We start from the raw sequence: 72,089 nt of genomic DNA on the forward strand, positions 1-72,089 counted from the left end.
CTTCGCGGACAATTAGACAATCGCGGTTACAGTGCGTAGGTGCACAGAAAAAAAGATTTTCCGTTTCAGATAATGCAGTGACGACAATGGCGAAGTTTGCGTAAGGCTTTCGCACGCCGTGGACTATAGTGGGGCGGGAATTTATATAGGAGACTCGGGCTCGCGGCGGCGCCTTAGCGGCGTCATGCAGCCTCCGCTGGCTAAGCGACATGATTCGTCTTGTGCTCATCGCGCTCGTGGCCACAGCCGCAGCGACCAACTCCACCACAGAAGCAACTACAGATAAAACATCCACAAATTCCACAAAAGAGATCCTTAGCGCCAGCGAAACTGCAGACCCTGGGAAAGTGGAAATAGTTAAACAAATAAGACGTCTCAACGAAGATGGATCCTACACCATAGGATACGAGGCCGACGATGGTACTTTCAAAATCGAAAGCAGAGATGTATTAGGAAACGTCAAAGGAACCTTCGGGTACATAGATCAGGATGGAGAAATAAAACGTGTAACATATTCATCATCTAGTGAAACAACACCAGTGCCTGTTACCACCACCACAACTACTCCTCCACCGATGGTTGTGAGAGTAAATAAAACAATTTCATCAACCACAAGACGTCCCCTCGCAACTGTTGTTTACCCTACAAGAAGCAACATCAGAGAAAGCGCCACAAGGGGCACCGTAATTCAATCTATACCTAGAAGACGTCCAATATCCTCAACAACGAGAACAAATTCAAATCACGACACCACCACAGAGAAGAACGAAGAAACCACCACCAACATACTTAATTTGTACAAGTCTAGAGAAGAAACAAAACCCAGAACGCAGATATCAAAACCAACACCAGCAACTGTTAAAGACGATTTAATTACGAAACAAACAACAACTAATTTACCACAAACAGTAAAACCAGTCCACGAGACTGTTGAGGAAGATGAGGAAGAATCTAGTAAAGCTAATACGATTCGTCGAGAGCTGCCTGAAACTAGTCCTAATCCTCATATGATAAACTTGCAACAGTCCATGGGTGATGACTCAACCGATGTCTACGGAAGCCACCAATCCCATGGATCTGTTCGTCCACTTTTCACAACCACCACATCTCGACCACGACTGATTCCAATCCACACATTACTCGCTGCCCGACAAAAGCTTCAGCATCAAGACGTTCAACAAGATCAGGAGACAACAATAGAAGCAAGCACCGGTCGTGTTTTTGATCAGCAAAGTGTTGTAACTACTAATCCTGTTCCTGTAGTCCATATACAAGCACACAGAGAAGTCGAAGAAAGATTATATCAACAGCCAATCTACAGAAGACCCCAGCCTAGTGTCCACTTCCGAACAGACGAATATTTGAGAGACAATCCGGGAGCTCCTGTACCTATAGGTAACCAGCGGCCCTTTCATCACTATGAATTACCAGAAAAAATACTGGAACAGTCTTACGTGAAGGAAGTGCCTTCAGCTCAAACTAAAAACACAGCGGAATCTACATCCGTGCCTTACGACGTACGACCTGTCGCGAGAATCATCCCGATACATGTCGATGATAGAGGTGTACCTATTCAAGGGTATCAAAATAGATTTATTACTTCATACAGACCAGATCCAACTCCTGTAGTGTACCAACAAAGATATGATCCTCTTGAAGAAATGAATAGCATACAAGCACCTGTAAGTACAAGAGACTTGAAACGTCTGCTTCAGATTTTGATACTAAGGCAAAATCGGTTGCAGTCTTTAATGGACCAGATTGTGGCCCCTGGTCCACCGTACCAACCTTTACCGCTATACCGCCAAGATTACGAATACAATCGTCCACAACCGCGTCAATATATGGACGACCGCTATGACTATAGATTCGACCAGCAGTACAGGTCAGATGCTTACACCAACCAAAATTACGATAATCCACAATATGAAAGTCAAAGGTATGTACCAAGGAGAAGGATCTATACACGCCCGTATGACACGGCCGGGTCATCATCAAACAACATCGAAGAAACACCAGAATACCTACCTCCTGACATCCGTGAAGCCTTGCTGCTGAAGATGCTAATGCTGGCAATCAATCCTGACTTCATGCCGACACCAGCGCCATCAACGGAACTCACCACAGCCGCACCAACTAGGAAGCAGGTAAGAAATGTCCAGATCCTCGGTGAAGAGGGGAGTAATATGAAATCTATGCAGAGACATTAGTTTATAGCTAGTGATACGATAGAACAATACTCATTATATTTTGTAAATAACTTTTGTACGTATTTTTATAATGAATAATCACTAAAATTTATCAGTGTTTTGTATTTCCATTGGTTCCCATAGTAAAATCATATAATTTTGTAACCACAAATATCTATATCACTAATTGATGTTAAAATTTGCATCCGTGTTTGTTTAAACACCTTATTTTGAGTGTTACAGTTCTCGCATAAACTGTGATATTTTTTTCCTATGAATATTTTTAACACAAAATTTTACACGCTAATAAAATTCGTAACTACATTTATTATCTATGTCAGTATGCTTGCGTATGATTAATAGAATATATTTAATCTACTCTAAATTTGAAATTAAATATAGCGTTTTTATACTATAAAATTATAGATATAAATCACGAATTTTCTTTTTATACATACAACGGTTTACTAACTCAAATTCCGAGGAGGTGTATTCCGAAGTAGGTTAGGAAAAGAAGAAAAAAATTTAAATATAAATTTCATCAGAATCAGAGATATAATATTTATTCGATATTTAAAAGAAAAGAAAAAATAGATTTTATACTAAAAAATTCTCAAGTTATGTAAAAAGACGCCAATATACTTGCATGTGACACAGAGGCTTCCGATAATATCTTATTCCAATCAAAATTAACAAAAAATATAAACGCGCTTATAGAAGGTGGTGCAAAAGAAATGTCATAATGTGAACGCGTGTTAATTTATGCAAATGGTGCCAAATATCACTTTACTTTGACTTTTATGAGGTAAATATATAGATATAGTCCACTACTTATTGATAACAAATTTTTTATATATCTACATTATAAACGCCAAAGCAAAGTTACATTTGGCGTCATTTGTAAAAATCGATGCATGTTTACATTACGACATTACTTATGCGCCACCTGTATATGTATTCACCTATTTATTGTCTCATCACGGTATCTTGGGAATCACAAGAAGATTTAAACTTTCGAAATAATATTCCTTTCGCTGAGTATGATTATGGACTAAAGATTCAACAGGAGATATCAAAGTCACGTCAATATAACATTTTCTAGTTTCTGTCCACATATTTTACAGAAACTTTGATAGATTTTTACCGCTCCGGCATTGAAAATTTTTATACTACATGATAAAAGGTTATTGATAACGAAGGTGAATATATTTTAGATTAGAATTAAAAACTTGTTAAAAATGTAGTCGTATGAATTTAACTTAAGTAAACGACATTACTTTCCGGTCCTCCTAATATATCAAATTAGAATTTATATCTCAATATAATTATATATGAGAGTTATAAAGATAGTAATAAATGTACATACATTCTTAAAGTTTTAGTTGAATATAAGACGAGGCTGGTATTGCCAGTTCTAGCGTGAAGGCCTTCCATTGTTGACAGACGCATGCAACACAGCCTTGGAGCCAATCCGGCACCCATGGGAGAGTTTGTCTCCATTATGTTGCCATATTACTAACATTTAATTATCTTACATTGTTATTTAAAACATTGGCAACTCTTGAAATGTTCACATGACAAAGATGCTAGATTTACAAACAAATTTTATAACCTGTTAAATTGGAAAGCTGTGAACACAATGGCCAGTTGATTTAAGTCTTTAGGCACGAAATAGTTCTTGTTTGTCGTGACGAGATATCTCTATGTAAAACTTGAAATCTACGTGGACAGGTTTCGATTTATTAGTGTCAGTGTATTTATTTATCAGAATTATAAATATTTTTATCCATTTTGCTCGTTTTTTGGAGTCTTTTAAATATTCAAGCGCCTTCTTGAACTATATTTACACTGATTTTTTTTGTAAATCTACTTAATGCCTTTTTTCTCTCTTTTCGACACTCGGGCTCAATGAACTCACATTAGATGCGAACAGCCGTGTCGTTTGACCTCTAGTTAAAGGATTTTAGGAAGTTAGTTGTCTGTTAGGTGGAGAGGTTAACAAAAAAAACCTTTCCGAGTTTACTGTGAGTTCCTTACTGATCAAAAAAGCCTTTAAAACCCTCGTAGTTCTAAGTTGAAGGTTTCCCAGGGAAACTAAATTTGATTTTTCCATTCAAAAAAGGTTTCTTCTCGAAAAGTTTTCGGCCCAATATCCAATATCCTAATATAAGAATTTTATATTGGTTTTTACATATTTATATATTTTTTATCTGGCATCACTTTGAATGTTCATGATGAACATTCAAAGTATAAACATGCGAGATGATCTGCAAATAAATATTACAACTGGTATTAAATGAGTGATATAGATAGATTAATTTGTAAAGCCGTGTTCACAACGACCGGATCTCATTTATTGGTTATTGTATTGACCAGGGGTGGCCAAGCTTTTTGATAGTGCGAGACATTATTCGAAATTTAAATTTTTTGCAAGATGCTATCGAAATTATTTGAACAAAACTACAAAATATGTATATTGAAGTTAGATATATTCACACGTATATAACAGCACTCCTAATAATACTTAAGATGCCGATTAATTATGATCGGTGTTTGGATTTCGCTAGCTATATGGTGGAATAATAATAATTATTATTCACACCAGTAATTTGTTTCGATTTCCTAGAAGCTGACATGTGTTATATAAATTTAAATATTGAAATAGTTCGACAATTAATCGAAGTCAAAAACAAAAGTTCAAAGAGTCGCATGTAGCATGCGAGCCGCAGTTTGGCCACCCCTGGTATAGACATCGAATATATATTACAATGATTTTTCGTTCAAGAATTCTTCCGAGCTTTTTGAATGAAAAGTTGAATATATCTGTCTTCAAAAATTATGAACTATACTTCTATTAAAGTGGTGTTGCATAATGTTGTGGGAATACGGCATATATGTCGAGCAAGAGATCCATTGTTAATCCATATGCCGTGGGAATTATTCTCACGGCCTATAAGTTGTTATATTGAAAAATATATGGTACAACAAGCATATACCATTGCACAATGGGTTCGTAATATTTTATATTACGTTGATATAGTTTGTTTTTACTACTGTTATGTTTTCCGTTGTATCAGGTAATAGACGCCCTCTGATAGTGAAACCTTCCTCAAAGATCACGACGATATCTTGTGCTGTCCATGTTCAGCGACTTCCCCCAACCTTGGCTATTTACTTAAATCATATCAGCGTTTGATCATCAACTCTCCTGATGGAAAACGAAGTCTAAAATGAAGCATGAAGATTTTGTAGGTACCTTCACTGTGACCCTGGAGATACCTGGGTTATATATATTCTTGAAAAATAAGGAAGACAGTAGATCGTTCCAGAAAGATCGAGTTGAAACGCATACGCCTTCAAGGAAACAACACATTGTGAGAGTGGTATTTGGTCGACTTTCTGCTCGTACTATAGAGAAACATGTATATTGAAAAATCAATCCTGTTAGAAATTGACTGTTTCATTATTCTATGGTGTTCAAAGTTAAGGTGTTTCTTAGAAAGTAACTCATTATCTCTTATTATTCAAACAACTTTGGTCTATCTAATGGGGGACCTATGTATGCCACGTTTACCATCACTTTAACCATCGGTTCCACGAACGATGTACCTTCCATGCTGCCACTACACTTGCAACTCTTCGAGCTACGTCGGTCACCATTTCTAAGGATCTGCTCATTTCTAATTCAAAGCATCAAGGACATCCCTCTTCGTTGCTCTCTAGGTGACGATGACTTCTCTCGTAAGTATTTTGACACCAGCACAGCTGTTATGACTCTATATCAACAGCATCTGATATCACAGAACATAAACGAAAAATATATAAATACACCAATACCTCGCTTAGCGTCGTTTCGTTTTGCGTTTTTTTCGAAGTTTCATCGCTGCTTAATTAGTACTTATTTTCACTGTGCGTCGTTAGATTTTCGACGTTGCGTTGTTTTGGGTTCAGGTCTAATTTTTTTTTTAAATTTTCTAAAACATGGCAACACTTGTTTCTAATTCCGTCATGCCATCAAAACTCGAGGATTCCCTTTCTAAGTAAAAACAACGCAATTAGAATACAGCTTTATTTTCTCTTTGATTTGCTAATTTTAGTGTTTAGTTTCAATTACGTAGTGTGTTATAATGTCGTGTGTTGTGCTTTTTTTAAAAAAGAGTATAATAAATTTATATAAATTTTACGTGTTGTTTCTGGTTACATAAAAGATATATATTAATCCAATTTATTTATTGGCAGAGTTATATTATTTTTGCTCTTTAAATGTTTACTTTGTTAAATTTTCGTTTTAAAAAGTAGTATTTTCGTAACCCCGGAACCTATCTTCGATCTTTACATGGTTTGCTATAGAAAATCTTAATTCAATTTGCGGCGTTTCAATTTGCGTCGTGTTTTTTTGGTTACGTTCCACGACGCAAAATGAGGTATTAGTGTAACTGAAAATTATTTATACCAATAGTACAAATAAAATCAAACTGAATAGAGTAGGAAGAAAAATCAATACAGATAGAGGTGTAAGACAAGGCGATCCAATTTCTTCAAAACTCTTTATAGTTGTTCTAGAGCACATGATGAAGGAGGTTTCGTGGTCAAGGCAAGGCATTAAGGTAGAAGGTAACTTTCTAAGCCACTTTAGATTTGCCGACGACATCATCCTATTCTCGGAACCTTCACAGCAGGTAGATGATGGTGGATCTCCAGCATGTCAACAGGAGTTGGATTAGAAATGAACATAGAGAAAACGAAAGTCATGTCTAAATACTTTAAGACACACATATGATAAATGACTTACCAATTCAGTACGTAGACAAATATCTCTACCAAAAAATAACAAACTCTACTAGGAGTTATATATATATATATATATATATATATATATATATATATTAAATATAGTGTGAATTTATCTATATAAATAGATAAAATTGAAATATCTTTGCAACATGAAAATAACTGCTTTTTACTAAATGCATATAATTATGTGTACAGTACATATATCAAAATTACAATTTTTTTTCTGTCTGTCTGTTTGGTCCGGTTAAATCTAAATTGATCTAGATCGATTTTTACGGGACCTATACTGGCAAGTAGCTTATGTATATATGCATATATATAGAGATAAATAATTTATATCTACCAAAATAACAAACTCTACCAGAAGCTATATACTAGCTGACCCAGCGAACTTCGTACCGCCTAACAGTCAATGAATGTAATGTTACCTTTTAGCTGAACTAATTAAGGCTTTGATGAATGTAATACAATGATACAAAATAATAATATTAATATAGATAGGAATATAAAAGTATTTTATAATGATGAATGATGATAAATACATACAGAATGAGAATAAAAATTAAAAAAATAATAATAATTGAAGACTTCAAACAAATTATTGACAACTATGTTCACTGTACACTCGGATTAATTCATTAATCGGATTTTCACTCAAGCACCTTGTGGTAAACGACATTCTTTGTTTTTTGGTCAGTACCAAAATAACAAACTCTACCAAGATATATATATATATATATATATATACATATAAATATATATACAAGTTTAGTAAAAGAAATATAAACAAGCAACCTTTCTCTAGTTTCCGTACAATTCATAATTACTTAGTGGGAAAATATGAATCATTTTACAATACATTTTCGTGGAAATTCTCTCAATTATGGAATCTATTAAAAAGTTTAGTAAAAACAGTCCTGAATGATTTTTAAGTGACAATGTGGGAAGGAATTTGTAAAAACAAGGGAAATATACCTTCAAATTAAGTTTTTATATCTGTATCGAATCATCCTGTATGTAAAACATATTATTTAACTACGAGAAGAATGTCGAAACACAGATATATTTATACAAGGTAAATTGATTTTTTTATGGCTGGCAACACTAACACTTGAAAAAGAGGATAAATAGTAAAAATAAAAGATTGTAGTTAAAATAAATAAAGTTTATTATTGGATTGCGCCATTAGCATTTGGCAAAATGGCAACTTCCGATAATATTTTTAAAACGTAAATCATTTTTGACATTTGAAAAATCCTTCATATTGCATATAACATTGTTTCTGCTATAATTCGACTTCAGTTGAAATCGATACAATTACGTTTACCCAAAAAGTGATTTTGAATTTTTATATTATCTATAAAATCACTATTAAATTGAGCAAATAAAGAAACGAACCTTTTTATACATAACCAAAAAGGTTTTAATTAAAAAAATGTATTCTAAATATTTACAAAAATGAAACCGTTATTGACTCTAGTAGGACCCAAATGATATGTCGTGGAGGGGAGCAGATCCTCCTTGTGGCAGGGAATACTCTTTGAGTAACTGATCGAGCATGGAGTAAGGTTGACTTCTCTGAATTTGGTTCTGAGGAGGGAACCTTGCAGGTGCCTGGTCGAACTGTGAGTTTAACTCCTGTGGCCTGGAAGCGAACTGCTGGGGCTGGGGCGCAGGTCTGAACTCTTGCTTGGGCTTGTACTGAGGTCTAGGTTGAGGCTCAGGGTTGAAGAAGCTGTCCTGGTCTATCGGAGTTGGTGCGGCACCAGCGAAGAACTGAGGCTAGAATACCAGAAAATTTTTAATTATTAGTAAGTGTATTAGAATAATCGATTGTACATATAATATTATAATGTTATCAAACATACTTAAATTTTATTATAAAATAACTGTTGAGAGCCTGTGATAGTGTTTTCACGGACTGACTAAAGTGGTATTTCCCACTCGTGGGCAATTTAATTGTAAAAGGGGCAATTCGACGTAAACTCGACGCGTGTTCGGCCTTTTTACTTTAATATAAAAATTATATATGTTACATGTATGAATTTTAGAAAGACTATAGAGGTATGGCACAAAAAAGGTTGGTAACCACCGGACTAATCTGTCCCTTTTACATCTCATAGACACTTCTTCATCAGAACCGAAGACTATCATCATATAAGAGGCTTTAGTGTTTTTTTCCTATACAAACCTGTTTTTTCTTTCAGAAGATAGTGTATCTTACCCTGGAGACAGCATGTGTCATCACCTTTGTTATCATAGCCGTAATAAATGTAGACATCAGATTGAACATGCATCATGACGTCTATCCAATGTCTTCCGAGGAATTTGAATTTTCTCCACAGGATACAGTATATATACCCATATATTACAAGAACGAATGAAGAAATAGAAAAATGAATGAGTACCTTGGGAGGAGCTGGTGCAGACTGAGGTGCAGGTCTGTATTGCTGCTGAGGAGGTGGTGGTGGTGGTGGCCTATACTGCTGGGGTTGAGGCTGCGGCTGGGGTGGCGGCTTGTACTGCTGGGTTTGAGACTGCTGAGGCCTGTATGCAGGTGCAGGACGGGGTGCAGGTCTCGGAGGAGGCGCTGGTTCCTCGTAGTCGTAGTCTATCGCCTGCTCCTGTTGGGCTCTGTATTGTGATCTTCCACCCTGCTGATAAATGATGAAAGATTAATTTTCTCTTACTGTAAATTTGTGTGAAAATTAATATGTTCGTCCCAGGTACCACAAACACAAGTATTATGAAAAGCATTGAGTAGCTGGAAATGAAGATTTTCTTTCTTTTTTCCTGTTCTACTACTGTCACTGTACACACAACAGTAGAAATTGTTTTTCTTTCGATATATTAGCAATAAACCAGTAAGTTTTGTTAGAGTAATGTAACATATATCTATACGCGTGTGTTTATGTGTGTGTATGTTTAAACTCTGTGGTTACAATCGATGCCGAATGATGGCGCTAGTAGTTTCCACGCGGTAGAATTGACACTCTAACAAAGTAGAATATATATATATATATATATATATATATATATATATATATATATATATATATATATATATATATAAATATTTATATATATGCATGTGTGTGTATTCCAATAGGTGTATTGACGGTATAATAAAGGATACGGGAAGTGCAAGACCGGTTTTTTTAGACATCTTTGAAGACCCCAAGCTTTGCAGTGAGATAGTGAGATTTCCAACTTAGTACCGACTCATCACGATATCTCTAGAACTATATGTCTTAGTAATTTGTATTTCCGTTAGAATATTGCTTTTTTTAAGTACACATAAGCTAAGAAAGTTTTTCATAAAATTCTATTTACAAGGAGGGTTAAGGTGGTGTTCCCTAACTTCGCGAAATGAGCCGGGGTACAGCTAGCAGTTATGTAATATTATATGATGTTTCGAAGTGTTCACCTGTGACTTGCTAGGTCGTAGTCCCTCCTCTCTGGTGGACTCATCCACGAGTGTCGGAGGTGCGACAGTGATGCCCTCACCAGCAGGCTGGAAACCATACTTGTTTGCTCCGTATTCAATCACGCGCAACTGTAAATAAATTATATATATACTAGCTGATCCCGCAAACGTTGTTTTGCAAAAAAAAGTTTAATTAACAAATGAAAAATAAGGGTTTATCGTAGAGGGATAAAAATTTAGGGTTGTATGTATTTTTGTTTGCTGTATCGTAGAGAAATAAAAACAAAACAAAACGTCAAAAAATTAAAAAAAAAATTTTAAGGGTGAACAACCCTTATCACTTAGGGGCATGGAAAATAGATAGTAGCCGATTCTCAGACCTACTGAATACGCATATAAAATTTGGTAAAAATCGGTCGAGCCGTTTCAGAGGAGTTCAAGTTCGAACACCGTGACACGAGAATTTTATATATTAGAGATATACATATCTTTCATGTTTCATGTAATTTCTTTTACAAGAACCACTATATAATAATATTTCTTCACAATACTTCTCTGCATACTCATTTAATAATTAGACTTAGCTTATATATATATAAAGTATTAGATATCTTATATAAAAAGACGAATGAAATCTTTAAAATAATACTCATACAGTGACGTGACTAAGGATAATAGAGTTATTTGTATACAGGATGATCATTTACAGTTGTGAACATAGCTAATTTGCTATCAATCAATTTATGGTCCTTCAAGACTTTACTGCGAGAAGTTTCTAGTCTGTCTTATTTCAATAAAAAATGCAACATATTTCAGAGCAATATTAACCCAGTGGTAGAGAAATAAATTTTGCAATCATAGGTCACGTGTTCGATTCTCGGGATGCAATCTCATATAGTTCACCCCTTGTGTTTTATTTATATAGGATTACCACTGCTCATAAATAATTTTCCTACCACACTGTGATAGCCAAATGACAAGCGTGGTGATTATGTTATATCCCACCATGGATATATTTGGGAAAAGCCTTGCAGTGGGCGCCTAATCTGCTGATGAAATACGACTTCAAAGTGATCACTTTAAACAAGGTGTTTGAAAATAGGAGTAAAAACTTTTAAAGTACTTGTAGGTATATATAAATAAGTTACTAATATATATACTACATATATATATACTATATATACTACTAATTACTATATATATATATATATATATATATATATATATATATATATATATATATATATATATAATACACTAGTATATCGTATAAAGCTTTTGCATCTATATCTAATCACCCTGTATATTTTACACAGTGTACCGCCTCCCGAAAATCGAACCTAGACTACAATCTAAGATAACAATTAAAGAAATCATTTACTTTGCCAGTGTCATCCTTGTACCCATATTTGCCTTTGACTTCACCCATTTGCGACTTAGTTTCGATCTTGAACGATCCATCGGCGGCTTCGTACCCGTATGTGTACGAACCGTCTTCGTTGTGCCTGCAATGGTTGAGAAACTCAATTAATCACCGTTTCTTAGGAAATATATGTATTTATTTATATTATTATTAACTTTTAATTATTAATAGTAAATAAAAATATCCGAAAATTCTTTTATTATACAATAATATATTATATGTACAACGGAAAATGAAATAAAAAAGTAAAATCAAATTAAGGAGGAAAATAATCACTCATATTAAAACACCATATATATATATATATATATATATATATATATATATATATATATATATATATATATATATATATATATATATATACACACTTATATATAAAAAATTAGACTCGAACCCAAAACAACGCAACCTCGAAAATCTAACGACGCACAGTGAAATTAAGTACTAATTAAGCGACGCAATTTCGAAAAAAACGCAAAACGAAACGACGCAAAGCGAGGTATTGGTGTACTCATTTTACCCGAATTTGTAATTAAGAAAAGGACCAATATTTAGCCACTTCCGCACATGCATAGAGAAGTAGGGCGAGGAAGTAACGGTGGTAGCGCCGGTGATGGTGACGGGCAGTCTGATCATGTTTTCTACCCACGGGTAAAAACTATAACCAATGTACAACTAACCAACATCCCGTAAATGCATGTGCGAAAGTGGCTAAATATTGGTCCTTTTCTTACTTAGGATGGACTTTCGCAAGGTAACGCCTGATTCCATTAAATAAACGAATTTGTAATGTCCGTGTAAGTAAAAAAACCACCACGTCTACCTGCTCCCCACTTTCTTAACAAGTACCTGTTAATCTGCTTGAGTATGGGCACGGGCGTGGAGGTGACCTTTCCCTCCGACGGGATGTAGCGCGGCGCGCGGTCCTCCGCGTACTGTGCGCTTGCGCAGGCGCAGAGGGCTAACAATATCTGAAGTAAAAATAAACTTTTATTTACAACACTGCTATACAGGTTGATTAAATTGTAAAAGCTATAAAGGGTGGATGTGTATCTCATTTTATATCGATCAATGTATGATCCAATACGTTCACTGGAAGGTATAGGGTTCCCCCAAATTTAAAATTACTGAAGGTATAGGGATATACCATAATCGCCACGTTTAGCAGGCGAGTTGGCGATTGTCATATGGTATTATGGTACGCAGAAAACCCAGCTGCTCATCATATGGAAACTTTTTCTGTGCAATGGCAATTGTATATAATTAATGCACAAAATGTGTTTTACATAAAATTGCACGGAATCGAACCCGCGATATACGATGGCAAATCTCAGAAGTCTACTACTGAGATATATTTAGGTATATAACATTGTACTTTAACTACATATATGTATACTCTATATTTTAAAATGTATGTATATCGGAATTCTGTTTCTATTCGTACTAAATTTCAAGCCTTCTGGGTTTACAATTCCAGAAATATAGTGGTGTATCAATATAGGTAGAAATCTCTTATTTAGAGTAATTTGTTTCTCAACCATTGGGTTACAATAGCAATAAATATCGTAAATGTAAAATCATAATAAATAACGTAGTGATAATACAGTAAGAAAAAGCCTTTTCTAAGTTTATTTTATTATATATTAAAATTAATTATCCTTTACTATCTATCCCTGAAGGCTTTATATTGTCAGAAACAAAAACCTTGTCGCATTTTAATTAAAAAAAATTCGAATTGATCATTTTAAAACTTGATTAAAAATAGGCTTGTAATATTTTTGTTGATAAATGAGTTACACTTCACGTATTCAAGAATATTGATAAATATCACTATTCTGTTTAATATAAACAAAGTTTTTATCTATTTACTATGTGGTGTCATAATTTTTACACTGTCAAAACTTATCTTGCTGTGTTTATTTGTCTAAATCAAAAGTCATATGACGTCAACAGCTAAAATTAATAAACAAGATTTTGAAAAAGAGTAATAAGTTGCAAATATTAATATATAAATATGAATGTTTGTCTGTGTCATTTATAGAATCGCAAATTATGCATATAATCATGTTGACAAAGGTTTCTAAGTTAGTTTGGCTACTTTTCGATAGATGGCGCTAGTGTTATTCCAATGTATTTTATATATATCCATGACATGTTGATTTGAATTGAAACGAAAACAGCGAAGGAATGTTGACGTTTCTAGTTGTTTGTGATATAAGAAATTAAGCAAAATGTGAAATTCATATATGCCTCACATAATTAGAATAAAAACGAAAAAAAAAAAAAATTTTTGTTCGATATATTCAACGTAGATGAAGTCGCGGGGAACAGTTAGTTCAGTAATAACATATTACATTGGCACATAAACGATTATTTACACATCAAAATTACATTTAGGTTATATCAAAGTATGAAAAAAAATTTGACGGTTTCAACAAAACGGATGTGAAACAACCAAAAAACTGCAAATAGATCACGTTGAGAAATATCTAACGTAAATCGCCCTACACTTCACGCTATAGTGGTTTTACGTGTCAGCTAGCAGTTGGTTTCCATTTGAACGATTCCAACATCTAAAACCATTAAGAACACGCTAACAATTCAATCGGGTATAACCGATTTTAATACAAAGTCAGAAATTACTTCATAAAACTAAATAACTAACTAAATAGAACATAATTTTATATGTAGTTTTAACTATGCCATAAATATACGTAAATCATAAAATATCTGTTCTTTTTATTATAAATAGATTAAAAAACTAATTTAAATTAAAAATTAAATAATTAATAGAAGTATTTGTTCAATTTTATCAAGCATTTGATATATGTATCGTTGTTTTAACACAGACGCCATTTGCACGTCATAGACCAAAGTTAAAAATATTTACGTAAGGATATACCTTGGCAAGTGGATTGGCTACCTAAAGATTTCAAATAGGACCAGTTGAAAACATCCCTATAAACTTGACATGTTTCCACCCTTTTTTTTTCATAAACCACTTTCTAAACTTGTCTGGTTCCCAGTGGACCCATGCTATATTCTATATATATATATATAGCTATATTTCTACCACAGTACACTACCACTCGCAGGATATTATGGTACACAGAAGACGCTTCTGCTCATCCTCTGGAAACTTGTTTTTGATCAGTGGCAATCCTATATAATTAATATAGAGTGTTAATTATATAAAATTGTACCCCGTATATTGAACCCGCGACCTACGATCGTAAATCTCTGCCTTCTTTCGCTGTTCTACCATTGGATATATGTATATCAGTGTTTCGCAACGTTGGGACTACGCCACAAAGGGCGGCAATTTAATTGCATTAAAAATTCGGATTACAACAGATTAAAATTCATTATTTATTACTATCTGTCCTTGTTCACTTTTGTACTCTTAAATTTTTTATCTGTTGTATTCTAATAGAAAAAAATTATGTAACAGCTGTTTGCTGACAAATTATCTATACATTCAACTTTGTATATACAAATATTCGTATTGAGAATCATTTTTTAACACGTTCACTGCGGCTTGAGGCCGATTCAGCCTCATGGTAGACTTTGCACTGGTGAGGCGCGTAAAACTCGTGTTTTATCCCTAGTGCGGCGGCTGTTTACACTCAACCGAAACATGAGGCAGAAAAGGCCTCAACCGCACTACTAGGAAGTTCAGCTTGACGCTCAGCCGCACCAGCTGAAAGTTCTTCAAAATTGGGCCCGCAGTGAAAGTGTTAAATAAAAACTGAAAAATGAAGCCATTATCGTGCCGCCACGTGCAATTAAAATGTACATATAATCCATTTAACAAATTATCTGACCAGTAAATATAGCCGACGCCTGTTCCTGAACTCTTTGTGAATAACGACTCTACAATTCATACAAAGGGCGTCGGATCGGAAAGTAGAAATATTTAGAGGCCACGGTCCGGTTGCGCGCCGTTCACTAACACTAGGGCAACCACAACAGCTGTCACTTCACGGATATTCCTGTTATTTTAATCTTATTTATTAACTCATTCTCGTTTCAAGTTTACTTCGTAACTAAACATACAGGGCGACCGTTTAAATATGTCAATGCTTTAAAGTGTTTTTTATCAATATATATGTACACCCTGTCTTATTAAAAGTTTCCGAAAAAAAATAATATGGTAATTTATAAGTGTTTGTAAATTTCGTAATACTACATAATAGCCAGATGTTATTGTACATTAGTACTCTATTACAAAATATATATATATATATATATATATATATATATATATATATATATATATATATATATATATATATATCAGAGTAATCACTGTATATATGATGAATTTCGCTGAAAAATGAGCAACATCCTCTGTAGCTTTTACATCTATAACGTTTATTTCTCTTTTGGAAAGAGGTTTTATATTATAAAACTTTTATTTTAATAATAAAGAGAGGTTGAAAGAAATATGGGACAAACGTAAAAAAGAGAAAGGAGAAGTTATAACCCATTTATTTAATCGTTTTACTCTCTTTATATTCTTCATCATCTACTTCTTTTAGGTAGATGGACTTCCATTGCACACACTACATAGGTATACTAAAAATCGCCACCATGACAAGTCTTGCGTTGCTCGTATGGAGCGACTTCCAGCCTTTACCACGTTGTCGGTCCCCCTTGTGGGAAGCGTACCCACGCCACGTCTACAGGTCCGTGGTCGTCACTTGAAAACCTTTCCGCCCAACGGTCCCAGGTTATATAAGCGACGTGCCGTACCCTCTGCCATTTCACACGACCAATAGCTCTATATTCTCTACCGGTAAAATTGAAGTGATGCAGAAACAACCAGTTGGCAGAGCAAAATTAATAATAATAGGGAACATATGAAATACTATATAGTGGGTTGACTGATAGAGAAAGCTTAAAGGCATTAAATCCGCCGTTATAAATATTGTAAAAATGATTATATATAACTTATCTCTAATAAACATATGTTCAATAGAACATTACATATACATACAATATACATATACTATGTAACGGTTTACATACATATATATATATATGTTGAAAGAGACGGTTTCAGATATATATTTGTGAAGATTATATCTCAAATATATTATATATATGTTTTTATTTTGTTTTGTTAAAAAAATCTAAATTAAATTACAAAGAACACTTGTGTAAGGCACAACAAATACGTGTGGTGATTATTTATTTTTATATAAAAGTGTCTCCAAAATATTTGGTTCATCATGTACACCCTAGTATTGTCATGATAAACACGATATTGTCGATCTAAATTAAAAAAAGTCTCAACTGACATAACGCAGACTTGACTTTTTAATTAGCACGACAACCTGCAAACCTTGAAGGCACTACCTGTATCGACAATGTATTGAAAGTTAATTTAAAACATATATACCACACCTTAAATAAAGAAATACCGGTTGATTTTAAAAGACATTGGTAATTATTTACCGTCTGTATATGGCTTAGCCAAAGATAGAGTAAAATGGAATGTTTTAGAGGCTTTTACCATGAGGCCGTCCATACAAAATCAACACAAAGTCATCGAATTATTATTTGAAATTATTAATTATTAAGTAATATTTATGGAATGTTATAAAGCTTTTTAATTATTTATTAATTTATTATTATTCATAGCATAAGTAAATGTATTTTGAATGTATGCTACGATGAAATTATACATTCCAACTAAAATTTTCAAGAACTATCCTTTATCAGGAGTAAGGCAGTGTATTCTTCTTTGCAGTTGAAAGACGCCCACTGCAAGGGAGAAGAATGGTCACAATGATAGGTCTGGGCCTGTTCGTATCCAGCGACTGCCCGCAACTTTACCAATGATCTGATCCGTTTACCGTTACTCTAGACCAGTGATTCCCAAAGTGGTCTATATCGACCCCTAGGGGTCTACGTCAGCGAAGAAAACTTGGGGGTCCATGAAATGAAAATGAGGATCCACGATATCATCATATCATACTATCTTATAATATTAAAACATTTACATTAATTATATAAGTACGTATGTAGTAAAAAATTATTAATATGTTACGTATATTTTACATAACAGATACAGAATTTTATTTTGAGTAGTATTAATTTAAATTCAATTAATAAATGTAAAAATTAAGATGTATTTATACTTTAAGTTTCTAACACTAAACTTCACTACAGTTAGAAATTTACAAGAAATCAATGTCAGGTAAGTAGGGGGTCTAGCCAACACGGAAAAACATGGCAAGGGGTCTACGACACAAAACAGTTTGGGGAACTCTGCTCTAGAACCTTTCGATGGGATCGGTTTCACGAGCGATGTGCTCCGCCTACTACCACTTTAAAAGAGCAATTCTTCAAGCCTATTTCTTAAGTATACATTAAGATTAGTAATTATTTACCAATTTTCTTTTCTCTCTTTTACTCCACTTATTTAAAATGATGATGGTAATGTTGATGATGACACGTTCTTTAAAACATTTATAAATATTAATAGAAACAGTGATATCATATTAACAGTTTATTATTTAATGGAATCAGGCGTTACCTTGCGGTAGTCCATCCTAAGTAAGAAAAGGACCAATATTTAACCACTTCCGCACATGCAGTGGTAGTCGTGCAACAAAGTGTACCGCCCGCCAGCCCCCTGATCAATGCGTATGCGGCAAACAATTCGAATTACACAACTGCCAGCGTCAAACCATTCAACACGTGTTTCACCCTTCCACGGGGCATCTTCAGGAGTTATGTTACACCGATTAGTGCTCTCTGTTACACTCTGTGTTTGGCACGACTACCACTGCATGTGCGGAAGTGGCTAAATATTGGTGCTTTTCTTACTTAACAGTTTATTGTAAAAAATCTATTGTTATGAACAATGTGTGATCTGAATTAGTTATTGTGAGTTCATCACCTTCACAATAAGCTGATAGAAGCTTACAGTAAGGCATAAGCCTTCCGCATAGATAGATATGTCAGACCTAGACTATATTCAGTGACATCCTACTGACATTGAATATTGATACAAACCACAGATTTAAGTATAAAATAAAATTGTTTTTTTTTTTTTAATTCGAATGACAGACGGTATAACAGCGACATCTTTTTATAATGTTCAGTAGTTTTGTCCATAGTAAACATCAAATCATTTATGTGATCAACAATCTTTAAAATTTCTTTGAGTATAGAAAGGAATCTGTTCGGTAAAGGTGACTAGTGATACATTGTAAGGACCCTCCGTGAACACTGTACTTGGACTCTCTCTCTACAACGCGATTAGAAAATTCAATATATAACCTATCATTCTAAAATTTATTTTATATCACTTATTTATGTCAATTTGAATGTTTCAGCTGTTAAAATGATACAACTCAGAACCTAGAAGAACAGGCGGAAAAAACTTGTAGAGAATATATATTTATATAAATTTATATATACATATATATATATATATATATATATATATATATATATATATATATATATATATATATATATAGTAGTCTGCGATACAAAAATTGTACCAATTTAAAAAATCCTCAACTATTTTTCGTGGTTCAAAAGTAATATCACGTATGAAGCTTTAATATCTAAGTTAATAGTGTAGTAAGAGGAATATTTATTTATGATTAAATATACAGGGTGTATCTTTAAAGAAAAATCTAAAAGAAATTACAATATAATGTTTCAAATAAATTTTATGTACATGTTGATTAAAAACCTTGTAGGTAAAGGTAGGTATACTTAGGGCTCAGAATAGACGAAGCCTCAAAGTTTTAGGGTGGAGATCACAAAACTACTATTGCCCATAGAAAGATTTTTAAACTAGATGAAGTAGAAGTGTTAGGTAGAAATAATTTATTTTTCCAGTATTTTTATTGTATTTAACATACTAGGTAAAATCTGAATATATATATATATATATATATATATATATATATATATACTACTAGCTGTACCCGCGATTTCGTCCGAGTGGAATTTAACACGAAAAGTTAGAGTTTATTTAATTTTTTTATTACATTAATAACTTTTCCGTAATAAAAGAACCTTAAGTTACTTCTTATTACATCAGCTATCTGCTAGTATACATCCTGTCAAAATCGATCCAGCTATTTACAAAGCCTAAGCAAACAGATAGACAAACAATAATTTTGTAGTTCACGGATCCTTCTACTCCTTGAACTTATCTCCGATGAAGACATAAAAGCCTTCAGGCTAACATCAACAGCATCAACAGAGTAGAAGAAATAATTAAAAAATTGTTAAAAATGATTGTTGTTGTTGTGTTCTAATATTACAAACAATTTAACAACAATTTTATTTATATAGATGATATATATATTTTAGTGTTTTGAAATAGTTCATTATCAATTTCGTATATGTTTGCATAATGGGTAGTGAAATCATACTTTGACAATTTTTTTTCAATGGTATCATTTTATATGAAATGTTTTTTTTATATGATATGATAGAAATTATATTAAAAATTTTAAATCTTGTATCTCGATGATAGTTAGTCCCGATTTATTCAGTCAATATTGTCACCACATCAATATCTGGTTACCGTCAGGTTCGTGCGGTGCAATTTGAGTTGGTATGCGAATTATTGTCATTGGATGCCGCCCACTTTGACCACGTTTCAGGCTCGCTTTGTTTACCGCCTTTGTAATACCTTCAATATATAATAACAGATTATAGTAATAATAAATATAGAAATATACAGGGTGATTAGTATTAGTACTTCACTAAGACATAAAAATCTATACAGCCGTAACACCAATTTTTATTCATCTGTATAAAATAATCATTCTGAAAACTAAAGCCATTGGATTTTCACTACAAGGCATAGAAGAAAGCAAAGATATCTATGGGGGATATACGATAATCATCACACTTGGCGAGTTTTTATGGTAATCGGAGCATTATCAACTATGGAGACTTCTTTGTGAGTAGTGGCAATCCTATATAACAAATGAATAAAGTATGTACTATATAACATTGATATTGAAAAAAGGAGAAATCAATGTAAACATTTTTTGAATCGCGGATTTGCAGTGACGGGCGCAGAAAGCACCTAGCCTAAAACCTCTTTTAAATTAGCAAAGATCGACGGGACCCGGTGGAGCCTTGGCTATAGCCGAAACACAACTACTTTACCGGATTCGAAGGCTTCCGAATTCTTAAATGGTTTCGGCGAAGCCTCCATGGAGATGACCTCGACGTTGACTGTCGAAAGTTAACATTCAGTAGTGTTTTATTATAGAGATTTGTCACAAACGGTACGTTATGTCTATACAACCTTAATTTGGGGCTTTTATTATTTTTATTAAATTACCTTTTATTTATTTATGAACGAAAAAAAAAGAAAAATATATCTCATAAATACTTAAATATTTTAATTAAACCAAATATTTTTTAAGTATTAATCCGTTTATATTAGACATGATTAATAATTTTAATCAAAAGCGCATTTTTAATTAAAATGTCAATAATATAAAAGTAATTAAAAAGTTACATAATATACTATTAAACTTGATGTCAATTGTCACTTTACACTTGCTTCGGTCAACCCATATAAAAGACTTCAACGCGCTATTGCTTGAGAAATCGTAAGGAAACGAAATAAATTTACACTAACATAGTTAGCATTATTGTTAGAATATAATAAGGTAATTTAAGGTTTATTAGATATGTTTTAAATCCACTTATCACGGGCCACATGGTTTGCGCAACTGTGGGCCATTAAGAACGTTTTACTAATAGAAACGAACTGGTACACGAGGTGTGGATAGACCACTTATTTGGTCCCGGGGGAGGCACAGTTTCCTCCTGGGATATATCTAGGCTGTAGTACAGAGGGGTAACTGCGAGGTATCTAAGATGGAGGAGGTTTTAATGCGAAGGTATCCTACTTACTCCTGTACTTCTCTATAGGGCAGGGTACCTTGTGGCTATGCAGAAGATTTTCACACCGATACTAAAAAAAGGTCCTGTCTGGATAACATGATCGCAGAAAGCCACTGGATGTTAGCAACACAAAATCGTCTATCATGGTATTGTTATAGAGATATGCCAGAGGGATGCGAAATATCGTGAATAAAAATAGGAGAGTTAAAAAATCTAAATAAAAGTGGAAAAATTATTGAATTGTAAAAAACCTTATACCTCCCAAGAAAGAGCTTAACTAGAAGTTCTCAAATACGGGGTCCATATAAAAAATAATATTTGTGGAAGGCCTATGCTTTTCAGTGAACGTCTATCGGGTGATATGTTGTAAACAATTGTTAAATTTTATCACAGAATAAATAAAAAAAGAGACACGTCATCGGATTACAACCCAATGACGGACGTGAAATGAGCTAGAGAGATAGCCGCTGTGCTTCCAAGGTCTACGAGTGGTTTATTGAGTTCGCTTCGAACATATTAAAACGTGGATAGTAAACAAATTCGCTTTTTATAACGGAACTACAGTTAGTTCATTTATATATGAACGCAAAATGAAGATAAAACTTCTTGTATCTATAGTTGGCACTTATCTGTCTGTCAATTACATTTTTGAAATCACCTATGATATAAAATTTTAGTCAAAATTTACAGTAAGTACAAATTTAAAAAAAAATAATATATCTATTTTTTTAATTATATTTATAATCAGTTAAAAATACTAGATTTTATTTATTACTGTATTTGATTAGTTTTATATACAGAATTATTAAGGTACTTTAATATAATTATATTATAATACTAAACATTATATTTTTACTTTAAAATAGAGGTCATTTGAACGAAAATAATCAAATCAAACTGTCCTTTCGGCACACTAGAAACGAAATGCTAAACGGATGTTATCGACGAGTGACAACCCTAGCTGAAGTCCACACGTGGGAGCCCTTGAGTTTTTAACTCCATACAGCTTCACCCTCCATATGGCCTTCTTAGCAATCTCAGAGCCTGACGGTCCCCAATTTTTTGGAAACTATAGTACGGACTACAACCGACAAGCCTTAGACCTTTACTACTTTAAAAGAGGCTTTACGCTAAGCAACCTCTCCTCCCTGCTCGCTCGTAACTTCCTCTAGTACAACAGAGAAGCTAGATTAAAAAACCTAACTGTATATATAAAAGCCAACCTCACTCTTACATAGATGATATATTTAATTAAAATTCTGGAAGAAACTTTTTTTATCCATTCACATATGAGTACATTGCACATTTCTGAGTTTTCAGGCGATATAAAACATAATATAGTATATACTTATTTACATAGAATTAAAAATAAATTAGATTTTAAAATAGTTAGTAATTTGACGATCAATAAGAGTTCTTTTAAAAGTTCCAATGTTGAATAAACGCAATGTCTTTTATTATATGAGTTTATATATTATATATGAGTGTATATATCACTTTAAGCTATATATATAACTATAATGACATTATTAATCTAACACATATTTCACATACACTCGAGTCATTGCGCTTACACTTTCATAATATCCTGTCTATTTTTTCGTTTTTATTTCTTCTACTATAGTCAATTAACTTGAATTAATAATAATATTAATGCTTATACGTTGGGTCGGAAACATTCACGATTGGTGACAAAGAACTGATAGACAAAAAACTTGGGTAAAAATTCAAATTACTAAATAATAAATTAATCATTGTTTATTAGCCTAAGTAAATGTGCCTTACAACTCCATGACCTTTTTAGAGAGTCAGTGAGTACTGCTTTCGTAGACGGTGATGGCTAGGCCTACTCTTCTAGACCCTAGCTTTTAGGAGGGTGTACTCTCTCCATTGGTACAACCTGACAGTTGGTAACTTAGAGAAAGTATAATCACCAAACTATGAATAGGTTAGAGAGGGTTATAGCCTATCGTGTTTAAATTAAAGAAGTAATGTAATATTTATAAAAGTAGACACTTTGTACAGGATGATTATACATATATATATAGCTCTACATATTTATATATATTAACAAATTTTACATCTATAACTGAACACCTGTATGACACATGCCCTTTATTTATGCATGATAATATCTCTTGTCATAGTTAAGATCCGACAAGACCCATCATCGTGGCAGTATTTAATGGTTGCGTTTGCCTTCCTGAGGACTCCACAGATAATATATATTTTTTAGTTTTGTTCTGATACATATAAATTTTTTGCTGTGAACAACCTTAAAAACAATAAAAAAACTCAAAATTTAAAGTTGGTCAAAATATAAAAAATATTATAGCTACTAATATTATTGTTATTTATAGCTTTAAACGAAACGTTATTTTAATAGATTCAGCTTTTTATTATAGCACATTGCACAGCGTTTGTCTCCGTTCAACACCAAGTAACACTATTGGCAAATGCCGTCACTTATCAAGGCATTATCACACGTAAAAATGTTAACTGTTAGAAAGCGCACTGGAATAGTATTGCGGAAAACTCACAAGGCCCGTCGCGAAAAGGTCACTGCAGAGTAATGTTAAACATAAAAAAATAACATAAATCAACACGAAATCAACTTGCAAAATATTAATAAATAATTTTCGTAACCACATATATTACCTGCAATAATTGTAAGGAATAACTTTCAGTGTTATTAATTAAAGAAAGCATTTGTAAAAAAATACATATATAAATGATAAACATTATTAAATATAAAATTAATAATTAATAGTATTATCACGTATAATTCATTTTTATTCCAATAAAATATATATAATAAATAATGTAATAATAATAAGAGAGTCTTCGTAAAATATTATTAAAATTTATATATATATTTAAATAAAGAATCTTATTATACTATTATCTCGATCTATATCTATAATGAATCAAGAAAATCGTTTAAATAAATTAAATGTTTTGTAAATGTTAAATTAATTATTAACAAGTTAACATTATATACGGTAATTTAAAAATAGAACAAAAAAAAATATCAGTACAGATTTAAAAAAATATATTTAAAAATCTATAACGGATCTAAAATTAGGGAAGAAAAAAGGAAAAAAATTACGTTTTAATTAGAATATTATAAAAGAATGTATATCAATGAAAATAATTAAAAAATAATAAAAATAAAAGAATATAAAGATTATATGTTAGTAAAAATTGTATAATATAATTATTTCTCAGAAAATAAAAAAGTTTTATTAAGATTTTGAACGTACCAAAGGCGCCAGCGCCGGCATGGTGTCAAATCGGAGGCGCTGCGCTTGCGCAGCTCACTTTTATAGCTCGTTTGGGGGGAACCTTTCACTGTGCGCGGATACGTTACATTTTTTTCGGCAAAGGGGATGACTGGCTGGCATGTCTTTAACACTAAGATCCGCCATTACAATTTTGTAAATAGAATACATGAATTAAAATAAAAATAAAGTCGATAAAATATCCATTAACTATCGCAATAGGGCCCGCTCTTTTGTGCGGAATATTTTCTTATTTTTAAAACAAACATCAGTCTCTCTTATTTCTATTTTTTTCTTTATTTAAAAAGCACATTTAACATAGCAATACCTTATAAACTTAGTTCAGGTACGTTCTGAAACCCAATCATAAACCCATAACTGCATTGTCAAGTTATTTTTATTATTGTATGACAGCTGCATATCATGAAGACTCTTGATTATTAAAAATAATTATTGGAATCGCTGAAAGAGGCCTAGGGTATAGATATTTGTGTGTGTAATTATGGTAGGCATAAATAAGGCACCTAACGTAACGGAAGGTTTCCTAAACCGCCCCAGCATATTGATCTTAATACGTTGTTACGTTTAGTCGATTACAAGAAAGTTCTATGCACACGTATTTGTTTTGCAAAAAGGTAATAGGAAAAACAATAAATAGCAATAAATAAATATTAAACAAGAGTAATAAAATAGCTTTAGGATTAGATATGTTAATTAAGTGTGATATAGATAGTAAGAAAATAAACAGGAATTAAATATAAATAAATTTTATAACTCTAGAAGGTGAAGGAAGTGAGGCGATGTATAGAAAGAAATAACAAAAAGGAATGAGAGACATTGAGAGGGACAAAAAATGAGTTTAGTGAATAATTTATTTGAAAACATTATAATATAAATATAGGCCTTGTACATCCAAGATAGAGGTTGAAGGCTTTTATAAAGGTTGCCATATGAAAATGAATAAAAATATCGGGAATTATATACAATGTCAACAAAATTGATAATGCACTAATTATAAACAATCTATAATAATTAATGACCAATCTTGCGCTGCCTTCGACCTTTAACTATGTTATGTTATATTTATTATTTCACTAACAACAAATTACAGGCAATATTTTTTACAGCAGAATAAAACATTATTTTATTATTATAATATTATGATTTATATTCTACAGACATTATCTTCCGTGCCTTTGTTTTTACAATTACCTTTTATATTTACGAAAAAATTTTTTGCTCAAGTTTTTGTATTGTAACGTTGCAAGTTAACGTCACATAAATCTTAGTTAAAATTTCAACCAAAAAAAATATTATCACGAAAAACGTCTCATAAATCGCAATACAGCAAAAAATTGTTCAACCCTTAGCGGGTAACGATACGTCTCAAGTGGCGTGGGGTCGTGGGAGCATGCTATTGGTTTAACGGATCTTTGTTTTTATAACAAAAATTCCAATGCGCCCGCGCACCAGCACACAGAGTTTACACGAGTGCTCGGGAGAAGGATCCAGGCCTCGGTCGCGTTCACTAGCTAGGTGTCGTCTCACGCACCGACGCACACTCTTTGTGTCGATTGCGTTCACCAGCTATGTGTCTTCATACGCGCCGGGGCCAATTAGAATTTACGTTATAAATTCACGCCTTGATCCTATTCATTCTCCGGGCATCATTTAGTTCACGCCACAACCTTTACATCGTCTCGCACCCCAAGGGGTAAGTGTTGAACAAATATTATGAAGACATCATTTATCTATAAGTTAGAGCTCAACATTTTGTCTGTGTCCATAGTTCCATCATTATGTATTCATTATTACTTTTCAATTCGTTTATTTATTTATCTCTTCTATTTTTGTTTTACATGCTTTACATTTTGTAACTCCGTTCTGACAGTAAACAATCACATCAACTGCTTTCGGTTTCTGCCCTTACTTCATCGCAAGCCATCTCCGGACTTACTGTCAGCGGAGCAAATTGTACATATACTTATATATGTATATCATAACTGTGACATTTATTCACAGGTGCTATCTTTACACTGCAAAGTTTATACTGCGAGTTTTACGCTGCGACTTTGATACTGCTACCTTTATACTGCAAAGTTTATACTACAAGTTTTATACTGCGAGTTTAATGCTTCGAGTTTTATACTGCGACCTTTAGACTGCGATTTTTATGCTGCTATCTTTAGACTGCAAGTTTTACATTGCAAGTTTTAGACTGCAAGTTTTATACTGCAAGTTTTACACTGCAAGTTTTACACAGTTGAAATTCATATCAACCTTCACCGCAACCATCACATCCTGCTACCTACCGGCGCTCCCTGCTCTCGACTTTCAGCCGCCTGACCAGTCCTGGGAGATCGTGCGGCTGACCACCACCATCAGGGGAGTACCGAGCTGCGATGTAAAATTAGACCAGGCCAACATTCGCTACCCGTTTATAATTAAATAAATATATTTTTCTTCTCTTTAAAACGGCACACTGGCGCCCTTAACGTGGTATTAAAAGGTCTGATTTTGCATTGTAGTGTAGTTATGTGATTGTTTTTTTATTTAATTAATTTTGTAAAACGTTATTTTTGCATTTTCTACTGCCAGCAACTGAAGTGTACATCCTTCACTTAAAAAAGTTTTTGTTTAGTTTAACATACATTTTGTTCTTATGTTGTAACTTTTTTTGCTTCTGCTATTTTTTCATAGGACCGTACACATTAGTTGCAGTTATACGCATCATTTTCATATTTTTTTGTGTTATTTTTTTTAATTCTAATACTAGCAATCATAACATTCGTTAATGAAATTGTAACAGAACGGAGTAGATTGTGTAAATACTTGTTCAACACCTTCCTTATTGTGGTGCATTTAAGTTTTTCTTCTTTCTCTCATTACCAATTTATAAAAATAGGTTAAACATGGCGCTATTGTTAACAATTTACGTAAACAAATTGCTACACTGGGTCCTCTTTTTCCTTCTGGGGATGTTTTATACTAATAGAGTCAATCAAAATTCGGACGATTCCGATCGGGTAGAAGACGTGTTTGTTAAGACGTACGTTATTCTTGATTCTTTATATAAAATGTATAATTAAAAATAATTCTCCCTTAGTGTATGTATTAGAAGACATGGCCGATAAAAATGTTGGAACATGGCACATAAAGGATTTAAAAATAATAGATTTGAATAAATAACAAACATAATGCGACACAACATAAACTGAAGCATTACCATTAACCGCGTAATATTTCGTTTGGGTTATTAGGTAGAATGAATCTATAACCTTCATAATTGTTTGGTCGCGTTAGTAATCCTTATAATGATTACTATTGCTAGTTTGTTTGCGAGAAGTATGAAAGAATGAGTTTAAAAGGATAAAAATGAAATTGTTATCAATAAGTTCGGATTTTATTTCCTTTAAATGAAATAAAATCCTTCGGTGACGCGCGGGGTAATGTAACGTTGCAAGTTAACGTCACATAAATCTTAGTTAAAATTTCAACCAAAAAAAATATTATCACGAAAAACGTCTCATAAATCGCAATACAGCAAAAAATTGTTCAACCCTTAGCGGGTAACGATACGTCTCAAGTGGCGTGGGGTCGTGGGAGCATGCTATTGGTTTAACGGATCTTTGTTTTTATAACAAAAATTCCAATGCGCCCGCGCACCAGCACACAGAGTTTACACGAGTGCTCGGGAGAAGGATCCAGGCCTCGGTCGCGTTCACTAGCTAGGTGTCGTCTCACGCACCGACGCACACTCTTTGTGTCGATTGCGTTCACCAGCTATGTGTCTTCATACGCGCCGGGGCCAATTAGAATTTACGTTATAAATTCACGCCTTGATCCTATTCATTCTCCGGGCATCATTTAGTTCACGCCACAACCTTTACATCGTCTCGCACCCCAAGGGGTAAGTGTTGAACAAATATTATGAAGACATCATTTATCTATAAGTTAGAGCTCAACATTTTGTCTGTGTCCATAGTTCCATCATTATGTATTCATTATTACTTTTCAATTCGTTTATTTATTTATCTCTTCTATTTTTGTTTTACATGCTTTACATTTTGTAACTCCGTTCTGACAGTAAACAATCACATCAACTGCTTTCGGTTTCTGCCCTTACTTCATCGCAAGCCATCTCCGGACTTACTGTCAGCGGAGCAAATTGTACATATACTTATATATGTATATCATAACTGTGACATTTATTCACAGGTGCTATCTTTACACTGCAAAGTTTATACTGCGAGTTTTACGCTGCGACTTTGATACTGCTACCTTTATACTGCAAAGTTTATACTACAAGTTTTATACTGCGAGTTTAATGCTTCGAGTTTTATACTGCGACCTTTAGACTGCGATTTTTATGCTGCTATCTTTAGACTGCAAGTTTTACATTGCAAGTTTTAGACTGCAAGTTTTATACTGCAAGTTTTACACTGCAAGTTTTACACCGTTGGAATTATATCACCGTGCACCGGAACCGACACATACTGCAACCTACCGGCGCTCCCTGCTCTCGACTTGCTGCCGCCTGACCAGTCCTGGGAGATCGTGCAGCTGCCTACCACCACCATCAGGGGAGTACCGAACTGCGGTGCAAAATTAGACCAGGCCTTCTGCCCACTACCCTTAGATAATTAAACACATATATATTCTTCTTTGTGTGCCTTTCTGTTGCCAACTACCAATTTTTATTAAATATAACTATATATTTTTCTTCTCTCTAAACGGCACAGTATGTAACAGTGTTTACTGTCGTAATATATTTAACAACGCCCTAAAATGGCTAGTTTTTAAAATTACGTTCCATGCGACCACTTCCTCATCCCTACTTCATATTGGCATCCTCAGGTTGTGTGCCAGTACGTGTTGCCAATATGTATTGTGATGAATCTTGAGATCGCATCTTGAGTCTCGTCCGTGCAATACACGCACGTGTGTGACGTGATATTGCTGCCGCCGCATGATGGACACTGTTATACAGCCTGAAGGTGTCTGTTTTTCGACGGAAAACTTTGACCGTCTCAAGAAACATTTTGTAAGATATATAAAATGAAATTTCAAAAGTTTGTCACGATTTTTATTCTATTTTATCACAGACTCTTTGAGTGTATCTTGGGAATCGAATCCGTGACCTATGATCGCGTATCTCAGTCGTCTACCACTGGACTATCACTGTTCGGTAGTTTTCATATAATATATGAAGAAAAAATAAATTCATTGCCTCAAACACAATTAGTTATCTTAATTTTTGTTGCGATAATGTTTTAATACTACATTATACATTTTTACACAAGTATTCTAATTTTAAAATATATTTACTCGTCGTGTTAAAGAACTTTAACAATGGCATAAATTCTGAAAATTAAAAATAAAAATATTCTTAATTCGAATACGCTGTTATAAACACTTTAACATGAAATGTAGGCATTGTTTTACCGGCTCGGAAGGCAGTTCTGCTGAGAGTCGGCGAGAAACTCAACAGTTGGTCTTTTCAAATATAGTTTTATAAAGAGTGCGCGACAGTAATTACGTGATGAAAACGAAACGCAGTTCTACCCCAACAACCCGAGTTTGTTGTGAGCTGTTGTCAGGTGGATGCATTTGGAACCCATGAAGCTATAGATTTTTAGTTGAATAATCTCTTTACGAGGGATTCAATTTGATTTCAAATTCTATCAAATTGGTCTTATCCGGAAATAGTTGTTACTAATCTAAAATAGAACACCTTGGAAACGATGTCTTCGCCACCAGGCTATGTCAATGTTTATTAAACACATTATTGAATATACTTTAAAAAAATATATGGTCATGTTAAGGTTTTTTTTTTGGTATCCTGTTCAAGTACGAGACATTATCACTGGAATATGTGATAAACTCAATTTAATATCAACATTAGATCCGTTTTATGTTGAATAAAGAGTCTAAGAATTTAAATATGTGTACTCTTTTACAATAGGCTCTGAAATAAAAAAGTTGAATGTGGCCTGAAAAATTACAAGTTTGTCAAAGTGTGACTAAAAAAAAAAGTTTCTTGGAAGTTCTACTCAGAGCAAGACACGTTCAAAAGCCTCCTCCATAAGCTTGAAGGACAAACAAAAGAAAAATTTGAATTTCGAAGTGTATTTTTCCGACAACCTTTTTGAAATCCTCTTGTAAAGATTGCCCTCGATGATGTCACACTGCCCGCTTCCAACATCATTTCAGTCCGTAAACACCCACTGCAAGGTATAAAACTCCCCTAGAGATATCTATGGGGGATATATTACATTCTCCACTCAGTGCAGGGGTTGGAGATGCTGCCAATCTGGAAGCTTGAGCAGTGGCAGTTCTATATAATTAATGCACAAAATGTTAATTGTATCCCGGGGATCGGGCCCATGACCAACGATCGCAACTCGCAGACTACTATGCTACCACCATCCAGAGAATTCTCGTTATATCAAAAAGAATAATGGAAAAGGATGAAAGAGAGTGCGTCCTCAAATTCTTTAGGAAAGTTGCGCAATACGCAATAGACAAGAACAAAACGTAGGTGGATAAAACATTGTAAAGTTAAAAAAAAAATCATTGATATTAAAAAAAAGCAATTGTAAAATAAATCCGTGATAAAATTGATGTCAACGAGAAAATAATTAAACCAATTAAAACTGTGATACTGTAATAGAAATGGATAACTGAAGTGTATGAGGTTGTACGAAAGGAATGGAATGATTGAGAAAGGAAGATGGAATTGTAGAATGATAGAAGGAGGAAAAAAAGATGTTGTGTACTATGGAAGACGAGAAAGAAAATAAAAATTCTAGTGAAATAAAAAATTATTAAGAAATACAAAACCCTATTCCCTATAAAATAAGGGGTGGAAGGAGAAGTCCCCAATAGCGGGGGCCAATTTAAAAAATAAATATCAAAAAGAAGATACATTAGACAAAATTTCTATCTCCTTAATTAAAAGTTTAAAGTTTTTAATTTAAAACGTTGCAACACGTCTTGAATATCAAACGTACTATAAGAAATATGTTAAGATACATTTTAAGATAGAAAGTTGGAGTAAGTTAATGTATTATGTATATGTGGATCGATCGGTGCCAGTAGGGAATTTAAAATATCGCATTTTTACTTACAGATGGATAATAATTAAATAGAGCCTCTTTATTTCATACACACACACACGCAAACACGCACACATGCACGCACACACACACACACGCACGCACACGCACACGCACGCACACACGCACACGCACACACACACGCACACACACACGCGCACACACACACACACATACACGCACGCACGCACGCACGCACGCACGCACACTCACACATATATAATAGATTCACCACTATATATCCGGTACCAAGGTTTCCTCATCATAACGCCGAAGGATGTCAACTGCAATACATGGAGTTCGTCATAAACATCCAATATGACCGGTTGAAGGTGGCCTGTATCCAGGAACCTCACCAACTTGAAGGCTCCTCCCGTAATTAGAGAACTTAGGCCTGTCTGAGAGACACAATTGGGAAAAAGTGTAGAGATTTGGAACATCACCTTCCTAGTAGGCAATGAAAAGAGTCGCATTGTGTTCCTAAGATTTCGCAAGACAATTATTCAGAGTGACAATACATTGAAATCATACCTTATTATGTAATCCGAGTTGAAAAAGACTCCACAATCAAGAAAGAAAGCTTACTGTGATAATATTGGATAATATTAGAAATTAATATAAATAAAAAGATATGACGGTTATATATAAAAAATAAAAGAAATACGCTAGTAAAACAGTATCTGCAGATGTGATATATTGTATTTTGATTTTAAAAATAAAAAGATGTAATACCTTAGGAATGATAGGGAGACACCAGAGAGGATGTTTGATTTTTAATGAAGAATAAAGGGAGAAGTTATAAGAATAGAAGGAGAAAGTAAAATAAAATTTTTAACATTAAAAAATTATTAAACCTATGTAAAACAAGTCACTATTCCACGTGGAGGGGTAGACGAGAGATCTTCAAGGTTACAAAATTATTAATTCTCAGAAAAATAAAATTAAAATTTTAAAATAGAGGTCTGGAGGAATAGCGAAGGTTGTGAAGCGATGTATGAAATGGTAACAAAGTACAGAAAGGAATTAAAGAGAATGTGACAGAGAATGTGTGAAAGATATTGAAATAGATAAAGTAAAAGCGAGAAACAAAAAGATAGTATGAATAAATAATTAGAAAGTTATTATCCCTATCCATTCATGAGAGGAGAGGAACGAGAAGTCTCAAAAATGGACGTACAAAAGAAATCTGAGGCCATAAAACGTAAAAAAGCAAACGTAAATTCGCCCGTATATTTGACGGTAAGGTTCACAGATTTGACATTTGTTAGGAATATATCTTTTGCTGAGTAAAAATCAGCTAAAAACGTACTTTACGCAATTCCACCTTGAGATTGAGGGACCTCTAATAGGCACTTGGCAAAAATATTTTAGCATATAAAAATTCATAGGAAATATGTTCGGAATAGTGTATGTTTACTATAGTTAAATGTATGTTCTCAACAACCAATAACATATCTATACAAATAAATGTAATTGTAATATCAGTTTATAACATTAAAATAACCGTTTTATACTACATGCATACACATTCTTATATATATATATAAATATATATATATAATACTTTTGTCTGTCTGTCTGACTGTGTGTTTTGGTTAATCTCTGAAATGGCTGAACCGATTTTGACGTGACTTACACTGGCAGGTAGCTGATGTGTTTCTTCTTCTCAGGTCGATGGACGCCCACTGAGAGGCTCTGGTCTCACCCAAAGATCCTCTGCTGCTCCACCTAGCGGAGGGTTTAACCACACCGTCTACCGTCTCGTGGTCATCAGTTGCACGATGAGCCCAGCTCAATGCTACTTCAGATGTGCAATTCTTCGAGCTACATTTAATACACAGCTACATATACAGTAATCTTGGTTTTTCTACCGAAACACCTTATGTCTGATTTGACATCGCAGCGAAATGTTCATAGCCATCATTGCTATTTGGGTTGCTGATGTAACAAGTAGTAACTTTAACCACTTTTATTATTTAAAAATTGTTAACACGTTCAATGCGGGCCCAATTTTGAAGAACTTTCAGCTGGTGAGGTCGAATCAGCCTCAAGCTGAACTTCCTAGTAGTGCGGTTGAGGCCTTTTCTGCCTCATGTTTCGGTTGAATGTAAACAGCCGCCGCACTAGAGAGAAAACACGAGTTTTACGCGCCGCATCATTGCAAAGTCTACCATGAGGCTGAATCGGCCTCAAGCCGCAGTGAACGTGTTAAAAGAGATAAGCTAAATATTCTTTATTGAATTTCACGCAGAAAAAGTCACAGGCACAGCTAGTCTATTAATACAGAGTGGGCCAAAAATTTTTGCAACAGTATGTGTCAACGAGTTTTCCAAAGTTTAAGTAGTCGATTACAGGAGTGCCGACGGCGAGACGGAGCACATCTCGACGATGTAATTTTTAAAAAATAAGTTTTAATAAATGATAATTACAGTAAATAAATCATAAACAAAATAGCATTTGTACTTTTATTTCTACACATGTTTCAAAAGTGCAAATATTTATGGCCCACCCTATATCATAGATAAAACTAGCATATAACGGAGACACTGATGAATAAGAAGTTAGAATATAGTTTATATTTAAACAAGAACACCATGTCTATAATGCTATTTTGAATCAGCGGTTGTTTAGACACTAACGGTCTGCCTAATGCATTTGTAATGCCAGACAACGTTGTAATATATCATCCTTTGGCATCACTGTCTAGTTTCGTAGTTTTAAAATTTATTTATACATATATACGAAGTTTATTTAAATCATACACTAGTTACTGTCTAATATCCATGTGAAGCCTTTTCAAGAAGTTGGAGGTGCCACTTCGATGCTGTAGATGACTTATATCCTGGGACAGACCGTCCAGCTTTCTAAGTCCAACTTCGAGAAAGTGAACGCCACTCAGGCCTATCGCGTTCTCCGCAAAGTCGAGGTGGACGCGGTCTTGGTCCAGCTGTTCAAGGGGCACGAGGGGTTCTCTGAGTACCTTGACAGGTTCAAGCTCAAGGAGGACCCCTCATGCTTCTGTGAACCGGACGTGGACCAGACCGTGGCCCACCTTATGGCCTACTGTCCCACTCATGCAAGGATGCGCAGTGCCTTGGAAATAGAAATAAAGTTAAAAATAGGTTTGGAGAGAATCGCCTTAATGAAGGGCGACGACAACCTTCGCCCATCATTCCCTATCGTTTGCTCGTAGGGTGGTGAGTGACACTGTCAATAGGAACAAAACAGTATAGATAAATAGGTACCAAATAAATTGCACATAAAAAAACTAGTCAAGCAATAATAGGAAAAATAGACTAAAAATAGTATTAAAAAGTAAAACCCAAAAAAACTGATATAAAAAATAGGATAAGTAATAAAATAAAGAATAAAATGTACCTAGCCACCTAAGAGTAATAAGATGATGGAAGGAAGGCGATGAAAGTAAGAAGGAATGAAAGAACAAAATTAAAGATATTGTGAAGGATAAAAGGTAAGAATAAAAGTAATTGAGTAGTATGAAAGACTTTGTTTACAAAATGAAAAACTCATTTTGTAAATAAAGTCCCTGATCCCAACAATTTAGGGGTACGAGAGGCCCCCAATAGCGAGGGCCATATAAAAAAAAACTTCGAGAAAGAGACTACTAGCCGAATCCAACTAGAATGGGTACCGTTCAGAAACCTCCGAAACGTATTGACATTCAAAATATCGCAATATTCGATGACGAAGGTCTTTGACAAACGTGTGTTTCCGGTGATGACATTGATCCGAGACTTGGTCACTTACGACAGACCTCATAAAAAGGGGGCAATGTTAGAGAGCAATAGAAAAGGGTTATGCTTGGAGTTTCGCTGTGAGATCAAATCAGGATTGGGATCTGCAGAAGAATTAATATCACCGAGGTAGCTCAAAGAATTTCACGTTTAAAGTGGCAGTAGACGGAGCTTAGACGCGGGGTAGATAAGCCTATCACAAGGTGAACCAAAGAAAGCCTAGTGGGTCTTCGAGGCGATCTTTGAGTATTGCACGGGCGATTAAGATAATGCATATATAAAGTGAATTATAAAAAATGACATAACTATCCACCTAACAAATTTTACTATGTCTAAGCTTGTTAGGAATACTTTACTGATTTTTTTTTCAACTTTTTTATCAATTTATACTATATATTGACTCTGTGTTTGGCACTAATCGGTGTAACATAACTTCTGAAGATGCCCTGTGGAGGAGTGAAACACGTGTTAAGTGGTTTAACGGTGGCAGTTGTGTGATTCGCATTGTTTGCCGCATACGCATTTATCAGCGGGCTGGCGGGCGGTGCATTGTTGCACGACTACCACTGCATGTGCGGAAGTGGCTAAAAATTGGTCCTTCTTATTTAGGATGGACTTTCGCAAGGTAACGCCTGATTCCATTAAATAATGTTTACTATCTTTTTAAAACTTTTCCTGTCGCATTTTAATGGAAAATAATAAATTACCGTGACATATTGATTATAAAAGACTGATCGTTTTACACAGGCTGATATAAAATTAGTATAAAACAATGTTTCCCAGCGCCCACGCTCCACAGGTGGGCAATTTGTTATGGGTGACATTTGAATATGGACTCGATACGAGCTAAACCGTTTCTCTTTAATATAAAAATTATATATGTCACAAAAAATGGAATACAGGTGATAAATAGGAACAAAAGTTAAGGTTTTAAAATAAACACTGTAAATAAAAAATAGACAAATAAAATAAAAAATAAACAAAACAATATTGTAAAAAAGGTAAACCTTGAACAGATCAAATGTGAGAAATAAAATTAAAACGAGAATTGTAATAGTTAAGATATGAGGAAAAGAAAGAATGGTCGAATGAAAGGAAAATGGATGAAAGAGAAAGATAGAAGAATTGTAGAGAGAAAGATAATAAAAGAATGATAAATCATATGAGGAACGACTGAAGAGCGTGAAATAAATATACTATATGAAAAAAATTATTTAAAAAAAAATAAATGTCCCTAACCCAAAAATAAATTTTGGGTACGAAATACCTCCAAAAGCGGAAGCCATTAAAATATATGTTACATAGGGCCGTATTTTAAGAAAGGCTAATATAGAGCATGGCATATAAAAGTTTAAAAAATATTGCGCTGCTCATCATCACGACTCGTATGATCTTCATTATGTCGTCCATCCCCCTAATGGGGAGCGTAATTACCCAGCCTTTTAATTGTTTCTGGATGGTCTTGGACCTTCTTTATTTTTATATGTCACCAATGGCAAAACACTCTGATCAAATATATATATATTTTTAATTAAACATAGTAGTAACTTATTATTTTTATGCTTTATGCTATTACTTGTTATGCTTTGCCACGTTCTTTGGTTAATGACATCATAGTAAATTAGATATATGTGTTTATATTTTCTAATATATCTTACTTCAACTGAACAAGGCAAGAGTAATTGGTGCGGACTTCGTTCTTGAAATTCTGCAGAGAGATCATAAAAGTTGTAATCAATAAAAATAAGACGTAGATTATTAATGGTCAGGTTAGACCGGAAAATCGTATAATGAAAAATTATTAATAATTATAAAAGAAAATACACACACACACACACACATATATATATATATATATATATATATATATAAACCCCAAATATTGTGTCCAAAAAGTCTATATACGTCGGTAAAACAGTACCACGTATATAAGCCTTACCGACTAGCGCCATCTAGTAGATATTTAGAGAAATATGATAAAAATAGTTGTAAATATTTAGCGAATCATTCTATATTTAAATCTGTAGAATGTTATATAAAACTAATATAGACGTATATACGTTGTTGGAATGTTAAATAAATATAAATAAATCCAATAAATAGAGGAGAATAGTATATTAAGTAAGTTGATCGTCTAACAACTGTCGTATCTCCGGTTGGGCGTAGGAACTTGTCCACCTCGGATATCGCGTTTTGTTACATTCTTGGCTCAGAGGTCACGACATTACTATCACCTAACTGTCAATGCAGTTTCATCACGAACACACCCGTTATATAATTAATATCCAATTTCAAGTGTAATTTCGTTGCTTCCATTTTAATATAATTTGTATATACAAAATTATTGGATTTAGTTTTAAACACGTGAATTTACAACTCGAAAATAATATTATAATTTGATAATATAGTATAGAAAAGCGTTTTAAAATTTCTTTTTACTGTACATTGAAATTAATTATTGTAACTATCTGCTAGACTTTGTATATCTTTATCTTCTTTTTGCACTGCAATGTACAGGCCTATTCCAAAGATCGCAACTAAGACTGGTTTTATCTATCATCAGGTTCAACTGTTCAACTGCACTCAAGGCTTCGACTAAAAGAGTTTTAGAGTGATAAAGTGATCATCACAATGTGAGTGAAAACAATTATAAAAGGTTTTGCTGACAAATAAGCCAATGTAACCAATCAGTCTGTATATAAAAATTTTTTGACGTATTTAAAAAGCATATGAATTTTGCGAAATTCCATTCGCAAAAGAGTTGAGCGTGGAGGAGGGTATAATAGAACTTACTATCCCCTGAAAAAACATAAATACCACACAACTAAAGTGAGATAAATGCAACCACTTTGTCTAAAATAAAACTAGGAACAAATTCATATTAAATTACTGTATATATAAACCACCAGCTGGTAGACGGCGACCACCAGCTGGTAGACGGCGACCACCAACTGGTAGACGGCGACCACCAGCTGGTAGACGGCGCCCACCAGCTGGTAGACGGCGCCCACCAGCTGGTAGACGGTGACCACCAGTGGGTGTCAATCGGCTGAATAGAAGTAGAAGTCTTGAATGCTATAAAATTTAATTATAATAATACTTTCAACTTCAGATTTAAAGTTAAAACAGAAAAGCGTAAGACATCTTATGAGACGGAATTTGACAATGATTATCATATTACATTGGTATAGTTAAATGTACCAATGTAAAAGATAAAGAAAATGGAAAGCTTTGGAGAAGGCTTTTACCCAGAGGTCCATACAAACTTAGTACAAAATTAATAAAATTACTAATTTTAAATCAAGTATGGAATGAAATAAAGTTTTATTATTATTATTATATTACGTTAAGGATTATTTTAGTAAAATATAACAAGTGTATAGTCTGTATGCAGTTCAAATCAAGTCCTTGCACCTTTCTCTCTCCATTGCGAGGTCGTACCGTTTCCGACATGCGGTAAAGATTTGCTTTGTCTTATTTATTGGTCACTTTTATTATTACTACATTCAAATTCAACGGAGCTGGCAACATTCGATAATCCGTCGAGGGTCAGACAATTACTAGATAGAATGTTTATATACAAATATACACACACACTTATATATATATATATATATATATACATATATAAGTTACGCAATGAATAGATATTTTGACCACGGTCTACTGAACACTTGATTCGAATTTTTTAATCTATGATAACTGTTGTTTTTTCCTTGGGATTCACATACACACACACACATACACACGTATACATATAATCGTAAATATATATGAATATATATATTTACATATATATATATACATATTCCACCATCCACCACCACCATCTGTCGGCTTCAGTCGTAACCACAGGGATCCGACATATTTACACACACACACAAATGTGTATATATATATATAATTTAAAATGGAATTCCCAATTCCAAGTGTATGTATAATATATATATATATATATATATATATATATATATATATATATATATATATATACACATAAGTGAAAGAGCGCAGATGGCCTAACCTAGATATTTATATATATATAGCAAAAAGTTATAAAAAAAATTATTAGTCGTGAAAAATGTTTACGATAACATAGAATGCTTCTCATCTTTTATTATATATCTCGTGTGCGTCTTGTCATACCTTAAAGTTAATCGTTTGAGTGCAAGCAATCGACAGAGGTGGTCGTTTCTTTTTAAAGATCTCCATAATGACTTCCCACGATCTTGGATATGTCGTCTACTCTCCTAGTGGAGTGCCTACCTTCGCCGCGTCTACCGGTCACACCAGAACTTCTCTTGGTTCTTTTACGAATCTCCTCATTTCTCCGAGCATTGCACCTCCTTTGTTCTCTGGATGAACTTGAGCCTTTTTATGAAACCCGTCTCGGACCTGTATATCATCACCAGCAACACACTTCAGTCAAAGATCTTGATCTTAACATTGCGATATTTGAAGATCTGTTATATAACAACCAAACGTTTGATTTATTTTTCAATCTTTCAATAGATTTTTTCGCTCATTATTTTGGATCTTATTGTAAATGCGTATATATAGAAAGACTTTTCACTGTTGTATTGTTTCGATTGAAGTTGATGCTGTTAGCCTGGGGGCTTTTACAGCTTCATCGAGAACTGAGTTCACGAAGCGGAAGGTTGTGTTGGTTGTGAACATAAAAATAAAACAGAACCTGGACAGACGCATTCTAGTTGTACGATGACATTCGCACGTAGTAAACTGCTCTACCCGAGTAGAGTTGTGTAGTGTTGATGTTGTGTATACTTGGAATGGTAGTGTGGACCGCAGGACCAAGGATGGATCCGGATCCAACCTCGGTTCGGCCACGCTGTTCACAGTTAGGAAGCGGGCGACCACCCCCTGGGAACGAGTGGTGTGGTGTGGTGAGTAGTATTTTGTTTTATTGTGAATGAAGTGAAGTCCTGCGCGGTCTCTGGTGTTGTGTGGTTATCGCTTGCAGTGTTTTAAGTATCTGCACCAGGTATTGTGAGTTGCGTGTTCGTTTTTTTTTTGTTTGTCCACGTTATTAGGGACCTCTCGTTTCCCTATCTTGTGTGGGTCAGGGACTTTTAATTTTTCATTGATATATTCACACAATACTATTTATTTTCATTTTCTTCTTTCATATTTCTTATTACCTCTCTTTCTTCTTCATTCTTTCTACAATTTTGCCATCTTTTACTTCCATTCCGTTATCCTGACATCCTCAGCCACTACATGCTAATTCTAGTTTACAATTATATTTTATTTATTATTTATTACAATTTCACACCATTTTAGTTATAAACCATTTTTATTTTACAAATTAATTAATTCTTTTACTATTTTTACTATTTTGGTGCTTTCTTTACAATATAATATCTTGCAATATCTGAATCATCTATATCGTTTTATTTTTATTTGTAGCATTTTTAATTACTTCTTGGCAGTAGCTGAGGAAGTATCCTCTCTCCTCTTCATTTTGCATTATGGCCGCAATGTTATCTTCTTGTTGCGTGTTCGTTGGAAATCCTGTAATTGGCGTGAGGAGTGAGACTTTGGAATGTCTCTTGGCTTTTGCTGAGGTTCAGGAGGAGTAGCAAGAAGCACTCGCTATACGAGGGTTTGGATGAGAAAAGGCCGAGTCAAATAAGTCTCTGAGTTAACAAGAATTCTTGGACCATTGGGAGTTTGAGGTCTGTATGGAGGTCTACATTATGCTGATACTACTCCAGGGCGGTGAGTATCCAGGTGAAGGTGATTTTGAAGCGTTTGTAGTGAGTCTAAGATAATTTATTTTTGCGAATGATATTTATATTGTATATATGAGTTTTGAGGAAATCTTTCGGATCATATGTTTTTTTTTTTTTTTTTTTTTATGATGACCCCCGCTATTGGGGGCCTCTCGTTCCCCTATCTTGAGTGGGACAGGGACTTAATCTTTTAATATAATTTTTTCACAGAATTTTTATTGTCTTTCTCTTCTATCGTTCTTCACATAATCTTTCAGTCTTGTCTATCTTTCATGTTACATTTCGTCTTTCTTTCTCATTCGCTCTATTCTTCTGACATTCTTCCCTTTTTTCTCCTTTTTACATTTATAATTTTAATTTCATTTAACATTGTTTAACATTGATCTTATACTATTATTTTACATTTTTGTTCTTCTAGCTTTTTATTTTGTTTTATATTTTTTATACAATGTTTGTTTTGTTTCTGTCGATGGCTTTTTTTGCGATTTCTCGACATAGAGATAAAAATGTCTTTTTATTTTCGCCACTGATCAGGGAGGGTATTGTCTCCTCCCTGACTTGAATTCCAGACCGGCACTCGAAGCCGAACCGGAGTCCCCCGAATGCGGGACACCGGGCCACAAGGTGGATCACGGTCTGGTCCACGCCCGGTTCACAGAAGCACGAGGGGTCCTCCTTGAGCTTAAACCTATGAAGGTACTCAGAGAACCCCCCGTGCCCCGTGAAGAGCTGGGCCGAGACCGCGTCCACCTCGATGCTGCGGAGCACGCGGTAGGCTGAGACGGCGTCCGGGAAAAACATCCTCGTTACCGAAGCCGTCGTTCCTTCCACATACCTCCTGTTCCATTCGTCGAGCGACTCCAGTCTCAGTTGCCGCTTGACGAATGAAACAGGGCATCTCTCGTACTCTGGTCGTCTTTTGCTCTTCAGGGCCGCTTCCTTGGCCAGCTGGTCCGCCCTCTCGTTCCCCTCCATCCCCGCGTGCGCTTTCACCCAGAACAACCTTACATCCTTCGGATCATATGTTACATCGGTTCACTTGAGGCAAAATTTTAATACTGCACGGTGTCAGATATAGGAACTGCTGGTGCAGATGAAGATGATATTTAAATGTAATTCATCTTTTAATAATTTCAAACAATTAAGATTTTTATTTCATAATCTTTTATTACATGTATCGCACGTAATATTCATTTGTTTATTATTTTCAATGTCATTCAGTAGTACTTGATATGTAATCGTGTCGTCTATAGCCGGTTCGTTCGGTAAATATACAACGATCAAAATTACCTGTACGGCTGTACCAGGAAATGACATTTAAGTAACATGCGTCATTATTTCATCGTCAATACAACAGATAAGTATAAATGTAGAGCTATTATAAAAACAATGTCATTTATGAAAACATTTTTAGATATTATAGATGCGCAATGTAGAGTATCTTTGACCAGTGTATTGGAAATGATGATCTAAAGATCGGAGAAGTGATCAAGGTCAAAAGAGAAAAAGAGAAGGTAAAAAAAATTAATCGTCTTAAGTAACAGTGGGCACCTGGCACGGAAGCCTCTCGACTGACAACCACTAGACCAGTGATTCCCAAAGTGGTCTAGATCGACCCCTAGGGGTCTATGACAACCTACAAGGGCTCTACGACAGCGAAAAAATATTTGGGAGTCCATGAAATGAAAATGGGGGTCCACGATAGTGGATCTCAAAACATATTCTGATAGTACCTATTTACTTACATCGTACTTTCTTATAATATCAAAACATTCACATTATTTATAAAAGTACCTATGAAGTAAAAATATATATATATATGTTTGTTAAATTGTGTAAGTTGTAGGATGTTGGTATTCGCATTGTGGTCGCAATACATTTAGAACTTGTAAAAACCTGAGAGTCGCGCAGTCTCGTGTTTATTTAATGTTACGTATATTTTTCATAACAGATAGAAAATTATATTTTGTGTAATTTTAATTTAAATTCAATTAATAAATGTATAAATTAACAAGTGTTTTTACTTTAAGTTTTTAACACTAAACTTCACTACAGTTAGAAATTTACAGGAAATCAATATCAGGTAAGTAGGGGGTCTAGCCAACACGGAAAAACATGGCAAGGGGTCTACGACACAAAAAAGTTTGGGGAACTCTGCACTAGACAGTATACGTAGCGTGGAAGTCACTAGATGCGAATGACGCAAGATGGATCACCATACCTTATAGTAACTGTCAGGTGATGAATCTTCTGTCTATGGGTGAAATATAAATATATCAAATTCCACACACGAAATGGCATTGTACTTTTTAATACAGCGAATTTGTAAACAAATATTTTCAATCATTTAATGTTTTTAATTATACAGAATGATTGAAAATAGATGTTAAAAGCTTCACAAGGATGAATGTATATCTCGTTTCATCCCATAGAGGTCCACTGCAGGATATAGGCGTCAGTAAAAGATATCTATGGGATATAAAATTGTGGCGTTCATCAGAACACACCCATATTTATTATCTATGAACGCATCTGTTTTTGCATGCCCCTTCTTACACTCGATACAACTCGCTCTCTTTCTGACGCGCTGCGCTACCGCGCGGACATGTCGCTTCAACCGCTGTTCAACAAAGGAAATACTTGTAACTCAGATTGAGATTTATTGTGCTGTGATATTATAAGTTTAACTATCCGGCAAGTGTTTTTCTTTACATCGAATTATCTAGGACGAGGGGCCCGTACTAACGAACACCCCTCACAATAATCACCACGCTTAGCAGGCGGGTTTGCGATCGCATTTTGGTATTATGGTACGCAGATGTCGCTGCTGCCCATCCTCTAGAACCTTATTTGTGAGCATTGGCAATCCTTTATGATTAATACATAAAGTGTGAATCATAAGACTTAAGAATTTGAAATTGAAGACGTATTTCCGGAATCAAAACCGGGACATATGATCGCAAGTCTCAGTTCTCTAATTTATGGTTCACCAAATTCAAAAACCACTGGTATCAGAAATAATAAATAACATGACTTTGAAGTTAAATAAATCGCTTTAATAATTCCGTTTGCTACATTAATAATATTTGTTTACTATTCGCAGATATAATGACAGATGTTAATGGCCTGTCGTATTCGTAAAAGAAAAAACTAAATTAATTTTGTAATAATATTGCTATATAAAAAGCCGCCATATGTGAAAGTTCCCGCAGACGTCGTCACAACGCTTAACCTTTTGTTCGTCTCGCTCATTCGCACGGCGTGCACGATACGCGCTCTTGCTTGCTCTTGGCAGGTAGCCAAGACGCAACACGAGCGCCCGCGGCCGTTGGATCCACTCGTCTCGCTCACTCGCACGGCGTGCACGATACGCGCTCTTGCTCGCTCTTGGCAGGTAGCCAAGACGCAGCACGTGCGCCCGCGGCCGTTGGAGTTCTAGAGAGTCGGATTTGAGCCATGGTTCGATGCGCAACCGCGCGTAGGCGAATTATTCATTTTCCGCGCATAAATTGTTTTAATAATTAAACAAACGTTTTTCCACATCACAATTTATAATATTTCCGAGTAACCTGTTTATACAGGGCGATTGTAAATAGGTTTAACTTTAATGCGTTGCCCATGTGACGACTCCACAGTACAGACTTTTGATCACTTACTCAGACACTGCTCCCGATTCGAATCCAAAAGACGTAACCACGTGACCTTATGTGAAAACCTTAATATACCTCCGTTCAGCTTACCGGACCTTCTCAAGAAAAAATCTACAGCAGAATCTTTTGATGAGTTGGCCCGGCACATTGTCCTAAATCTCAAGGCATTTAACGGTCTGTAGCGCTTGGGCAGCGACTTGAAATAAAATAATGTACCAACTAATATGTAATTGCGTATTCCAAATTGTATTGTTAATATATATAAAATTTAGCTGTATTTACCCATAAGAGAAAATTGTGTAAGAAAAATTGTTAAAAATTATAAAACGCTGTCGTGCCTCGCAGCTGGGAAAAGAAAGATCCGTATCAAATAGCGGCAATCCTTTCCCAACTGTCTGCGTTTAGTTTAAGCGAAAAATAAATATTAAAAAAAATACACTAGCGATACAAATTAGAATTAATAATAAAAAAAACTTTACTATATTTTAAAAAATGTGCCCCTATAAACGATCAGTAACATACAGGATGTTCTATATTAATATTACTCTGTATAAAGTCTAGTCTTATATATGTAGCGAATTAGATCAAGTCCGGAGTTACGAAGCTTTTAAATTTGCTACATTCCGACCTTGATCCAACCATTTGAGTACCGCAGTTAAATCACATGTTAGTCAATACAGCCTTAACTTAGTTTTGTTTTAAAAATAAACTCGTTACGAGATTAAATAACTTAATTTTTATTAGGTTCATTAAAAACCTTACGTTTCTGGCTTCCTTCTTATAGCGTAATTGTTTTTAGTTTTTATTAATTCCAGCGGCAGAACATCTGCGAGTAGTGGTGACCTAACGGTAGAATGCCAAGACTTGCAAATGTAGGTCGTGAGTTGAGAGAGATATTTAGATAAAGGCCTTTCGAACCTTTTTTCAGAAATATATGGAGAAGAGCAAAAAGAAAGCCTACATGTAGCAATAGAAGTCCGACTGGTTTTTTTACAGTGCCCCCCCCTTTTGGGGTTCTCTTGTTTCTTCTACCATGTGTGGGGCAGGGAAATTACATTTCAGGTAATTGAGTTTTTCAGGTTTTTTAATATCTTTTTTACATATTCCTTCCTTCCTTCACAATATCTTTTAAGCCTTCCTTTTATCTTCCACATGTTCTATCTTTCCTCATTTACAAATCTTCTCCCATTCATCTCCTTTCTTCTACCATCTACATCCTCTGGTTACAATTTTACATTAAACATTCTACCTTTGAAATGTCGGTATTAATTATATATATAATTTTGTGCAAACAAATATACTTCTTATTTATTTTTATTTATTAACACTTTTTTGTATACCATAGACAATAAATAGAGGAAAAAAAAGAAACAATTCATATGGTACTAAAGGCGGTCTTATCGCTCGAGGCGATCTCTACCAGACAACCTTCAGATGGAGATGAGAGACATGAAGGAGAGGGCAGTTTAGGGTGTACAAACATTACAATACATACATACTTACATACAAGAATACTTACACATTAAAAATATACGCATATACATATCTATAGATATAAATATATTAAGTGAACCGGAAAGTAATGACGCTTTCTGAAGTTAAATTCACAGGATTACATTTTTAGTGTTTTTATTTCTAATCAACAACATATTAACCTTCGTTATCAACAACCTTTTGCCATCTAGTATACAAAATCAATGCCGGAACGGTAACAAATCAATCGGTTTTTCTGTAAAATGCTTCGACAGAAACAACATTACGTGACATCGCAGATAAGCTACAAGAGAGTCGACTTAGATGGTACGGACACGTAAAGAGGAGATATCCTGAATACATTGGGAATGTTGCTATGGATCTAAACATTTCTGGGTCCAGAAGAAGAGGAAGACCGTAAACAAGATGGGCAGATACCATATCGCAAGACATGACTGCCTGCAAAGTTTCGAACGAAGTGTCCAATCGCGCGAGATGGAGAAAGAAGAGAAGGAAAGCAGACCCCATGATCAGATGGGATTAATAATGCTCAGGAGAAAGAGAAATAGAGAATTTTGGTCATAAAGACGTACTAATATTGAATCGCGATTGTCTGAAATAAATTTATCATTACAATTATAATCAACATATAAATACTTGATTGTTATGTAAGAGGTATTAGTTATTATTTTTGTAATAAATATTTACATTATTGCATTTATACGTGTATAGTGAAATTTATACACAAAATATCCTATCTATAGATATATATATCATTTATAGGAAAAAGAGCAAGCCTCTTAAAGGACTTATTTGTTTCGCAGGATTTACTACGTAAATACGAATAAATAAGAGATGCTACAAAATACTTCTTTTTCTATCGTTATCTAATATATAAAATTCTCGTGTCACGGTGTTCGAACTTGAACTCCTCCGAAACGGCTTGACCGAATTTTACCAAATTTTATATGCGTATTTAGTAGGTCTGAGAATCGGCTACTATCTATTTTTCATACCCCTTAGTGATAAGGGTTGTTCACCCTTAAATTTTTTTTTTGACGAAATTTTTTGTTTTTATTTTTTTACGGTACAACATACAAAAATACATACAACCCTAAATTTTCACCCCTCTACGATCAACCCTTATTTTTAAATTGAAAATTAAAAATATTTTTTTTTGCAAAACAACGTTTGCGGGATCAGCTAGTATCTTATAGAAACGTTTTAAATGCCAATGTTAATTTAATCTTAAGCCTTGTATAACAGGTAGTTTAACGACTGTCGAATGCATAAGGGCAGTGGCACATAAGCCTTCTGCCTTGGCAAACACGTCGCGCCTACGTAGTTTTAGTGCGGCTATGAAATAAGGCAACTTGATACCCTTGTGTCGTGTATCATCAGCTTTATACGTTCACACTCGGATTTACATGTGAATACTTAAATCCAATATAGCAACGATATAGATATAGACTATATAAATACATTTAAAAAACTGTTAAACGGTTTTCTGATACCCATATTGTGGTGGTTGTGGAAAAATATGTACCTAGTCCGCCATATTGGAACGACGTCCATCTTGAATTTTAAATTTTGACATAATCATCGTGTTTTACTAGTGTAGCCCTTTCATTTGATATCCATATTGAAGGGGTTAAGGAAAAATATGTAATCCGCCATTTTGTATCGGCGGCCATCTTAGATTTATAATGTTATTAATTTTATTATATTGTATTGTCATCTAAATTAAATGTGTGTACCAAATTTCAGATCGATCTGACAACGGGAAGGTGCTTAAATTTCAATTTCTAATTTTGACCCAAATAAATAAACAAATTCCGTACGGGTCGAACTAAATAAAACCGTTTAAAATATACATTTAAATTATCATCATCTTTTCAGTAAGTCCACTGTACAACAAAACCAGTTGAAAGCTCCCTATATTCAACATCTTCCGTACCTTGACAAGTCTGTTAATATGGCAAATGGATGTCCAGTTACGCTGCCGGTATTTGTCACTACTTCAGAACCTCAAGGTCCAAGTGGCAATCTGTTACGTGGCCTCGTCACTGCCACTTCAATCCACTCTTATATTGAACTGATCAATGGCATGTAAAAATATACACGATATTTTCCTTTACTGAAAGAAATGTATCTATTTTACCAGATACAGTTTGATTCAATGTAACAAAAATCTTAAAACTATCTAGAAAATCGAGAAAACTTTGTAATTTTTTTAACATAGCTCAATCTGAACATCTATCTCCAAAAATCAAATAAGTCGTCGTCATCAAAAAAGGCTTGTTAATATATGTTATATGAAAAATATTGTGTACCAAAAAATCTTTAAAATGAATGTATATATTACAACTCTAGTTTTGAAATATACGAAACAGAAAAAATATTTTGTCAATGATAAATCGGAGCATCTTCAGAAGTTATGTTACACCGATTAGTGCCAAAAAGGCCACCCTGTGTTTGGCACTAATCGGTGTAACATGTCTCCTGAAGATGCCCCGTGGAGGGGTGAAACACGTGTTGGGTCATTTACCGGTGGTGGTTGTGTAATTCGCATTGTTTGCCGCATACGCATTTATCAGCGGGCTGGCGGGCGGTGCACTTTGTTGCACGACTACCACTGCATGTGCGGAAGTGGCTAAATATTGGTCCTTTTCTTACTTAGTGAATTTATAGCTTATTCGTGTTCGATTATTGTATGGTGTATCTTATGCAAAAGTAATTGGTCTCAGAAATAATAAATAAAGTATTGATAATATAGTAAAACAACATATTATAACATATTAAAATTAAATTTTTATTTACTATCCGTCTCTACAGATTTTATTGTGCCAGAAGTTACTGGCATGACATATTAAAAAAAAATAACCTAACATATGTAGTATATTAGAGTGATATATGCAGGCATATAAAACCGGTCTTATTGAAGATCTATGAGTAAAACCAATGTCCAACAGAGGACATCTTTTGACCCAACTGTGATAACAAAAATGATTTTAGAGCAACTATACAGAGTGATTAAAAATGAGTGTGAAGGATTCTTTTAAAAGCTTTTACAACTTGTTTGTAATCATCCTGTGTCGAGGAAATGACGATTGAAATATTACATTGGTGATTCATGTTGACAACGTGAAGTATTTAAGTTAAAAACTTAAGTAATGTTGTAGTGAACAAGTTTTTTATGCAAGCAGTTTGCATAACTTCCGGCACGATAAACACATCCGATACCCATAGGTATATTAACTTCCTTTAAAATCAAGGGTAACCATTGAACATCCGTGAGAAATGTAATGAATTTTTATTTTACTATTAACACGTTCACTGTGGCTTGAGGTCGATTCAGCCTCATGGTAAACTTTGCACTGGTGCGGCGCATAAAACTCGTGTTTTCTCTCTAGTGCGGCGGCTGTTTACACTCAACCGTATGAGGTATGACAAAGAAAAATATAGCTTTCTTTATGTCTGCGAAGCATTGACTCAATATTGTAAAAAAAATATTGATGAACATGAGGCAGAAAAGGCCTCAACCGCACTACTAGGAAGTTCAGCTTGAGGCTGATTCGATCTCAGCCGCACCTGCTGAAAGTTCTTCAAAATTGGGCCCGCAGTGAACGTGTTAATATTATCATGTAAAAGCCTATTATTAAAATTTTTCTACGTGTTCAAATCAGATATAAGGAAAACTGTAAATCAACAAAAGTATATAGCCCAGAGGATTGTGAAGTTGTAGAGGCACTAGCCGCTAAAGCCTTAAGGTTCTAGATATCAGCTCACAAAATGGACCGACTTTATTAAGATCAGAAGACTGTAGATACGGGCTGACTCAAATCTTTCGCATTGGTAATCTATGAACGCAGCTGAACATGGTGCTCCAGATGTTCACGAGGTACAGGATATTTTCGGAGTACCTTCATCGGTTTAAACTTAAATAGAGTACCTTTTACTTCTGTCACCTGGAGCTGGAGAAGACCATGGTATACCTGATCACCGGTTGTCATGCATTCGAAAGACTCAGGAAGGATCTCAAAATCGATACAGAAAGAAAGAGGACAGCAATATCGCCTCTGGTGAGCGACGGCGAAAGTCGCCCCGCATTTCTCAGATGCTGCAATGAGATAATCAAGGAGGTAAGCAACTAAATATTCGGTCAGAACATAAGTCAAATGTATATAATAATGTAACAGGAGCACGTAGGTAGGTTCTCCACTAGATGGCGATCTTTGGGGAAGACATATGCCTTGCAGTGGGCATGGCAGAAGATGAATATAACAGAGTATACCAAAATATAATCAGAGAAAAAAAAATATAAAACGTCAAAATTTTGATACAGATACAAAGATGTCCAAATAAATTAGAATAAGGTAATAATTGTAACTGTGATACTGTGTAAATTGTTGGGAATTGACCGAAGTGATGGAAGAAGTATGTAAGAAGAAAAAGAATTAACAGGTAAATTAAATTATTATAGAAGACAAACGAAAAGAACAAAATAAAATCTGATACATGAAAGGATTAAACCAGTGATTCCCAAAGTGGTTCATATCGACCCCTAGGGGTCTATGACAACCAGCAAGGGGTCTACGTCGGCGAAAAAAAATTTGAGGGTCCATGAAATGAAAATGGGGATCCACAGATTGGACATCATTAGCCGAGGAAATTTAAGATTAACCCTTACAAAATTGACGCCAAATGTTGATAATTTATTATTAAAGCATCAGGTTCATCCTTCTCACTAAAAATATTGACTTATTTCTTATGTTATTTTATTTATAATTTATTTTATGTTTATTTAATGTTACGTATATTTTACATAACAGATACAAAATTTTATTTCGAATAGTTTTAATTTAAATTCAATTAATAAATGTATAAATTAACATGTGTTTTTACGTTAGGTTTTTAACACTAAACTGCACTACAGTTAGAAATTTACAGGGAATCAATATCAGGTAAGTAGGGGATATACCCAATACGGAAAAACATGGCAAGGGGTCTACGATACAAAAGAGTTTGGGGAACTCTGAATTAAACAAAAGACAACTAAAAATATATTAAGTTAAAAATCCTTGTCTGTCCCAGGATAAAGGTGAACAAGAGGTCCAAAATAACCTGGACCATTACAAAAAAGACTGTGAGGGAGGCTTTCGTCCAGAAGTGAAGGTTCTATGACTGAAATTATACTGATGATGGGGCTATAAATTCCTTTAGACAACTTACGATAATGATGTCACCTTGTGGTTCGTATTCTCGTTTGCTGGTAGTATCATATAACATCACCTTTAGGCTATATTCGATTGGTGGTGATGCTGTTAGCCTTCTGGTTCATACAGCTTCTTTAGACTCAGGGCTCAGAGCTAATAAATTAAAAAAACAACATCAGAGGCAACGCCTGATGTATTGTATTGACTAATTGATATCTATTCTATTTTTGAAGAAAGAGGTGAACTTTTTCGATATCGGAGTGGGGAGAGGAAAGGTTTAAGTCGCAGGTGAATGTGGCATTACGTCACACACAGAATCGTGGGAGACTTCCTTCTAAATTACCACTACGTTGAAACATCAGAACTGCCAGGCTACGCCACTATAGACATACTAAACGCAACAGTTGGCAACTGTTGGCAACAGCAACGTACGACAAACTTCGTTAGGTTAGTCTGAAAATCCAGAGTACAATTCTCTTCTTACCAGTTCTATTGAAAATCTAGGGAAGTGGCTTTTGTTCAGTAACGAATGTCCTGAGGACTTAAGATGTATGGTGTATGAACGATTGTGTTCTGGATCTGTTTGCGTTTCTGACTCTTACAGCTGTGTTGAATGCAAAGCACGCGGTCATATCATACGGACTGTCAATGTCGGAAACGATTTTATTTAAAATGATAAATGAAATATTATTATTCATGATCCTGTGTTCTGTAGTACATAGAGAGCAAGCGATTTTAAACTATATTTTTAAGGTGATTCGATAAAATGTAGCTTATTTTATTTCAGGCAGATCTAAATCCTTACGCACCAGGGGAATTTGGATATATATATGTCTGATGTCTATAGGCAGTTGACAGATTAAACGAGTGCAATGTAACGTACAACTAGCGCCATCTAGTACGAAGTAGAAGTACTTCGTTTAATATGACTAACAGTTCGTTAAACATTTCGTTTTATTTTTACTATAGTATTATTATATAGTAATATTTCTACAGTTAATCATAAAAGTATACTTAGTAACAAATACGTACAACATATTTGCTAACTAATAATAAAAAAAATAAAAGAAAAAACAATAATAAAAATAAGATATTGCATAGAATTTTTTCTTAATGACAAGATTCGGACATCTAGTCTGTAATCAAATGCTGCATATATTTATATGTCAACTATTGTAGGAAAAACTAAGAATCTCAGAGATAATTGCTTTAAGGATTAGTAAGATATTTAGATCACACATTCATTCAGCGTCGAACACATAGGATAAGTAAGTCGACCCGCTACCAAAGAGTTTCCTTGGAAGCATACCATGCGGTTCAACTCAACCTTTCTAGAACCATCTATCGGTTTCCTTATTACCCTTATAATTATTACCCAGGTCTCTTCAAGGACAGCGTGAGTAGGTGCCTTTGAGTCTGCATGCTTCATTTAGACAACGTCGTCGCTTACCATAGACCATACATTTATCCCAAACAACTCATTAATATTTCTAGAAGCATCTGTTACAGTTTATAACTTTCACTAAAGGAAAAGAAAACACCGTATGCTTTTATATAAGACTTTATTAAACGATTTTCGCAATCCGACCACGTTTCTTGTGACAATAACACGTCGGCCATTTTGAATTCCGCGCATGCGCACCGCCTCGCAGATTAATTAATACCAATTTATTATACAATTCTTTATACGAATATTAGTTACATTTATTAAAATACATGAAAAAAATAATTAATAAAACTGTTAATATATCTACACAACATATTAATAAATATTTTATATACCGATATACGTATATATTACTTAAATAGTAAATTAATAAAATACAGATTATATATATTATTTTAAATACATTCAATATCTTTAATTATAAAATAAATTTATATTTAAGGAGACAGAGAGATATAAAAATAAATGCATAATAAAAATAGATATAATTAAAATATTTTTTCTGGAATTTTTATTTGGTTAGTACATTTTAATATTATTGTATGATAATTACATTTTTTTATATATGTTTATTATTTTGTGTTTTAAATGTACAGTGTAAATAACATAAAAGCGAATAGATTATGAATACAAAAAAGTACATATACATACACACACATATATATATATATATATTTATATATATATATATATATTCTTTTTCAGAAAACGGTTTTGGATTTACGCGGGATATAACCTAGATAAATAATTTAAGTAAAACTAAAAGTTTGTTGCCGTTTTACTGCGTGTAAACAAATGCGTTCAACACAACTGACTAGTTCTAAATATAAAAAAAAATATAAAAAAAGTCTGCATTCCTAACGCTTTGGATGAAAATGAGGCTATGTACAACGGACAGGTAGATCATGTATTTAGACGATCACTTTCCGGTGAAATTGATGGAGTAGGAACCGGTGTTAGGGTCGAAGTTCTGAGCTGGATGACCAGCGAAGGGATTGAAGTTTTGACTATGGTAGTTTTGAGGTTGGTAGCTCTGGGGTTGTTGGTAGTTCTGAGACTGTTGGTAGCTCTGGGGCTGTTGGTAGTTTGATGTCTGTGTGTAAGGTTGAGGTGTGAACGATTGGTAGGAGAACTGTGGCTGCTGGTGGTACACCTGGCTCTGAGGACGCTCTTGAGGGAACTGCTGCGGCGCCTGATTGAAAAGGTTCGACTGCTGTGAAAACACTGGAGAACGATACTGAGTTGTTTGAGGCTGTGATGTCGGTTGTGGTTGGTAAGCAGGTTGTCTATACTGGGGTTGATATTGAGGTTCTGGTTGGTATTGTGGTTCGGGTTCATATTGGGGTTCAGGGCGTGCCGGTTGGTGGAACTGTCTGAAGTTCGCTGAAGGTCTGGACTGGGCGCGGCCGTTGTATTTCGGGTCTTCGTATATCTTGGGGTCTTCGCGATATTGACCATCGTCTTCCTGTCCATCTGTTAACGCATTGGACGGGTCGTGGAGCGTTGGAGGTGGCACCATGATGCCTTGACCTGGAATTCGGAACGCGGTTTTAATTTATTCATGTTTACTCAATTTAAAGTATGTGTTTTATAATTACAGCTGTTTAGATTTATATGGATTTTAATTGGCTTAGTTTGTGTGCCATTCTCTTAACCAATGTCACATAAATTTCTTTCAACATTTTTATAACGTTTACGACACACTTCATGCTCTAATAAGGTAGATTTATAGGTGCGTAGAGTGCACTATGCCAGCGTTTCTCAAACTTTGTTCCGCGGTACCACGGGGTTCTGTGAAGATCTTTTATGGGTTCCGCGAAAGTTACGTGCCTATTTTATAACTTGTGAGGAAGTAACATAAAAATGTAATGTCTCAAATTCGACAATGACAGCTGTCAAAGCGAAATTTTCGATAGGCTGGCATAATCACGGTAAATCCCGGGATCGGTAATTTCCCGACTCAATTGATTATAGATCATTTCACTGTGAATGTCCGGGAATAATGGACACCTGCCGATGTGACTTGATGTCGAACCTGACATAATAATTTATCTTTCATCAATTAACACTTTTCTACCAACTACTTTTAAGGTATAGGCCTCCCCCAAAAATGATGATGTGCACCGCCTATTGTCATTTCAGACAAGCATTTTTTCGAGCTATTTCTTTGGTCTCCGTTCTTTTGTATTTTGTTAGCACTTATTCACATATAATTTAAAAGTTCTATGAACGTAAATGTCACATATTTAAGAACCTTAGTTTAAATTTAAAATTATTTTTTAAAGATAATTAATATACATGTCATTTTTATTTCATATAATCCGTTAACAGAATGTTACATTAAAAACATAGTATTAAACCAAATCAGAGGTTCTACAATAAAATTGACTCCTAAAAAGAATTATCTACTTATCTAAAAGATTAAGAAACGTTTCTCTAGACATTCATTGTTATGTATTTAATGGAATCAGGCATTACCTTGCGGAAGCCTATCCTTAGTAATTAAAGGACCAATATTTAGCCATTTCCGCACATGCAGTGGTAGTCGTGCAAAAAGTGCACCGCCCGCCAGCCCGCTGATGAATGCGCATGCGGCAAACATTGCGAATTACACAACCGCCACCGTCATACCACTCAACACGTGTTTCACCCCTCCACGGGGCATCTCCAGGAGTTATGCTACACCGATTAGTGCCAAACACAGAGTCACTTTGCCGCAGGTGAGGTGGCTAAATATTGGTTCTTTTCTTATTTATAATTATGCTTTGTGATAAAAACAATAATATTTATATCGCAGTAAATAGTGAGTGAAACAACCTACTAGCGCCATTGTTTTCAGACAATAATAACTTATGTGTCTTCAAGACAAGAGTGAATAGGTTTCTTCTAGGCAAGCAAGTACCATTGTAGACCTCGTCACCGCTTAACATCAGGCGAGACAGAGGTCAAATGCTTAGCCCAAAAATGAAAAGAATTGTTACGAAATAAATACATTTAAAAAACTTTTAAGTTAAACGGTTTTTTGATACCCATATTGTGGTGGTTGTGGAAAAATATGTACCTAGTCCGCCATATTGGAACGGCGTCCATCTTGAATTTTAAATTTTGACATAATCATCGTGTTTTACTAGTGTAGCCCTTTCATTTGATACCCATTTGAGGGGGATAAAGAAAAATATGTAATCCGCCCTTTTGTATCGGCGGCCATCTTAGATTTATAATGTTATTGATTTTATTATATTGTATTGTTATCTAAATTAAATGTGTGTACCAAATTTCAGATCAATCTGACAATGAGAAGGTGCTTAAATTTCAATTTCTAATTTTGACCCAAATAAATTCCGTACGGGTCGAACTAAATAAAACCGTTTAAAAAACTATTGACGTTGTTTTAATACCTTGAGGTTCGAATCCACGTTTGCTGCTAGCGCCATACGATATCTCCCTCAAGCCACCACTTTCGTCCAGGTATCCGTACTTCCCGGCCACATCACCATTGGGGTATTTGGTCTCGATTTTGAAGGAACCGTCTGCGGCCTCGTAACCATAACTGTAGGAGCCATCATCATTCTGTCTGTTGATCTGCTTCAAGATTGGCACAGGGGTAGTGGTTGGACCGTGCTGACAATGGACGCAGGCAATCCATGCTGCGCAGAAGATGAACGCCTGTGAAAACATTTTCAAATAATTTCAAACAAGAACTACTTTGCTAACTATTGAAATAAAAATAACTGTGGCAACATTGATAATTAATTTTTCGATTCCCGGGATACGGTCTTATATATAATTCACACTTTGTGCATTAATTATATAGGATTGCCTCTGCTCACAGACAAGTTTCCAGAGGATGGACAGCAGCGTCCTCTGCATACCATAATACCACACTGCGATCGCCAATCTACCTGCCAAGCATGGCGATTATGATATAACCCTCCATAGATATATCTAGGATGTGGCCTATGCCTTACAGTGGGCGTATATAGACTAAAACGAAATATCAGAAATATATAACCTTCTTTTACTTATCATTCATAAAATATAATGGGTAATGGTTGTAAAAGCTTTCAAATATTAAATATATATTTAATTTATCAACAAAAGGCTTTATGACATTTAAATCTATTTCCAATAGTTATAATATTTTTTTTTGTATTAGAATAAGTTAGGTCAATATCTTTTGGCTGTACAAAGTCAGGCACAGATAAAAATAATTTAGTATCATATGTTAATACTCTTTTTATTACCATATTATCATTAATTTTAGTTTATTTAGTTATTATTTGATTTTTGGATAGTGTCTACAATACTATTAGATAGTAAATGAAAGTCTTTAAATGTTTAAATTAATTATATTTACGAAATCCCTTGGTCAAAAGATTGTTCTCTGTTCTAGGATAGAACATAAAACATATATAAGGAGTCTGTATATATGTTTTATCATAAAAAACATACATAATTAACATGTATTTATTATATTAAATTTACCCAAAAACTGTTTATCATATTAACGTATTGTTTGAAATAACTGTCTACATACAAATGTCAGTTTGCGTATGATTTATTACATCGGACAATGTTTTATCAGCCCGTAATGTTGTTTTAATGATACACCCTGTATAGAACGGTCGAACGGCTCGTTGTAATATTTTTGAATTTAATAATAGAATTAATACGGAGAATTAATATTTATAATTATTAAACAGTATTTATGTAAAAAAATATTATTTAAGTTTATTTATAGCAACACTGGTTTAGAATTATGTTGCCACAATTTTTTTTTAATTAATGTGAAGTGTCAAAAAATATTGGCGGTTTTGGCAAATGTCAAAATTCGGCGCGTTTTTTTTTTTAAGGAATTCCTAAAAATGTACATAGAAAAGCTGCTTGGTCATAGATAATTAATATTAAAATTATTATTTTTAGTTATTTTAATCTTAAACAACACTGGTGTAGAATTATATTGCAGCTAATTTTTTGTAATTAATGTGAAGTGTCAAAAATATTGGCGCCATTGATCAAATGTCAAAATCGTTTATCAAAATTTGGCGCGTTTTTTTAAAAAAATTCCCAAAGAGCGTACATATTAAAATTGATTGGTAAAAAATGTAAAAACTTTATTGCTATAAATAAACATATCATTTATTAACAAAAAGTTATGTTTACATCTATTTCGAATCACACCCTATAAATTGATCAATCTGAAACACTAATGTAACGGAGGGCATATATTCGTTCAAGCAGATGCTGCACTCCCTTAGAAGGCGTCCTTACTCTGGGTAGAATATCCCGAAATAAAGAAATACCCTGTACCTAACACACCCAAGCCGATAAAGAAGTTATCATTATCCAAGGCCATATGAGGCTCAGGGGGTAAAGAGCGAGATGGTCGTCGTTGTCCGTCGATCAACAGACACCCCCAGGATGCATGACAGTATCCATCATGCAGTGGAAATATCACGTCACAAGAACTCGTGCGTGTATTGCTCGGACGAGATTGAAGATGCGATCGCAAGGTTCATCGATGTGAATACGGCAACCGCTCCACTGATACTGTCGCACAACCTGAGGATGCCAATATGGAGTAGGGATGACGAATTGGTTGCACTGAACGTAATTTTAAAAACTTAACATTGTTAGGGCGTCGTTAAAATAGATTAAGAAACTTGCATAAACGTGATAAACAAATACATTTAAAAAACTTTTAAGTTAAACGATTTTTTGATACCATATTGTGGTGGTTGTTGAAGAATATGTACCTAGTCCGCCAAATTGGAACGGCGTCCATCTTGAATTTTAAATTTTGACATAATCATCGTGTTTTACTAGTGTAGCCCTTTCATTTGATACCCATATTGAAGGGGTTAAGGAAAAATATGTAATCCGCCATTTTGTATCGGCGGCCATCTTAGATTTATAATGCTATTGATTTTACTATATTGTATTGTCATCTAAATTAAATGTGTGTACCAAATTTCAGATCAATCTGACAACGGGAAGGTGCTTAAATTTCAATTTTTAATTTTGATCTATATAAATTCCGTACGAGTCGAACTAAATAAAACCGTTTCAAAAATGTAAATACATAGGCACGGGTGCTAATGTCTATGGAATATTGATCATAATAATTAAAAAAATTGTACTGAAACTGTAATTTGTTTTGGCCTATTAGTTGAATTAATCAAGGCGTTGTCTACTTTTACGTATTTCACATGATTATTTTTTATCTAAATAAGACAAATAAGGTTTTATTCAGTAAGAACCTCGTACCAGATCAATTGGACAGACCCCGCACTACCTTCGACGTTGCCCGGCGTGACTAACGCCCACTTTAGTCGTAAACAAAACGGTCGAGCCTTTCCGCGTCTACTTCAAGGCTTCTACATTCACCGGCCGTCATCCGACTTGTGTTACTTAGCAAAAATTATCGCAACAACCACCAGACACGCTACTTTATAATAATAATACAACCATTTACCTCGTAATAAAACATTTATACACGAAATGTTCTAAATGTAACAAGTTCAAGGTCCACCGGCTTGTGACGTCATTTTTTTAATGGCTTAAAAAAAAGGCGCATATCCCATATATGCACCTTTTTTTTAAATTGCGGAAGTCCATCCTTAGTAAGAAAAGGACCAATATTTAGCCACTTCCGCACATGCAGTGGTAGTCCTGCAATATAGTGCAATCGGTGTAACATAACTCCTGAAGATGCCCCGTGGAGAGGTGAAACACGTGTTGAGTAATTTGGCGGTGGCGGTTGTGTGATTCGCATTGTTTGCCGCATACGCATTTATCAGCTGTGCACTTTATTGCACGACTACCACTGCATGTGCGGAAGTGGCTAAATATTGGTTCTTTTCTAACTTTTTCAGACAAGTTTTACTATCGCGCTCTTCTTCCATCCTTCCGTCTTAAGATCTTTCATTCTTTTCCTAACATTATACATTTCATCTGTCTTACACTATCATTCCATTTAACCTCATTTTCGATACCTTCCATCACCTCGTTCCTCAGGTTTTACAAATTTAATTTTGTTTACATTCTTAATTACAATTTTTTATTATTTGTGTTACAATTTTTTTACATGACCTATTAAATTCAGGACTCATCTCATCGTTGTAACATGTGACCTCATTAAGAAATAAAAAACTTTAAATTTAGAAAATCCTCTAACCTTTTCATGTACCTATATACAGAATGATTGTTTATATGTATAAAAGTTTAATAAGTGTGAAATTAAAGCTCATTTTTCAATAAAAACCTTTAAAACTTTTACACCTATTTTAAATAAACCCTGTATAAACTGACCACAGTTTAAAATCTTTCGAAATACGACAGGCCGTTAACTTCTGGCATTATAAGATCTAAAAGGACATATAGTAAACAATAATATATTTTGTTATACAGTAATATTAATTTTGAAAATTATTTTCTTTGCTATATTATCATTACGATCTTCTTCTTCTTCTTCCTTCCCTTTTCCCTTTATTTGGGGTCGGGTCTCCTTATCAATTTGCGCCAGGCCACTCTATCCTGGGTTGTCCCTGCATCAAGTTGAAGGGTTTCCAGTTCCTTTCTGATATTAGACCACCACGTAGCTTTTGGATGCCCTCTCCCTCTTGGGAATTCTGGGAGGCTTAAGGCAGTTTTTACCACGTGGTTATCTGGTTTCCGTTGAATGTGGCCATACCATCGTAATCTTTTTTCCTGTAATTTGCTATATTATCATTACGATATTTAATATTAATGAAACTATAATGATATACCATCTTCGCCAAGCTTGGCAGGTAGATCGCAATGTACTAACTTGTTTATAAGCAGTGGAAACCATATTTAATTAATGCACAAGGTGAGAATTATAATATTGTATCTCTGGAATCGAACTTGCACCCTGCGATATCAAGTCAGCTATCTACCTTTGGACTACCAGTGCAATACATTCTTTGAAAGCCAATGATCCATACATTTACCTTATCAAAGCAACATCTATTACCAATCACCTGTATATCATATAGTATATTCTTCATTTGTCATATTTTACATTTAATTATAATATTTTTGTAACTGTAAGATATAAATAATTAAATAAATAACATATCATTTTAAAAAATGTTTCAATATAGATATTTAAAATCATAAAAAAATATTTAATTAATTTTCACCTGTAATTAATTACAATTATCGTATTGCATTTATTATTTTTAATACGATAATAAAACAATGCATCTATTTTAATAGAGTTATAGTGAATAAATAAAATTTGTTATAATGTATTATATTTAAATCCGAACATCGTGATGATGTTAATAGGGGTATACCACAATTCTTGCTTATATAATGGACCTGCCATACGCCGCCTGTGCCTAGCATCGATCTCTCAATGTGTGTGTGTTTATGTAAATCTTGTAAAAACATCATATTATACTGCGAAGGTTTTTTAGAAGAAGAAATAAAATAGAAAAGCAAACACTAAAACATAGAAATAAAATAAATAAAGTAGTACCAAAAATAGTGCAATAAACAGTATAATATAATATGATAATTATAAAGAAAATATGTGTTAAATGTATGAACAATAAATGTAATGTTGCAAAATAAAATAGTAAGGAAACCTAGAATGTAGTGGTTGAGGATGGATGTATGGCTAATGGAATGAAAGAGAAAGACTGGAAAAGTTGTAGAACGAAAGAAACAGTACGTCAGATAATATGATACATGAAAGAGGAGAATGATGATAATACAAAAATTATATGAATAAATTATTAGAAATAAAAAGTCCCTGTCCCGCACGAGATAGGGGAACGAGAGGTCCCAAATAGCGGGGACCATTTAAAGAAAAAGGTTTTTTGGTGATGAACTTCTTTACAACTATATTAATACTATTGTAAAATTGATCACAAAATAACATATCAATATACATTTGAAACATAGCTTTTACCTAAAAAGATGTCATCATACGGGAGCACAATCTGATTTTAATTTAATCAATTTGAACACTTCTAACATTATGAAATACACAAAAGTGATCACTGTTGACTTTTATAATCACACAAAATTTCATCATCGCTTTTTTAGCCGTAAGACGTCATCTGTTATACATAGGCCTTCCCTGGAAAATTCAATAAGGTTGCAATGGGCATATATATATATATATATATATAGTTGATCCCACAAACGTTGTTTTATCATGTGTTAAGGTGTTAAGGGTTGATCGTAGAGGGATGAAAATTTAGGCTTGTATGTATTTTTATATGCTGTACCATAAAAAAGTAAAAAAAAATTTTTAAAAAAAATTAAAAAAAAATTAGGGGTTGACCACCCTTAACATTTAGGGGGATGAAAAATAGAGGTCCGATTCTCCACCCTGGCCGATATGCGCGCTAGGAATCACGAAAATCGGTCGAGCCGTTTCGGAGGAGTTCAATCACGCACACCGTGACACGAGAATTTTATATATTAGATATATAAGGCCTTTTTACGATCTTAACAAGGTATGTCTTGTAGGTCTGTGATGATTCCAGAACCTGGAACCTGCAGTTTGTTCCACTATCTACCCACTGCTACTTCAATTTGTAAATTAGACTGCGTCAGTTATTTTTTAATATACCTATCTCCTGATTTCTGTATCTCGATTATAATCTAAACAGTAAATAAATACATATAATTATTTTACAATTTTGTAAACAAACCAGTCTGGTACAAGTCAAAGAATGCGATCTAGATATAGTATACTTCCGTATCCAATACAGGTGTGAATGTATTAAGGCTGCATTCTGTATGGTAAAGAATTAATACAGGCCCTACCTGCCCTTATTACCATAGTGTTAAAGGTCATTATGCGTTAAACCGGTAATAATTCATTTCGATACAAGGTCGACTTGTTACATACTGCGGTTTTAAAAGCGAGATTGTTTTACGTTACTGAACTTTCAGAGGATTATGATTGTTGGTTAAACCAACAGTTATGAGTTAAAATTTGTAATTTATAACGTGAAATGTCTAAGCTTCTCGTATTATATATAGAAAAGAAATACCAAAACAGGCTTTTGCCACATGATAAAGTATATATATATAAATCTGTGTTGAAATAAGTCAAAAGATGTTGTTGTGGAGTTTCTTCCTGCTTCTTCTTCGCAACTATAACACCTTGCGAAGAAGAATAGAGTTAACAGTAAAATAGAATAAATAAATAAATAATAAGTTCACGATCGATAAGAGTTCTGTTAAAAGTTCTAATGTTGAATAAACTGATTTTATTTTCATCTTTCATTTTAATGATCGTCAACAAAATACAATTTTACACATATAAAATATTCCAATTTACTTTCTTTTTTTTTTCAATAGACGCCCACTATAAGGTATATATATATATAAATATATATATATATATAAATATATATATTTATATATATATATATGCCTTCACTAAAGGTCGCCACAATGACGTCATCACAAGCCAAGAACCTTTAAGCTTAATATGATACTAGTTCGTACCAAATTAGTAAATCCATCACTGTACTTTTGAAGTACATATATGTACACTTCTTGATTGATAGTGAACAAAAAAAAATCAGGAAATAAATGCGTAAAATGATAAATAACACTTGATATTACATCTAACGCAAGATATGTATATATAATAATAAATTATTTATGTTTACTAATTAGGATTGCAATTAATTTGAATTTTACTAAATTTGACAATAATTATTAAGAACGAATTTAATCGAGTTACTATAGTACAAGAACGACAAAATGACAATTACGTGTATATATATATATATATATATATATATATATATATATATATATATATGGATTTTTATATATATATATATATATATATATATATATGTTGGACGGAGATTGGTATGACAAAAAAGAGGACGATAAAAAAATAAAATTAAAGTTAAAAATAAATTAAAGATAAAAAAAAGAGTCTTTAATTTTATTTTTTTATTATATTGTATGTTATTAGGTTTAGATATAATAAACATACAGGATGATTTATTATCAGTGTTAAATCTTTAAAGGTTTTTGCTTACATATTGGTATACATTCAACAGTTTAAATCATGCATGTAAACAAATCTTAAGTTCATTATCCCTAATCCATTTAATAAATAGTACATTTACAGTGTAGAAAAGTTTAAACGTGGCAAAGTATATATAGTATGTTCTTTTTACACTTTTTTCGTGTTTGCCATAAATAATTTAAAATATTGGATATATACATTACGATGTTCATGTATATATGTGGAGAAAAATATAGTTTTTAAATAATTCTTTAAAATTTTTTGATAATGTTTTATTTAAAAGTATTAACATGGCAGAATATAGATAAAAAATTGTCTAATAGTAATTTAAAAAATAATCTGATTTCTTTTTTTACACTCGACAAAAACTAAAAAGATTATATATACAAATTATAATAATGGCTGCGATTCTTTTTTTAAATATATATCAATTTATTAGCAATCAGAAACATGCATATCCGGAATAAGAAACAACGAAATAATTGTAGTGAGTCATAAAACATTTTGTCGAGTCATTTTACAATCGCTGCGTTCTATTTTAAATCCGGACATTAATTTTTTCAGAATTTTTTTCTATTTAATTCTTAAGGTGCGTTCTAGTCTATTTTATGACTAATAATAAGTGAATGTAAAAGTTTATATAGAGATAATATTGTATATATTTATAACGACATTCCAATTTCACGGATTTATTATTATAAATGTATTAAGATTCAATCTCGGGTGTACTTGAGTCGAAATACTTATAGCGTGAAGTTCATAAGAAGCTGCCATATTAGAAGTCCTTATAGACTTTATATATTTAAATTTCTAATAGAATAATTATTAGCGGCATTGATTTGGTCATAATCTTATGTAATTCACACTTAACACGTTCACTGCGGGCCCAATTTTGAAGAACTTTCAGCTGGTGCAGCTGAGGTCGAATCAGCCTCAAGCTGAACTTCCTAGTAGAGCGGTTGAGGCCTTTTCTGCCTCATGTTCTTTAATATTTTTTTACAATATTGAGTCAATGCTTCGCAGACATAAAGAAGGCTATATTTGTCTTTGTCATACCTCATACGGTTGAGTGTAAACAGCCGCCGCACTAGAGAGACAACACGAGTTTTACGCGCCGCACCGGTGCAAAGTTTACCATGAGGCTGAACCGACCTCAAGCCGCAGTGAACGTGTTAATGCATTAATTATATATTGCCATAAAAAAAGTTTCCAGAGGATAGAACAGTAGCGACCTCTGCATACGACAATAGCCTGCCTGCTAAACGTGGTGATAATGTAATATCCCCCCATAGATATATTTATTGAAGGCCTTTTTGTAAGAAAAGTTTATTAAAATTGGTTAGCTAATTTTCAAACTACGACGCGTTCAAAATATCTTTATTCAAGTAGGCATTTACATGCACTTTTAAATCGTCGATTATTTTGACATTATAAGCAGTACTCCCTTTTAAATATAATTTTATTATGTTTTATATATATATAAATGAAAATCGATATCTTGTGGAACTTTATTATATATGCCACGCCATGCCCATATCTATTAGGGCTTGAAAGCTATCTCCGAGAGAGCCGGCCGACCCGGTGTTAAAATTTAATATAAAGAAAAAATAAGTTTCTCTTTTTACTAAAATTAACAGTGTTTAATCGACACCTTATAATATTAGGGCGACCGGAAAGTAATGTCGCTTTCTTAAGTTAATTCACATGATTACATTTTGAACGAGTTTTTATTTCTAATCAACAATATATTCACCTTCGTTATCATCAACCTTTTGCCATCTAGTACACAAAATCAATTCCGGAGCGGTAAAAATCAATCGGTTTTTATGTAAAATATGTAGACAGAAACGGCATTACTTTCCGGTTTTCCCCAATTTATATGGTAATATATATATATACATATATAAAAGTAAAGGTACTACATAAATACGAATAAATAAGAGATGCTTCACAATACTTCTTTTTCTACACACTTCTATATATATATATATGTGTGTGTGTGTGTGTGTGTGTGTGTGTGTGTGTGTGTGTGTGTGTGTGTGTGTGCGTGTGTGTGTGTATGTATATATGTGATATAACTATATGAGTGACGCCAACGCCTTACAGAGGATGTTTGCATAATAAAATTATGCTACTTTGCGAGTCATTTTGAATGAAAGCACTTAACATGCCAATCATGCCTTCGATCGGTCTGTTTGGCAACGCCTGACACTCGGCCTAGATGCCGTAACAGTACGCCAAATAATACATTCAAACAGATCATTGACAAATATCAATTGTTCGTAACAGGCGTGAAATATATTTTAAACAGATATATACATACGTAATTATCACACTATCGTTCTTGTACTATTGAAATTCGATTTATTTCGTTCGTAAAAATTTTCACACATAATAAAGTTCCACAAGATATCTTAGAATTTTTAACCATAAATGCTTCCATTTATTTTTTTTTACCACTTTTACCTGGTAACTCAATCCGATTTGAGTTAATTTACTTTTACATACTAATTTTAAACTACAAAATATGTAATCACCCTGTAAAAATGGGTGCAAAAAATTAAAACTGTATTTAGACAATATATCTAAACAATATATCTAGTAATTATTTATAATAAGCCGGTAATTTTACACCGGGCGATATCATATGTTGTTTAAAATGGTTCCTACAAGAACATATTATTATGTTATTTATCAGTAAACATGGTTTAAAATTTCTCCATTTTATAATTTATATAACAATAAATATATTTAATATTTAAGAATGTAATAACTGATAAATATAAAGGCGGTTCCCCTGTCATAGTTCGTGTAACCGCAAAGCTGTCAAACGCCTTGTAATTTCCCGCCAACTCATATCTAACCTATATAAAATTGGCGGCCATTTTGGAATGTCGCCTACGCCATTACTTATATTGAGAGGTTAGTTTGCGTAAGAATTAGATTGGAAACTGTGTTCAGGGAAATATTTCTAAGAGTTATTTGTGGCGAGTTGATTTATAAGATTTACGAATACAATACAATACAATACAATATCTACATAAAATAACTACAATTAGTAAGGTTATTCAAGTGTCCTGGTAAACGAAATATATTCATTTCAAACCTCGGAACAATGAAAAATGACTTTTCGACATGAACTTTGTTGGAATAAAGAATTGAAATAAAGTAGGTAAAAGTGGACAATTATAGATAATAAATCTTTTTGCGTAAAACCTCAAGTATCATCAAGATATTTTCAATAAATTATCAGAATTTATTCGAAATTTGTTTATTTTTTTTATAAATAGGGGCGTCAAAGGACAAACCAAATATTACTGTATTAAGACTCTGTTCCTTATGACATCTGCGTAAGATTATGAATATAAAAAAAATGCGGCATCGATGCAATGTGTTATTAACGATATTTTTTTTAAAAAATATCAATTCTTCTTATAAATCTCTGGAAGTAAATCCTAAATATTTTTTATAAAAAATATGATCTTAACTAACTAACAATCAATATAGATTGAACATAGGTACTCTTTGTAATTCAAGTTGATTTCTGTCAAATTATAGATAACATAAATTAAAAAAAATGCGTAATATTTGTAAAAACTTTTTTGCTTTGTCACCAGCCAATAAAGCTGTCGCTTGTCGCCTGACGCTTTTCACTTATCGCCTGTTACAGAGTATCTATAAACTTGTTCCAAATACCAGATAATTATTGTTAAGCTATACAAAACGACATTACGATCTAATGACACGAGCTACTAACAACGATATCAAGAAAATATGTTTGATATTTATACTATAATCGATTTTCTATTTACAGTTACAATAAAATTATATTACTTTCTCGCATCACACAAAGTTTTTTTTTTAATTGTAAAGTTTAAAATTCGTGTTACTTTTGTAAATAAAATCGTTTTATTTTACAGCGCCAAGACATGGAGATTTTTATAAAGGACTGCATTTCGCCATATTGGAACTAGTGTTGCCACTTTTATTGTTAATAAAATTAATGTTGTTTTTATATTTGGGGAAATGGGTTTTAAATGATCTACCTTGTGTCCCCATAAATTTAAGAATGAGTTTAATTCCACTGATTAAGCGATGCTGCCAGATGGACAGACGACAAAGCCCAGGGTCCGTGCAGCGCACGACCAGACAATGTGGCGATCTTTAAGGGTGGCCTATGTCTTGCAATGAACGTATATCAGATATAAATTTATCAGATCAGATTTTAGATGGTATTAGACATATTTTTGAATGTGATACAAAAAAAACTGTCCAATTTCGTTTTGACATTTCGTCAATTAATGTGAATTTTAAATCTTCCTAGCTTTAGACACGGTCTTAAATATAATCCATAATTTGTGCATTAATTATATAGGGTTGCCACTGCTCACATTCAAGTTTCCACAGGATGGGCAGCAGTGTCTTCTGTGTACCATAATACCACACTGCGATCGCCAATCCACCTGCTAAGCGTGGTAATTATGATATATCCCTCCATAGATATATATTGAAGCCTATGTTTTACAGTGGGCGTCTATGAGTTGAAACGACGATGACCACTGCCACTTGAACCTGCCAATCAGCTGGGCTGCCAGGTTCAAGCTAGCACCCTGAATTTCCATTATATACAAGTGGGACTTAATAATGCAATCGAAAATCATAAAGATGTATCGTATGACATATAATATGATCATATCATCAGATCAACACCCACTGCAAGTCACAGGCCTTCACTAGAGATCGCCACGATGTTCGGTCCTGCGCTACCCGCATTCAGTGACCTCCTGTGACCTTGACTATATCCTCAGTCTACTAAGTGGATGCCTCTCGAAAACCTTTCCCAACCTTCTGCCACCTCAGACAAGAATTTTTCTTTGAGGTTTGGTGACCTTAGTTTTTATTACCCTCTTATCTAATTCGACCTTGAGGTCCTAGAATAGAGAGACCATTGCTCCATGATTGACCTTGGGGCCCATCGTAAACGTCCACATCTCAGAGCAAAAACCCATCATCATTTGCAATAAACACTCTATGTTTGTATAATTATAATAAGTACTAAACATTAATTAATAGCACTGATCATACAACGGATGTGTTTAATTAAATAATTCGATTGAATAGTGTATTCACTGTTTCATATGAATATTAATGTTGTATGAGAAATGTAGTTTTGAATAATCACTTCCTTTGATAATTCAATTTCGGAAGTATTTTATTAAAGCAAATTTAAAAATAATTTATTTCCACCGGTAGTATGATGTAAGATTTTTAAATACGGAATAAATAATTAACATAATTTTTAATTAAACATTCATATAGGATTTTCGGGCAAATTGCAGGCAACTACGTAAAGTTTTACAATACATTCATGTGTAGTATCTATAATATATATATATATATATATATATATATAAATAAGTAAAATTTGATTGTCTGTTTGTAATATTAAAATAAACGCTTTTTACTATATGCATGTGAAAAAAAAATTAAATTTTGTCTGTATATATGTATGTTTGTCCTGGCTAATCTCAAAAATGGCTGAACCGATTTTGACAGAACTTATACTGGCAGATAGCTAATGTAATAAGGAACAACTTTGGCAACAATTTTTTTTTTTTGTTAAATACACCGCTAATCTTTTAATAAATTTAAGACATTTTTATGATCATCGGAAAAAGCTTGATAGGAATAGACCTCGTCATGCAATGGATATCCTATGATTAAAATGATATTGATTATGAAATTTAAATTATGATAAAGATAGAGAAATAATTGTTGTAACTACTACGCATTAAATATATTGTGAAGGTAGTCACATAACAAAGTGTGTTTATAACTTTAGAATTTAAGTTTAAGCATGAATTAACATGATCATAATTCGTTAATAATATCAATAAATTCATTAATATAATTAAGAAATTAATTATAACTGTTATTAAAATATAAATTTTTGAAGAAAAAAATTTTTTTTATCGATTTGAAAAATGTTACGTCATACACACTAAGGGTATTTATTAACCAAAGCCTTCGAACATACACAACCTTACCAAGATATATACCAAGCTATCAGAGCACTGATAAGGAAAATTTTTACTTTTATACTGTTTTATCTGTACCAAATCAAAAGCCGTTAACTAACAGGTGGCGCAAAAGTAATGACATAATGTGAACGTGCCTTAATTTTTAACAATGATGCCAAATATCACTATGCTTTGAAATTTATGTTGTACAGTTATAGAGAAGTTTTTACAATTAATATCATTAATCTTACATTTTCAAGTAATTTTTTAAAAATGGCTACCGGTTCAAATTATGATATCACTTTTGCATCACCTGTTATATACCACTATGTCATACAATAACAATATGTAGAGACATAGCAAACTTAATGTTTGCTTTTCCAGAGTGTAATACAGCATTATCTCATAATAGCGATACGCGACAAACAATAACAGACGCAATAAAAAAAAAGCTATGAACTTCCGTATTCGTTTAAATAAATATTATTAAAATTATGCTATTAGAATCATTTGAAGATTTCTATTGATATAAAATAATACACAGATGGTAATACCACAGTGTAACACCACCCACATGAACCACTATAAACCCCACGGCTCCATGACAACAAATCTTTCGCTTTTATAATTAAAAAAAAAACCAATCCATTCTACACTACTCAAAATCAAACATGAATCTCCTGAACAAAGGCCCTTTATATTTAAATCTCAAATGCGAAGTAATTTCGTAACAAAGAAAAGTTAAAATTTACGAACCCAAAATAACTAGAAAACCGCTTTAAGCATAAGTACATTATTTACACTCTATTAATTTTAAAATCATTATTAACTAATTTCAAAATAGAAATATTTACATATTTACGTAAAAATAAAATATTTAAAATATTTTAATTGAGAACCCAATTTTTTTTTCGTATATCGGCAAAAATTACATTGAAATTAAATATGTTTTAAAATATAATGTCATTTATTTAAAAAAATGATTGTATTATTTTAATATATGTAAAAAAAACTATTAATTAATTAAAATAATATTTATATATTAATACACGATGAAAAGAAAAACAATAATTAAAAAAAAAACTGACCTTGAACAACATGTCGTATTTCCGAACGAAAATCTTAACGTCAGTGTTTTCCCGCGCTTTCGCACCAGCAATGGCCGCCACACGAAACGCGTCTGCCTCGCTCTCGGCTGCCACTTGTATTTATAATGTCGCAGTTTTCGTTACAACAGCGCATATGCTGTATTGTTATGCGGCTTGCGGAGCCCTAACTCGGTGTGGTAACAGAACCCGGCTCTGAGCATTTACAATTAGGTTTGGAAGGTGAAACATCGGCGTGTCACATTGTCTACTTACTTTAAAATAGGATAATTGACATTTCTTACTTTTTTTAAGGTTCGTTTTCATCCAAGGTTCTCGGAATTTTTATTTAATAAAAACTCTTTCTAAATTTAGCTTATTCCGATGGACCCACTGGAGCTGTTTCAGCCATAATTCCAATACTAAAAAAGAATTGAAATTCAGGAATATTCGAGTATTATTAACACCACTTTCCTGCATTCGGAGGACTCCGGGTGACTATATACGAATG

The 72,089-nt window shown here is 33.7% G+C and overlaps 3 protein-coding genes across 4 annotated transcripts; 1 reads left to right on the forward strand and 2 right to left on the reverse strand.

Moving 5' to 3' along the window:
* Positions 1–209: 209 nt before the first annotated feature.
* On the forward strand, positions 210–2,210 carry LOC137933038 (uncharacterized). The gene has a single exon (XM_068776771.1). The coding sequence runs from the start codon at positions 210–212 to the stop codon at positions 2,208–2,210; it is 2,001 nt and encodes a 666-aa protein (XP_068632872.1).
* A 6,048-nt stretch (positions 2,211–8,258) lies between these two features.
* On the reverse strand, positions 8,259–25,033 carry LOC137932960 (uncharacterized). 2 transcript variants are annotated; one of them, XM_068776653.1, is made up of 6 exons: positions 25,006–25,033; positions 12,686–12,807; positions 11,792–11,915; positions 10,411–10,539; positions 9,392–9,637; positions 8,259–8,765 (listed from the first exon to the last, which is right to left on the reverse strand). In XM_068776653.1, exons 1-6 carry the CDS (start codon positions 25,024–25,026, stop codon positions 8,460–8,462), a joined length of 948 nt encoding a protein of 315 aa, XP_068632754.1. In that variant the 5' UTR covers positions 25,027–25,033; the 3' UTR covers positions 8,259–8,459. The 2 variants fall into 2 exon arrangements, with proteins under 2 accessions (XP_068632754.1, XP_068632753.1); XM_068776652.1 differs by having other exon boundaries at positions 9,392–9,640.
* Positions 25,034–53,954: 28,921 nt separating this feature from the next.
* On the reverse strand, positions 53,955–71,659 carry LOC137932918 (G-box-binding factor-like). The gene is made up of 3 exons (XM_068776605.1): positions 71,582–71,659; positions 56,834–57,101; positions 53,955–54,965 (listed from the first exon to the last, which is right to left on the reverse strand). Exons 1-3 carry the CDS (start codon positions 71,591–71,593, stop codon positions 54,355–54,357), a joined length of 891 nt encoding a protein of 296 aa, XP_068632706.1. The 5' UTR covers positions 71,594–71,659; the 3' UTR covers positions 53,955–54,354.
* Positions 71,660–72,089: the final 430 nt, after the last annotated feature.

This window comes from Battus philenor, unplaced genomic scaffold (genome assembly GCF_028537555.1).
Source record: "Battus philenor isolate CCGP_79_NKW_IND1 unplaced genomic scaffold, ilBatPhil1.0.hap1 SCAF_12, whole genome shotgun sequence".
NCBI classification, from domain to species: Eukaryota; Metazoa; Arthropoda; class Insecta; order Lepidoptera; family Papilionidae; genus Battus; species Battus philenor.

What these genes read in the sequence shown, in the direction of transcription:
- LOC137932918 (XM_068776605.1), bottom strand. An exon ending in ACGTGGATTCGAACCTCAAG is followed by an intron (nt 54,966 to 56,833) that starts GTATTAAAACAA and finishes TCCGAATTCCAG; the next exon opens with GTCAAGGCATCATGGTGCCA.
- LOC137933038 (XM_068776771.1), top strand. Translation starts at nt 210, where the DNA reads ATGATTCGTCTTGTGCTCATCGCGCTCGTGGCCACAGCCGCAGCGACC.
- LOC137932960 (XM_068776652.1), bottom strand. Translation starts at nt 25,026, where the DNA reads ATGCCGGCGCTGGCGCCTTTG. An exon ending in TGCCGGCGCTGGCGCCTTTG is followed by an intron (nt 12,808 to 25,005) that starts GTACGTTCAAAA and finishes TTTTTACTTCAG; the next exon opens with ATATTGTTAGCCCTCTGCGC. An exon ending in ACAAGGATGACACTGGCAAA is followed by an intron (nt 10,540 to 11,791) that starts GTAAATGATTTC and finishes ATTTATTTACAG; the next exon opens with TTGCGCGTGATTGAATACGG.